The sequence below is a fragment of the Hyla sarda genome, chromosome 2, assembly GCF_029499605.1.
Source record: "Hyla sarda isolate aHylSar1 chromosome 2, aHylSar1.hap1, whole genome shotgun sequence".
Classification (NCBI taxonomy): Eukaryota; Metazoa; Chordata; class Amphibia; order Anura; family Hylidae; genus Hyla; species Hyla sarda.
This window is the reverse complement of record NC_079190.1, coordinates 244,390,978-244,463,066: the sequence shown is the minus strand read 5'-3', so window position 1 is coordinate 244,463,066 and position 72,089 is coordinate 244,390,978. Positions and strand designations below refer to the sequence as shown.

The following is a 72,089-nucleotide window of genomic DNA, read 5'->3' as shown; positions in this document are numbered from 1 at the left end:
AAAGAGCTCAACTACTATTGATACATGGCCTGGAAGGTATAGTGCAGGCATGATCGTAATTGTCGTCATACTCTCCATTCTCCTGTCTCTTTTGCTTGCATTCCTAATAGCTGCACTTGCCGTTGGAAGGTAATGACATCATTGTTATTATATAGAGTTTAGTATTAAAGGGGTTAGTATTAAAGGGGCTTACACATCTTAAAGGGGCTTACACATCCAAAGGATAGGGGATAAGATGCCTGATAGCGGGAGTCTCGCCGCTGGGGACCCCCGGGATCATGCACGCTGCACCCCATTTGTATTCAGTCCCCGGAGCGTGTTCGCTCACAGACTGATTACAGGCGACCACCGGGCCGGCGGCGTGTGACATCACGCCTCCGCCCCCGTGTGACGTCACGCTCCGCCCCTCAATGCAAGCCTACGGGAGGGGGCGTGACAGCTATCACACGCTGCGGGGACTGAATACAAACGGGGTGCTGCGTGCATGATCCTGGGGTTCCCCAGTGGCGGGACTCCTGCGATCAGTCATCTTATCCCCTATCCTTTGGATAGGGGAAAAGATGTGTAAGCACCGGAGAACCCCTTTAATGTCTCATGAAAGCAATCTCTGTCCACATGCCTATGGTATATGGGATATTTACCCTTCCGTTGTCCTGACACTGGTAAAAGTAAGGATGTCACAGCAACTTACCAGACTGATGCAAACTTGTGACATCACAACAACACACCTGCCAGAAACACAGTTGTGATGTTACAGAAGTTCACCTGACTAAAATCCACTTGTGATGTCACAGTAGCTCACCTGGCTAAAACAGTTGTGATTTCACAACATCTTTATTAACTGTAACTCACTTATGATGTCATAGTATCTTACCTGAAACAAATTGTGATGTCACAGCAGCTCATCTGACTGAAATCTACTTGTGATGTCACAGTAGCTTATCTGACTGTTACACTTTTGGGATATGGCAGTAGTTGACCCACAGACTGTCAGTTGTTGGATCCTTTTGTAAGAACTGTATATGACCTCCTTGATTTCCACAGCTAGTTTAACCTCTTAATTCTCTACACCGTACATTAAGCAGACTTAGGCAGGAACTCCACTGAGGTTTTTTTTTTTTTTGCCAAAACGCCATAAAAAATGCCAATTTTCCCGCACAGCGTTTTTTCAGTGAAAAAACGCCGCGTCCAGATGTTAGCTGCGAGTCAATAGTAAACCGCAAAATGCCAGATCCACTTGGAGTTTTTCAGTTTGACGTTTTTTTTAATCCTTTTGGCGTTTTTCAGCAATATCGGGCTCAGAGGCTGGATTTTCACATCTCCCGACAAAACCTAGTTTGGCGTTTTTTGCCCTGAGATCGTGGCGTTTTCCTCCCATAGAAGTCTATGGGAGAGCAAAAATGCCAAGAAAAACGCCATGTTGGTTTAAAATTTTGCGTTTTTGCAGGCGGTTTTTATTCTTTTTTGGACTTTAGCGATCCAAAAAAATTATGGAGATACCTTTTTTATTAAAATTTTGTGGGGTACCATAAAAAAAATTATAATAAAAAAGATACAGTAGTGATGGAAAAAAATTGTATCTAACGAAATTTATCTTTTTTATTATGAAATGTTTATGCATTTTTAAACAGGGATCAATTTATGTGGGCAGGTAAAGCACCAAAAATGTAGCCGACAATAATAAAAATGTATTGTGTGTATGTGTGTTTTTCACTTTTTTTTTTTTTAGGTAGTACTACTACTCCCAGCATGAAACACACTGTTCCATGATGGGAGTAGTAGTTACCTGTACTTATTGATAGATCGCCAGGGTTCCTTGCGATCACCCTGTATAATGTATAGATGCGGTGGCCGCTCTTCTATGGTCCCCTGCACTGATGTATATATACACATATTCATATTTCCCGCAGAGCTGTGATTGGCCAGATGGTTCCAGCCAATCACAGCTCTCTGTGAGAAATAGGAATATGTGTATATATACGTCAGTGCAGGAGACCAGAGAAGAGCAGCCGCTGCATCCATACATTATACAGGAGGATCACAGCGGGTGTCAGGAGTGATACCTGCAGTGATCTTTCCTTAACTACAAGTACTACTACTCCCAACATGGAGTACACTCTGCTCCATGCTGGGAGCTGTAGTACCTGCATTAATAGACAGATCGCAGCGGGTGTCAGAAGTTACACTCGCTGCGATCTGTCTATTAATGCAGGTACTAAAGCTCCCAGCATGGAGCAGAGTGTGCTCCATGTTGGGAGTAGGAGTACCTGCAGGTAAGGACACATCACAGCGGGTATCACTACTGACGCCCACTGTGACCGTCCTGTCTATAGCAGAGATGGAGCGACTGTATACATCGCTCACATCCCTGCTCTGCACTGTACTCCGGGCCGGCCACTCATTCATTCATCTTTTCCTCAGAGCTGTGATTGGCTGAAACCATCCGGCCAATCACAGCTCTGGGCAGAAAATATGAATGGCCAGTGATGTGAATAGAGCACAAATGTGAGCGCTGTATAGAGCCACATCGCTGCGATATTATGAACGATCACATCGGGTGTCAGACTGACACCCGGGGCGATATGTCTATAGTACAGGTACTACTACTCCCATCTTTGGAAAAAATTTGAAAAAAAAGGAGGAAAAAAAGTTAAAACACACACACTTTATTAAAAAAATTATTAAAATTTTATTATAAAAATTAAACATTTAGTTAAATACATTTTTACAACCCTACTGTATCCAAAGGTAAAAACAACAAAAAAAACGCCAAAACGCAGGGGAAAACTGTGGCAGTTTTTCTGCCGTTTTTATGACACAAAAATCGCAGGGCAAAAATCTCAGTGGAGTCCTAGCCTTAAGGGTGCACTAAGCTGTGTTCAGCAGCTGACAGCTGCAGTAAGTAACCAGCATTGGAGCTAGCTCTGATTCCAGTTTTTCGCTCAATGGGCACAATAGCATTCATGTGGTTAGACATTGTAAGTCAGTGGAAGTTTAGTCATTCCCTCCAGTAGTCAGAAAACCCCCTAATAGCCATTTGCCCTCAATAGGCAGCAATTTCCCCCACCTCACCCCCTGTAGGTAGTAGCCCCCCAGTAGGCAGTACATCCTCCCCCCCCCCCCAAGTGGCAAATATAATAAAAAACATATCTACTTACGGTACCTCCTCTTCAGTGCAGAGTAGCAGCAGCCGGACCACCTCCTTTCTCCTCCTCTCTAATGCAGGCTGCAATGATGTGTGATCCACTCCAGATGTAGGCCACGGCCTGAAACTGTCTTCAGGCTGTGGCTTACACTATAACCTGGAGATCGTTGACCTATGGATCAAGGACAAGTGTCTTGGTTTCCCTGGTTGGTGAGCGGATTATAATGTGGGCAGTTTGGATCAGGTGGCTTACAACTTGGCAACTCCCAGGTCAGTGGCACCCGGAGAAAATCGCAAGTTTTTGGCAATTCTCTGATTTTTTTTTTTTTTAAGATGTTCAATCGCACTATGGGTTTAATGCGGGCGAATAGGCTGTCAATTTCTCTTTCATAAAAGGAAAAAAACACTCAGCTCCATTATGTTTCTGCAGTGCTATTTAAACAATGCAACAATGTTTAGGTAGCAATTTCTGGGTAACCATAGTGAATTTTAAAACCATGTATAGATACACTGAGCACTCCTTAGATTACATCCAGCGCTATAGACTTCAATGTAAAAAAAATTATGAAAGTGTGCAATCTTTAAAAAACAGACAGGACAGTCACAAACTGACATCAACTGATACAAAAACTGAACCATTAAAGTCAATGGTATTAGTAAAGTTTGAGCTTTTCTGATGCCAAAATGATTAGACAAATTGAAAGCAACTGGAAAAGACAAATGTGAAACCAGTCTTAGGTTGACATCACCGCTCTGTCCCCTTCAGGGTCCGTTTAGCTCCAAACAAAAGAGCAGAACAGACTGTTTGCACAACATACAGCACTGGGTCCTGACTGATCTCATTGACTTGAATGGGGTCTGTTGAGTGTCAGCATTTTTTTCTCTGCTCAACTCCTGTGTTTTCGTGATAGAGCTGCCTTTAGCGGAGCTCAGCTATGATGGGAACAAGCCCTTAACCCCTTAAGGACGCAGGACGTAAATGTACGTCCTGGTGCGGTGGTACTTAATGCACCAGGACGTACATTTACGTCCTGTGCAATAACCGCGGGCATCAGAGCGATGCCCGTGTCATGCGCGGCTGATCCCGGATGCTGATCGCAGCCAGGGACCCGCCGGCAATGGCCGACGCCCGCGATCTCGCGGGCGTCCGCCATTAACCCCTCAGGTGCCGGGATCAATACAGATCCCGGCATCTAAGGCAGTGCGCGATTTGAATGAATCATCGGATCACCCGCAGCGCTGCTGCGGGGATCCGATCATTCAGAACGCCGCACGGATGTCCCCTCACCTTCCTCCTTCCAGCTCCCGGCGTCTCCTGCTCTGGTCTGAGATCGAGCAGACCAGAGCAGAAGATCACCGAAAACACTGATCTGTTCTATGTCCTATACATAGAACAGATCAGTATTAGCAATCATGGTATTGCTATGAATAGTCCCCTGTGGGGACTATTCAAGTGTAAAAAAAATGTAGAAAAATTTAAAAGTAAAAAAAAAGTGAAAAATCCCCTCCCCCAATAAAAAAGTAAAACGTCAGTTTTTTCCTATTTTACCCCCAAAAAGTGTAAAAAATAAATTTTATAGACATATTTGGCATCGCCGCGTGCGTAAATGTCCGAACTATTAAAATAAAATGTTAATGATCCCGTACAGTAAACGGCGTGAACGAAAAAAAAAAGTACAAAATTGCTACTTTTTTAATACATTTTATTTTAAAAAATTATAAAAAATTTATTAAAAGTTTTTTATATGCAAATGTGGTATCAAAAAAAAGTACAGATCATGGCGCAAAAAATGAGCCCCCATACCGCCACTTATACGGAAAAATAAAAAAGTTAGAGGTCATCAAAATAAAGGGATTATAAACGTACTAATTTGGTTAAAAAGGTTTAGATTTTTTTCAAGCGCAACAATAATAGAAAAGTATGTAATAATGGTTATCATTTTAATCGTATTGACCCTCAGAATAAAGAACACACATCATTTTTACCATAAATTGTACGGCGTGAAAACGAAACCTTCCAAAATTATCAAAATTGCGTTTTTCGTTTTAATTTCCCCACAAAAATAGTGTTTTTTGGTTGCGCCATACATTTTATGATATAATGAGTTATGTCATTACAAAGGACAACTGGTCACGCAAAAAACAAGCCCTCATACTAGTCTGTGGATGAAAATATAAAAGTTATGATTTTTAGAAGGCGAGGAGGAAAAAATGAAAACGTAAAAATGTAATTGTCTGAGTCCTTAAGGCCAAAATGGGCTGAGTCCTTAAGGGGTTTAAGGGGTACTCTGGTGAAAACCTTTTTTCTTTTAAATCAACTGGTGCCAGAAAGTTAAACAGATTTGTAAATTACTTCTATTAAAAAAGCTTAATCCTTCCTGTACTTATTAGCTGCTGAATACTACAGAGGAAATTCTCTTTTTGGAATTCTCTTTGATGACATCACGAGCACAGTGCTCTTTGCTGACGTCATTATAATAATAATATTTCTTTATTTATTGTTGTCCTTAGTGGGATTTGAACCCAAGGCCCCAGCACTGCAAGGCAGCAGTGCTAACTACTGAGCCACCATGCTACCCTTAGCATTCATCTGCTATGCACGGTTGCTAACATGGACAGAGATGTCAGCAGAGAGCACTGTGTTCGTGATGTCATCAGTGTTCCAAAAAGAATGGAATTTCCTCTGTAGCATTCAGCAGCTAATAAGTACTGGGAGGATTAAGATTTTTTAATAGAAGTAATTTACAAATATGTTTAACTTTCTGGCACCAGTTGATTTAAAAGAAAAAAGGTTTTCACCGGAATACCCCTTTAACCAAGTATTCTCTATGTTACCATTTCAACTGGTCAGATATTTAATGTCTAACATTTTATTTATCCATTCTCTGTTTACAGCAAAGATATTTGTTGGTGCCACACTATTGATAATGAAGGATTTCTGGCCAAAGAAGAATTTCATTTGGATGACTTTAATATACCTCCATACATCCCACATAGTACATATATAACTCATTTGAGAGGGACAAAGACTCAACAACACAAAAGCACCGTGTACACAGTGTATAAATAAATTAATGTATTAGTTATATTGAAATATTTTTAGCTATGCTTATATGTAAAATGTTAAGGCAGGAGGTAAGTCAAAGAGATAAAAAAAAAAAGAGAGATATACTAGCTTCCGCTTCCCAGTAGGGTTTAAAAGGGTACTCCGGCCCTAAGACATCTTATCCCCTCTGCAAAGGATAGGGGATAAGATGTCTGATTGCGGGGGTCCTGCCGCTACGGCACCCCGATATCTCGCAAGCAGCACCCGCCTCTGGGAGCTGCACGCAGACGGGGCCGGAGTATCGTGATGTCACATGGGGGCGGAGTCGTGACATCACAATACTCCAGCCCGGTAGTCGTGACCCGGCAGACTCCGAGGCTGTAGCACTGCGTGCAGCTCCCGGAAGTGCTGCATGTGATATAGCGGGGGTCCCCATCGGCGGACCCCTTTAAGAGGTATGTCAGCACTTAGTAATGTATTCCTTATTCACATATGATAATTTTCTGATGTCATTGTCAGCACTCAGGTATCTCCAGCTCTCCCATAGACAATGCATGGAGCATGTTCCGACCCCATAGCTCTGTGCATAGGGGAGAGCCAGGGCATGTTCTGAAAATCACGGGGGCAGGGGATGCTGGGACTGGTCAGACACTTATACGTTTCTAAGTGCTAGAGTACACCTTTGAGGTAGAAGTTTTTGTGAATACTGTATTGCTGTACTTTGAGAGTGATGATAGCATTGAATAATATTGTGTTGTGTGATTTGGCTTGTAAAACTAGACAAACACATGCTTACTATACTTGATTATCATGTTCTTTGTGTTCATTTTTTATGAATTTTTTGCTGTGTAGTCCATTTTCCATCCAGATAAATAGGTCTAAACAGATGTATAAAGTGAAGTGATAGTTAACGTATCTCAAATAAATAAGCATTTTTAAAGGAGTACTCCGGCGCTTAGACATTTTATCCCCTGTCCAAAGGATAGGGGATAAGATGCCTGATTGCGGGGGTCCTGCCGCTGGGGACCCCCGTGATATTGCATGCCGCACCCCGTTAAAATCAGTCCCCGGAGCGTGTTTGCTCCGGGTCTGATTACTGTCGATCACGGGGCCGGAGCATTGTGATGTCACGGCTCCGCCCCTTGTGACATCATGCTCCACCCTCTCAATGCAAGCCTATGTCACGCCCCCTCCCATAGACTTGCATTGAGGGGGCGGGGTGTGATGTCACACAGGGGGCGGAGTCGTAATGTCACGATCTTTCGCTCCCGTGGTTCGGGAGCCAGAACCTCCAGCGCTGCCGAAGGCAGATACAGGTGGGTGCTGCATGCTTTATTGCGGGGGTCCCCAGCGGCGAGACCCCCGCGATCAGACATCTTATCCCCTATCCAAAAGATGTCTAAGTGCCAGAGTACCCCTTTAAATTGTACTGTTTGAAATATATATGTATATATATATATATATATATATATATATATATATATATATCCACTAATTCTTCATGTGCCTGCTTTGTTTTGATAACCTGTTGCTCTTGGTTCATGACCAACTTATGAAAACCCCTAAGTTCGTCACACTAGTTTAATTTAGTCTGCGATTTTTTTTCTGTAGGGGGTTTGCTTTACTAATGTTCTGTATTTGCCAAAGTTTTGTGCAATATTAAAAAAAAATAATAAAAAAAAGGGATTTTCAGCAAATGTATATCAGTGACCAGCTTTACTATAAAGTGTTGGGAAACTGCACAGTATTTGTACTGATGCAGTTGTGGTATTATTAATAGTGTTGAGCGGCATAGGCCATATTCGAATTCGCGAATATTCGCGAATATATGGACGAATATTCGTCATATTCGCGAATATTCGCATATCCGTAATGTTCTCGTTTTATTTTCGCATATGCGAATATTCGCGTGTGCGAAAATTAATATATGCGGAAATTCGCATATACAAAAATTAACATAAGCTAAAATTCGCATATGCGCAAAATATCATATGCATATTTTTGCATATGCGAAAATACGCACACCAGTCTCACACAGTAGTATTAGAGCCTTCTTACACCACATAAGCTGGAAGCAGAAAGGGATGATCACTGTGATGTGTACTGTGAAAAAAAATAAATAAATAAAAAAAAAACGAATATTCGTAATTACGAATATATAGCGCTATATTCGCGAATATTCACGAATTCGCGAATATGCGATATTCGCGAATAAAATTCGAATTGCGAATATTCGCGAGCAACACTAATTATTAAACATTGATTTTTAATCTACATGTTATAAAAAGATGTAGCCCCTTTCTCTCCTGCTTTTCCTACAGTCTCCTCAGCTGATTACTGAGCTGGATCATTGAGTAGACATTACAAGTCAATTACTGATAAATTGTACTAATTTGGTGATTGAAAACATTGTATGTGCAGATAGACAGACAGACAGACAGATATAAATAGACAGCCTGACCACTTGATTGTGAGAATGTCTTTTATCTAAACTTAACTCAGCAGCTTTTACCACACACTGTATATAAAAAAACTATATCTAAACTACAGCAGAAAGATGAAACATAGATTTGGAATCAAGACCCCAATTTTCTAGAGACAGTCTAGATCCATCTAGTTGGTCCCTCAACTTACAATGGCCTCAACATACAATAGTTTCAACATACAATGGTCTTTTCTGGACCATTGTAACTTGAAACCTGACTCAACATACAATTCTACAGACAGTCCAGATCTGTGAGACATGTCACAACTGGAAGAACTGACCAATCAGAATGGGCATTTTTCTGGTAAATCACCTGTATTACTGAAGTGCATGCACTGACTGGTGTCTGGTAGCGCCCCCCACAGTACAGGGAAGAACTAAAATTTCTGTACTACTCCTTACGTGTGCCAGGGTTAGCTGCTCCTTGGACACCAAGTAAGGGTGGCTCCATTTGGGACACTGTGTGTACTGTATAGGACCCTGAAGAAGGTCCTGTCCTCTACATAAACCATTGTTTCCCAACAAGGGTGCCTCCAGCTGTTGCAAAACTACAACTCCCAGCATGCCCGGACAGCCGTTGGCTGTCCAGGCATGCTGGGAGTTGTAGTTTTGCAACAACTGGAGGCCCCCTGGTTGGGAAACACTGAAATAGACAGTGATTACAGCTTCCAGCAGATCTTTCTTACTTCTATATGTAAGGATTTGCTTTATCTGTATTAGTTATCTACTTATTTTTGTTTAATCCTCACTTGTTTCCTATTTTTGGATGACATTTTGTCTTTGTCTTCAGAACCAATTACCAGGTTTCCATAGAGTTATGGTCTCAACATACAATGGTTTCAACATACAATGGTCGTCCTGGAACCGATTAATATTGTAACTTGAGGGACCACTGTATACTGTGCAACTTAATATTGCCACAATGCGGTAGGTGCCAAAAGTTGTATTGGGGTCTAACCTTGACTATTACAAGACATTCTTTCTAGAGGCTATCCCAGTGTCATAATGCTGCCACTTGACAATGTATATAATAAAATTGTTAAATGTTTTTATGAATCTGTGTCTTTATTTTTTTAATTTTTTTTTTTTTTTTTGTTGGGGGGGGGGGGGGGGGGGGGGGGGGCTATCTTACCTACTCTGATTTAAGTGATAAGAAAAGTTGATCCAGCACTTGGGTCTAGTCAGAACATAGAGTACAGGTGGAATGGACATTGGGGAGAAAATGAAAGAAAGAAGAGCACTATGGAGGGCACTCTGAATAAGATGAATAAACCTAAACCAGGGATCGGCAATCCCTGGCACACGTGATGCCCTTGGCAGGGTGCTTTTGAATGGCACACGAGGGTCCCGGACGGAGAGGGGACCCTTCTGGCACAGGCACTCGCTCACTACTAGGGAATCCAAGGCACTTGTCCCTAATCCCCCGGTAAGCGAGCGCCACTATCATCTACATAACCACACAGGTATACAGTTGAAAACTTCCTCTCATTGTATGCCAGAGGACCTTCGGCTTCACTGAGAGAAGAACGGCAACCCCTGACCTCTGCACGCAGTGCACTGTAAAGGGAGATGAACGCGGCCAGCCTGAGGCCTGCCAAATTAGGTGAGTTTTTTTAGTTTTTTTTTTTAAATCAACCTGGCATCAGGGAGGTAAGAGAAGGGGGTAGGGGAAGGGAGAGAGGGGGGTAGGGGCGTTGTGGAGGAGCACAGGCTACCAACCTAATAGGTAAACTACCTAATTACCTGCCTAGCTACTTCCCCACCTGGTACCTACCCTGATAACCTGCCTGGCTACTTCCCCACCTGGTACCTACCCTGATAACCTGCCTGGCTACTTCCCCACCTGGTACCTACCCAAATTACCTGCCTGGCTACTTCCCCACCTGGTACCTATCAGAATTACCTGCCTGGCTACTTCCCCACCTGGTACCTACCCAAATTACCTGCCTGGCTACTTCCCCACCTGGTACCTATCAGAATTACCTGCCTGGCTACTTCCCCACCTGGTACCTATCATTATTTCCTGCCTGGCTAATTCCCAACCTGGTACCTACCCAAATTACCTGCCTGGCTACTTCCAGACCTGGCACCTACCCTAATTACCTGCCTAATAGAAGTGTGGATAAAATCCAATTTAAAAAGGACTTCCCAGGAAGAATGTGATAGCAGCAGCTCACCGTATGAAAGCTTCTCAGGCATAATAGTAACAGGGTTTCACACACAGTTTAAAAGGACCTGGGGAACAACTTCAACAGGGTCAAAGGTCATAATACATGAATAAAACTTTACATAAAATGAGACAATGTAAAACAAAAATTACCATTAAAACCTATAGGTTAATATGACAGGCATGTAAGGATCATATAAATATTAAAATGTAATATTAGGGAGCGCTGATGTCACATTTGCAGGGCCCACTGTCTGCAGCTGGATGTGAATGAACTTGAAAGCGAGGCTGTGTAGATAAACAGTAGTAGAAGTGCAATCTTGATTACAATTTGCGCTGTCAGAGACCCAGGAGCGGGACTGTATAGTCAGAAGTCTGATTAGCCTAGGAACTATGAGAAGATCACTGATATTTTAGTATAGCAGTGACGGTAAGTGCCTGGGCAGTGTGTCTATTTTGCAGTGATGTTACAAAGTAACTGTATGGGCACACAGTTATATGTGTTTATAAGCGGGACTAGCGCAATGTGTTTGTGAGCGGGATCGGAGGGACATGCATGAAGGAGACCAGGATGACATGCATGGAACCGCCATATATCTATAGACAGGACCAGAATAAAAGCGCAATGTATAATATGTATATATAAAAGCGGGACCAGAGCATAAAGGCACAATGACAAAGACCTGCATAAAAGCGCAACAAATTTATAATTATATATAATGGACCAGAATAAATGGATAAAATCGCAATGTATATACATATATATATATATATATATATATATATATATATGATAAAATCGCAATATATATATATATATATATATATATATATATACGGTGTGTATATATATATATATATACATATATATATATATATATATATATATATGTGTGTATATATATATATATATATATATATATATATATATATATATGGCAGAACCGGAGTCAATGCATGAAAGTGGGACCAGAATGAGCATTACCAAACACAATATATAAATGTATAAATATATAAAACCGGGACTAGAATAATATGCATAAAAGCCAACATTTGGTAAATTATGGCCAGAACAACATGGTTATTTGCTGATGCTATTTTAATATGCATTGCCAATTGAAAGATGATGTCATAATACTTGTGCATTGTTGTTAATATATATAAAGAAGGGAACAAACTCATATAATGGTCTCAACTATTTAGTTGAGTTCCCTCAGGGAGATGGTGGACAGTTTGTACATCCAAATGACTTCCTTCTTTTTTAATATTTCAAATTGGTTTGATAACTCGCTGGTTATATGATCATTTGGCATGACGGAAATTGGATTTTCCCCGCCTGGATGTGAGATAGCGCAGTGCCTGGATACGCTATGAAGCATAAAATGATTCCTGATATTTTGCCTGTGTTTGTTCAGGCAGTTCCGCAGTGGTTGGATAGTCCGTCCAACATATTGTTTTCCACAAACGCAATCTAACAGATAAATGGCAAAAGAAGATTGTCAAGGGAGTCTGTATTTTGCCTTATATTTCTCTCCGGAGTTGTTGGAGCAGAACTCGGTAATCTCATTCTTAATTTCTTTACAACACAGACATCTTTTATGATTACATTTAAATGATCCAGGTGGTAGTGTGGAATTAGTTGCAGAGATCTTATGCTGCTTAATAATGCTTGGGGTAAGGATATTTTTGAGCGTTGGTACTAAATGTAACCATGTTCAGTAACTTCCCATTAAGTAAATCATTGTTTTGTAGGATGTGCCAGTTGTTGCTCAGGATTTTCTTAATTTTTGAGGCAGAATTGCAGTATGTGGTGACAAAATGTAATTTTTGTCTCTCGTTTGCATCCGTGTTCACAATTTCTATCTTGTTGGACTTTACGCATTCTTTTTGACTTTTCTCTCTTACTTTATTATATGCAACTCTTTGCCTGTTGTTTGAACAAGCCTGTTGTTTGAACATGTCATCATTCATGCAATTCTTCTGCACCCTTTTATATTGTCCATAAGGCACATCTTAAGCCACTGTTTAGAGTGAGCACTATGGTAATCGAGATAACTATTCACATCCACCTGCTTAAAATGGGTGGATGTGATGAAATCCTCTTTGTTGTGGGAAATGTTTAGGTCAAGAAAGTTTACTTGTTGTTCACTCATTTCCAGAGTGAACTTGATACCACATTGATTTTTATTCCCATTTTCAAGGAATCCCTCAATAGTTTCCTTTGATCCTTTCCACAAGAAAAAGAGGTCTTCAATGTATTGACAAAAAAGTATGATGTGTGTTGAGAAATTGAGGTTACTAGTGATATGCTCTTTTTCAAAGGCCCCATAAAAAGGTTGGCATATGATGGGGCCACTTTGGACCCCATCCCAGTCCCTTTCCGCTGGTGATGGATCTCACCATTAAAAAGAAAATAATTATTTTTCAAAATAAACCTCAGTCCCCTGAGTAAAAATTCTTTGTTTAGCTGTGTAAGTTCTGGGTCAGCTTCCAGAAACTCCTTAACACATTTTATCCCAATATCATGACTAATGTTAGTGTACAAGGACGTTACCTCACATGTAATGAGAAATAGACCCGGCTCCCATTTAATGGTCAATAATTTTTCTATTAGTTGGGTAGGGTCACGTAGGTAACTGGGTAACTGAACAACATAATCCTGAAGAAACAAATCAATATAATGAGATAGGTAACTGGTAAGACAATTTGTGTGGGAGATGATAGGATGGCCGGATGAGTTATTGATTGACCTGTGTTTTTTTGGAAGGAAATAAAAATATGGTCTGTTAGTGTGTTGGTACTGTAAGTACTTCTGTTAATTTTTATCCAGAAAATCTTCTTGTACTCCACCATTTATGATGCTGTTGTATTTTCTCAGCATATTCTTAAAGGGGTCCTCACTCTTTCTCTCATAGAAGACCTCGTCAGACAAAATGTTCCTAGCTTCATGCTCACAATACTCATGGTCCATAATGACTACTCCCCCTCCTTTGTCGGCTGTCCTTAAGACAATATTTTTGTTCTTTTTCAAACTTTGAAGGGCAAGCTTTTGTTTGTGTGTAAGGTTACTTTTCCTTTTTTTATTCTTACATTTATTCAAAATCTTGAAGTCCTCATAGACCAAGTCTTGGAAAACTTGAATATGTGCACCCTGCGCATGCACCGGATAGAAGGTTGATGCTAGTTTCACCGGCTGGTGTCCAAGGATTCTGGGGGAGCAGAACAGGCCGAGGCCCCCCCCCCCCCCAAAAGCGATTTAAGTCCAGAAAAAGCTGGAAGTTGTCGCCCTCATTAAAGGTACAAAAAGAGAGACCCTTTTCCAGTAAGGATATTTCATAAGGATTTAGTTTGTACTTTGAAATATTAAATATTTGTATCCGTTCTTTACTCTTTATTCCTTTAGTGATGTGTCCATGATTCATTCCTGTTGTGTGCATAGTAGCCTTATCTTTTCTTTTCTTTCCTCCTCTTCTCCCTCTACCTCTGTGATTTTCCTTTTGGCTCTGTTTGAAAAAACATCTCCGGAATTTTGGCGGTTTTCTTGGGGAGAGCCCCTAAAAAAGTCCCAGTGGGGCTGGAGATGGCCATTATTGTTGCAGGCCTTTCTGGAGAAAATAGAAATAGATACAAAGACGGGCACCACCTGACACCATATAGGTATGAACTGGGTGCAAACAGTTGCTAAAACATAATACAAAAGAACTGAAGAAAAAAGCTAGCAACCAAAAAGTTGCACACCATGAGTAAAAATATGTGAATGTACAAATAACTTTATTAATGACACATATTGACGCTACCAAAAAAGGAGAGCATACAAACAATTAAAAACATTTAAAAAACATATCATGCTGGCGGAGGAATGTAATCCCTCTACGCCCCCCACACACAAAGGGAAGCAAATAACCCCTGACAACAAATGAAGGCAGTCCCAAACCACAATACACAAAATAGATAATAGGATTTGGAAATATGGGTCACTGTAGCTAATAAATAATAATGTAATTCAGACTTGAAAATATCCACAATAACAAAGAATAAATACTCCCTATAAATAATGCCAATTCTAGACCAATGGTAAATAAAGTACAAGGGTGTAAATAAATATAGATATAAATACTAAGTAATACTAGTCTGTGTCTGTAAAACAGTTACCGCTCAGGAACCCAAATATATAGCTGTGAATGTCAGGACTGCCTACATCCCTGTGTGGATACTTTCAAGTCTGAATTACATTATTATTTATTAGCTACAGTGACCAATATTTACAAATCCTATTATCTATTTTGTGTATTGTGGTTTGGGACTGCCTTCATTTGTTGTCAGGGGTTATTTGCTTCCCTTTGTGTGTGGGGGGCGTAGAGGGATTGATTACATTCCTCTGCCAGCATGATATGTTTTTTAAATGTTTTTAATTGTTTGTATGCTCTCCTTTTTTGGTAGCGTCAATATGTTTCATTAATAAAGTAATTTTTTACATTCACATATTTTTACTCATGGTGTGCAACTTTTTGGTTGCTAGCTTTTTTCTTCAGTTCTTTTGTTTCTGGAGAAAATGGCATAGCACTCACTGACGAAGAGATGTTCCCAGAGGGTCCCTCAAACGGGTCTTGTGGTGATTCCGCATTTGTAATGAACGAGTGGTATCGGAGGACTGAAAGCTTTTTAAATATGAGGCTAAACATCCCTCATTGTTGGTGTTATCCACAGTTAAAACCTCTGCTGTTACAGTGGATGCTAAATTTGTAATGTCTGGAGGTGTGATGGCCTCATAGATTGATAATTCAAAGTCAATCAGCTTGGTCAGGGTATTTATCACCTGTAGCTCGTCCTTATTCTGTGTTTGGAAGGGAGACATGGATGCACTTTTATTGAATCTCTCATTAAACTTTTTATATTTATGTGACAGGCTCTGACTGGCCTGTAGAACTTGGTGTATTGGTCCCTTTTGTTCCTGTGGGTGATCTTAAGGATTTGATTGGTGTTTCCAGTTTTGTTGGTAAATCCTTTTTGTTCTCCTTTACATTTGATCCATCCAATATATTTTTTTGGTGTACTTTTTCCTGTATTTTTTTCCAGATTTGTGTTTCTGGCTAACCATTGGTTTATACTTTGTGTTAATGTTTACCACTATTGTTACCATGGTAGTTGTTATTACTCCGGGTCTGATGCTGATCCTGATTGTCCTCATTCCCATTGGTTCTTATTTTCTGGTTGTTCCATGCCATGGGTTACCTGACAGGTAATCCAAACGGTCCCTAGTTAATTTAGATGCTTTCTTTTCAATAAGGTCTTTCTCAATTTTTCTCAGACGGTTATTGATATTATTATTAATTTTGTGATACTCTGAGTAGGATTTATATTTACTTAATTGTTCTAAAACATCACTGATCTTTTCATTTAAATTGTTACATGTTTTTCACATACAAACATTAAAATATTAAAAGTGCATGAGTCAATTAAATCATACCACCCTTTAGTGTTTGCACTGTCATTTTTAAAAGTGGACCCAAAGGATATCCTGAGATCTCTGGGTGTGATGTTCTCTTTCAGGTAGATATTCATGAACCTGATATCCACCTGATGTTGCAGTTCATCCCTTAGGTTATCCTCAAGTGTTTTAAACAAATCAGTCATAATTCTTAAATTGTCCTCACCAATAGCCAAATGATCATCACTGTTATTTGTAGTACCTTGTGACGTCAGAGGGGTATCGGCTGTGAGTTTGGTGATTAGTTTGTCCCACTGTGATAGACAGTTATAATAGTATTCCATACTTCCTCAAATCAGAACCCACATTCGATGCAGCAACCTTTTGAATCTGAGATCCCTCCGATACTGGTTGTACCGGAACAACTATATAAATAATGAAGAGAAAACAAAGGTGCGCTCCTAGTGCAGGTGGTTAAGATGGTGGTAAAGTGTACAATTGAGATTGGAGGCTTACCAGATGATGTTGTGCTCAGGGCACAACACCTCAGCAGGCATGTAGAATCGCTTTTGTGATGGGGGTCAGCAGCCACAGTGTCCTTTCCAGATGGCTCAAGGTCAGCTGGATAATGGCAAATAGACGTGTGGATAAAATCCAATGTAAAAAGTACTTCCCAAACGGCGCTTCTCCTCCCAGGAAGAATTTGATAGCAGCAGCTCACAGTATAAAAGCTGAGGATTTATTGATGCAACAAAAAGTCTGATTCTGGATTTTATCCACACGTCTATTTGCCATTATCCAGCTGACCTTGAGCTATCTGGAAAGGACACAGTGGCTGCGTAACCCCATCACAACAGCGATTCTACATGCCTGCTGAGGTGTTGCGCCCTGAGCAAAACTTCATCTGGTAAGCCTCCAATCTCAATTGTGCACTTTACCGCCATCTTAACCGCCTGCACTAGGAGCGCACCTTTTCTCTTCACTTATTTATCGAATTACCTGCCTGGCTATGTACCCACCTGGTACCAACCTAATTACCTGCCTGGCTACTTCCTTTCCTGGCTAACTACCCAATTACCTTCCTGGCTACTTCCCTTCCTGTCTACCTACCGTTATTACCTGATTGGCTACTTCCCTTCCTGGATAACCACCCAATTACCTGCCTGGCTACTTCCCTACCTGGTTACCTAACTTATTACCTACCTAGCTACCTACTCACCTACTTAGCTTTCTGCCTACCAACTTACCAACCTATATAGCTACCTACCTACTTAGCTGCCTACCTACGGAGCTACCTACCTACTTAGCTACCTACTTGGCTACCTATGTATCTGCATACCTAGCTACCTACCTACCTAGCTACTTGGCTACCTACCTAACTAGCTTCCTACTTTTCTGGATACCTACCTATTTGTCTACCTACCAACATACTTACCTAGCGGAGGAGGGGAGGGGATTGCTCTACCTATCTAAGGATGTATTTACCTATTGGGGGGGCTACCTACCTGAGGACATACCTGTGGTGGGACTACCTAATAAGGAACTAACTGCTGTGGGATATACCTACCTAACAGGGTAGAGGGGGGCACTGGAAAAATGCAAAGACTAAGATGTTTGTCCTGCAGATGCTGAAGTGATCGTGACTAGGGGATAGGCTATGTCGCTGTGACCCCATTGAACCCCTTCTCAAAAATACTCATACTCCAAGTTGGTAGAAAAAGACCACAGCAGCCCACTTTATTAAATAAAATTTTTTAACCATATAAATAACCGTAATAACATTTATAATAATTAGGTAAACATTACCCATAACTTAACAGTGCAAGAAAAACAGTGCAATGAAAACAATCCTAGAACCACTATCCCAGCGGGAGAGGGACTTGAAGGCAGACTAATCTTCAGTCTCCTACTTTACCCTTGGCCGTATCTCACCTGACCCCAGGGCACCTCTTTCGGAGACCATTTCCCTTGGGGACTGCCCCCGCAGGAATTTCCCAGCACCGGCTGGGTACCACCCCAGCTTCACCATCCGAATCTCTCCAACTCTTCTCCAGATGTCTCCTAATGCCTCCAAGTCCCCCTCCAGCCCCTGCCACAACGCGCGCGAGTGACACCTTACTCACGACCGGCCGTCCACAAGGCCACAGAACGCTCCACCGCCTCCCGGATAGACAAGGCCCACAGATCAGTCCCAACATCATCAGACGTCATAAAATCCCTCGACGGCACCTCCAGTTCCTTGTGGCGCACAACGAAGGCCCCATTCCGAGCAACGAAGTGTCCAACCTCCCGATTGACCTTGGCCCGGGCCCGATTAATCCTTCCGACGGACCTGGCATGACGCCAGTCCAGCCACGCCACTATGTCCGACCACGCCAACAAGATCCCCAGGTACAAGGACCACAAACGGAGCAGATCCAATTTAATGTCGCGCATGAGGGACCTAGACGCCCACACTCCCAGGTCATTACCCCCCGCGTGCAAGACTAATACATCAGGGGCCCTATCCACCCCCACATTAGGCTGCACAAAAGGCAGGTCCCCCGCCCACAACATCCCCCTTTACTCAACCACCAAACCAGAGCCAAACCCCGGGCCAACCCCAGCTGTCTCCCGGTAGGACGAACCTCAGCCCATGCAGCACCCCTCCTGAAGTATGAGTGCCCCACGATCCAGACCAGACACGGTTCGGGCCATGTAAAACACAAAACAATAGAAAATGAAACCCCACCCTATCAAGATCTACCCAGCATCAAACACTGCAAACCCTCAGAGTAGCTGAGGCCGTACATACAATCGAAAACGCTCCGACTCCCATCCGTTTAATCGCCTCCGGTTCTAGCCCCCAATGCACCGCCTCAGTAGCGGCCCCAATTCTAAACAAATGAGAACTAAAATCCCCCGGGGACCTACCCAACAACCCCAAACAGCGGCAAAAACCTGCGTAAACTGATACCTGGACAAAAAATCGCCATTCTCATGAATCAATAGGGACCCTCCCCCAAATGGGCGAAGCACCATGAAGTCCCTGAAACACCCCACCGGACACATCAAGGACCCACCCACGGCAGCCAAACGCACAACAAAACCCCTGCTTAATTGATCTGTCTTGGAACGCCTAATGCGGCACTCCAAGGCGGACCCCTCCAACCTCACATCAGACACCAATAAACCCCCCGCCACTTGTCTACTGGGAGCAACCAATTCTGAGACCCTAAAAGCCCCAAAAAATGCTAATGTAAAGGCCAATTTAAACAACGCCACCTCGAACACTGAAAAACACACCCGATCCAAAACCCCACCCAACACCAACAACAAGGAAAAAGACACAGGCCGCCTGGAGTCCCTAACCACTGCACCTCTCCGAAAACCCTTAGCAGCCTGCTGCACCAAAAAGGACTTGGTCGCATCCCCCAAACCTCGGACCTTGAACCAAAATGCAAGGGCCGCCAACCGGCGCCCCAGCCCGGAGGGAGACACCCCATCCCCAAACAACCTACCTACGTAGAATAAAACAAGCACCTCCCAGTCACCAGAGCCCCATTCCCCACCTACCTGCAACAGCAGGGTCTCTCATTCCCCCCAACAGCGACTATAGCCTGCCCACATGGAATCACTCACGGACCGCTGAACCAAGGCCAGCGCCGCCCTCAAACCACGCTCCACATCTGATCCGGGCAAGGGATGCCCCGATCCTCCGCCTCTCGGAATCGCTCCCACTGGAAACGAGAAAGAGAGTCAGCGATATTATTAAGAACCCCAGGCACATGCAACGCAACAAACTGTGCATTCAGCCTCAAACCCTGCAACACCAACTGTCGCAACAACCTCAGCACCGGCAGGGAATTCGCCGTCTGCGTGTTCACCGCCTGCACTACTCCCAGATTGTCGCACCGAAAACACACTTTCCGATTCCGCAGGCGGTCGCCCCAAATTTCGACCGCCACCAGAATGGGAAATAACTCCAGCAACGCCAAATTAAGCACCAAACCAGACCTAACCCAAGCCTCCGGCCACTCACCCACACATCACTGACCCTGGCAATAGGCCCCAAACCCATGACCACCCGACAATTTGATGTCCCAATTGGACACCTGCAGTTCCATAATCAACGACCTACCATTGTACATCCCCAAAAACTCCTGCCACATCCCCAAATCCGCACGCAGATCGTCCGTCAGGCGCACAAAGTGCCTCGGCTGACGCACCCCAGCCGTAGCCGCCGCCAGCCGAGGGCAGAAGACCTGCCCCATCGGCATAATCCGACAGGCAAAGTTAAGGCGGCCTAACAACGACTGCAGGTTGCGAAACTGTATCATGCGCACCCGACACGCCGCCCCGACCGCTAACCTCAATTCCCCCAGTTTTTGCTCCGCAAGCCGACATTCCATGGCAACCGTGTCAATGACGATACCAAGGAACTTCAGCTCAGTAGCGGGCCCCTCCTTTTCCCCAATAACGCTAGCTAGGATGGCGAAGGCCTGCAACCCATTCATTAAAGTACGAGGGATGAGGCGGTACCGCCACCTCTCCTCCTCCTCCTTCTTTGACTCGTCCGGCTTAACCCGGTCCAAGTTAAATTTTTCCAAAGGGAGCAGGGCGAAAATCTCCATGTATTCCCCTTCCAAATGCGCTCCCTGACCTCCTGTTTCAAATGAGCCCCCAGCGGGCCCTCGAAACACACATACATCTCACCCCTGGCGGCATCCGCCAGGCGCACCTCGTCCCCCCCTTTTGCCTGAGCCACCTACGCCACCACAATCGCAGGAGCGACTGCCTCAGACACCCCGCCCGTCCAACAACACCCTCACATCCCGCATTAAAGACTGCAAGCCCCCTGGCCCGCAGCCCCACCTCCCACGGCGACAGCAGGTGTCACCACCACACTGCGCACCGCAGGCCGGCGGCCGGGTGGACCAGGTCTCTCATCAGCAGCAGGATCCTCCACATCTGCCAAGGCACAGGAGGGGTGCCCCCCATCCTCGTCAGCTCCCGACAACTCAGAACCGGAGTCCATAGCAGCAGCAGCCACAGGGGCGGGGCCTCCTCCATGCCCCCCCCCCCCCGCAGATCAGGAACATCCTCACTGCCTGATCCAGAAGACGGCCGCCGTCCCATTCCATTCCCAGGGGACGCGGCGCAGGAAGCTGCAGCAGACTTCTTCCCAGACACCCCACCGGCCTGACCCCGCTCAGCCAGACAGGCCGCGGGTGACACGCTCCTCCTCCTCTGCGCCCGCCGAGCCCCGCCGGCACGCGCCATTACAGTTCTCCGTCTGCTCCGCCCACTGGTCCTCACAACCGCTGGTTCACCCGACGCCTCCGCCACCCGCTGCCGCCCAGGGAGATTCCTCCCAGCCCCTCCACCACTCGACTCCGCCACAGAGCGGGGGGAGGAAGCCCGAGGGTCCCTGTCGGGGCTCACATGGTGGGAGCGCGACCGCGGGATCACGTCGGGGCTCAGCCTCTCTGGCGCACGGGACCTGCGTGCGCTGGAGCATGCCAGACACGGCTCACCTGACGGCCCCGCGACTCCAGGGGGCCCCAGCAGATGTTCCTCCAGCCAGCTGGGTCCCCTGGCAAGCGCCACCTCCCAAACCCGACGCAGAAGATCTTCCAGGGAGCGACCCATGTTGGCAGCAGAAGCAGGTACGTGCAGCAACTTCCTAGCCCTGCTCTGCACTGACTAACTGCTTCCTGCCTACGTGACTTCCTTCCCCTAAGCCACCCCCCTTTAACCCCTAGCTAACCTTTCTTTGCTCTAACCTCCCCCTGTCATGGGCCCCTCCTCTCCCATGCTGTCCGATCCAGGGCTTCTGTTTTGGCTGGAAGAAATCCTCAAGGTTGTCTGAGCCAGAGTAGAAAAGGAAAGAAGATGGCGTTGAACAGAAAAGACATGAATTGGGAGTCACTTAATGTAACAATATGTATATTACTGTGCAAGACAACTGGGGTCCAATTCTGGGGTCTGTATTATGCTGGAGTCTGATTCTGGGGTCTACATTATGGTGGAGTCTGATTCTGGGGTCTGTATTATGATGGTGTCTGATTCTGGGGTCTGTATTATGGTGGGTGGTGATTCTGGGGTCTGTATTATGGTGGTGTCTGATTCTGGGGTCTGCATTATGGAGGAGTCAGATTTTAGGGTCTGCATTATGGAGGAGTCAGATTTTAGGGTCTGGACTATGGTGGAGTCACATTCTGGTGTCTGCATTATGGTGAGGTCTGATTCTGGGGTCCGTATTATGGTGGGGTCTGATTCTGGGGTAAGTATTTTGGTGGGGTCTGATTCTGGGGTCTGTATTGTGGAGGAATCTGAATCTGGGGTCTGTATTATTGTAGAGTCTGATTCTGGGGTCTGTATTATGGTGGGGTCTGATTCTGGTGTCTGTTTTATGGTGGGTGGTGATTCTGTGGTCTGTATCATGATGGGGTCTGATTCTGGGGTCTGTATTATGGTGGGGACTGATTCTGCAGCCTGTATTATTGTGGGGTCTGATTCTGGGATCTGTATTAAAATGATTATCCGAGCTGAACAAAAACTTTAATAACTGATGTGGGTGATCCCCTCCCTTTGTATTGTCCTTATTGTAAGGTCCTTACAGCAAGGACAATATATAGGGATAATTCTGAAAAATACCACTCTGTGACAAGCCACACCCCTACAAGCCCCACCCATAATAAACCACACCCACAATAAGTCACACACAAAAATGTTGGGCACAGTACTACCAAAAGGTTGCCTATGACCTAAACTGTATCGTTTTTTGTTTTTTTGCCGAGGCACATGCTCTCTATCACCCAAAGTGCAAACGTGTCACACTAAAAAAAAGTGCACAGAGGATGCGGTCTATCACAAAGCCCTTCTCCAACAGGAGAGAGGCCTCCAAACAAACCTACCCTTCACCTCCGGGCAAAAAGGCACCAACAAGGGTCCTGGTTCGATGTGCCTTTTCGCTGAAGCTAACAAAGGAACACAATTGCTCCTGGTGTCAACCTAGGCGTTAAAAGGGTACTCCGCTGAAAACATCTTATCACCTATCCAATGGATAGGGGCTAAGATGTTACATCGCGGGGTTCTTGCCACTGGGGACCCCAGTGATCTCCACTCCGGCACCCCTGTCATTCGGTGCACAGAGTAAACACCGCTCTGTGCCTGATGAATGGCGATGCCATCTGCCACGCCCCCTCCATTCATGACTATGGGAGGAGGCGTGATGGCTATGTCATAGACATGAATGGAGGGGGCATGGCGTGATGTCTCGAAAGCGGAAGCTGCAAGCTTCCATGTTCCAGATGCCACTGCTGCCGGCCTGGAGATCGCAGGGATCCCCAGCAGCAGGAACCCTGCAATCTAACATCTTATCCCCTATCCTTTAGATAGGAGATAAGATCTTTTCAGAGGAGTACCCCTTTAACCAAGGTGTTAGCCAAGGAGCCATATACTGATGGCATCTCAGCCGAAGCCAAGATGCCCAGGGGTTGCAGGGGGGTGAGGAACCTGATGGTCACACATACCTCCCCTAGACCACCAGGAGGGACACCCAGAAGGGCTCCCACACCCTGACAAATCCTATGAGCACACACAAACATGCATAGTGGCACAGTGACAAAAAAAAGTAAAATAAGTGAATGAGTGTAGTTATACTGCCTAGACATCCGGCCGGATCTAGAAAAATGTATCCGATCCAAGCCAGAAGGCCGGGAATCAAGAGTGCCAAAAGTGCAGAGGTGGGTGCCAGTGCGTCCATTCAGTGAGCCAAATCTCCCAGTGAGTTTAGGCACCTCAGGGTCACCACTCCCCGAGGCACAAAAAGTACCTTGGCTATACACCCCCCCCCCCTCCCCCGGCCCAAACTAGACCTGGAGAAAACAGATCACATCAGGGCAGCCGTTGAGCAGGTTATGTGGCTCCAGCCCCGGTAATGCCCCGGTACACCTGCTTCTCTATGCACCCATCCATCCTTACCAGTGGACTGCCTGATAAGAACAGATACTAGACTTGATCTCAGACAACAGGCTGAAAAGTAAAAGTAAATGCGCAACAAGTGGAGTGACACAGGGTTAAGACCTTTCAGTGGCTGGAACTAAAGATGAGCTGAAAAGCTGCATCCAAGATGGATTGAGGGGGGAAGAGTTTGCAGAAGGAAAGGATGATTAATAAGTTACATATAATATATGTTTTTTCAACCTTTACTTGGACAATATCAACATTGAACTAGAGTTGCCACCTTTCTTGCATAAATATACCGGCCATAATAATTTACAATATTACTTGTATATGCATGACATCACAGGAAATAATCTATATATATGAAACTCAATGTGTGTGTATGTATTTGTGTGTGCGTGTGTATGTTCCAGCATCACGTCCAAATGGCTAAAGATAATAACATGAAACTTGGCACACATGTTACTTATATGTCAGCAACAAACATAGGATAGGCCATTTAACCCTTACTCACCCCCATTTTCCAGGGTCGGGGTTTTTGTTTAAAGTCCCATACAAGTCTATGGGAAGTATATGTTACTGCATAACTTCCAAACGGCTGGAGATATTTCCATAATACTTGTTACTTATATGTCCACTTAAAATATAGGATACTTAATTTAACCATTAACATACCCCCATTTGTGAGGGTTAGGGTTTTTGTTTAAAGTACCATGCAAATCAATAGGAAATGTATGTTCCAAATAACTTCCGTACAGCTGGAGATATTTCAATACCTGGTACACATATTACGGGTCGGGATATGAAGATGGGATATGAGGTCGGGATAGGAGGATGGGATAGGAGATCAGGATAGGCGGTCGAGATAGGTGGTCAGGATAGGAGATCGGGATAGGAGGATGGGATAGGAGGTGGGGATAGGAGGTCTGGATAGGAGGTCAGGATAAGAGGTCGAGATAGGAGGACGGGATAGGAGGACGGGATAGGAGGACGGGATAGGAGGATGGGATAGGAGGACGGGATAGGAGGATGGGATAGGAGGTCGAGATAGGAGGATGGGATAGGAGGACGGGATAGGAGGACAGGATAGGAGGTCAGGATAGGAGGACGGGATAGGAGGTCGGGATAAGAGGACGAGATGTGGGGTTGGGATATGACAACAATATATGAGGACGAGATATGAAGTCATAAGCTTCCTCTGTTGATTTTCCTCCACAACAAGGATTAGGAAGGAAAAACCGGGCAACGCCGGGTACTCAGCTAGTATATATGTGTATATATATTTATTCAACGTGTGTGTGTATGTTCCAGCATCACTTCCAAACCACTAAAGATAATGGCCCACATTTATCATTGTCTTCAGACAGTTTTTTTGTGTCTAAAAAAGGGGCAAAAAAGGAGTAAGCAGGATTTTTTGCACCTTTTTTTGCCCCTTTTTGTTTACAAACTTCTGCTGATTTTGAGTTGCAATCCACTGATTTTGGCAATAGACATGATATGGAAGGGTTTCATCAACTGCGCCTTTTTGTGAAAAGGAGCAAAAAAGGCGCAAAGCCAGTGAAAAGTCTCTAAAACTACACCAGCCCAGACATGGTGTAGCTTTTTGGTGTATGTGAAGAGAGGAATTTCAGAAAATTTGACCTGCACAAAATTTATCAAATGCCCTTTGACCATTTAAAAAATTTGGTGCTCTAACACATTACCAGCACACACAAAAAAGGTGTAAAAAAAATGCTTCACTTACACTACAATGATAAATGTGGGCCATTGGGCCTAATTTACTAAGAAAGTTGGGTTTCTACTAGTGGGAAAAGTTGTTTCAGACTTGTAGGATTCCTCTCTATTTACTATTGGGAAAAGTCGGGAGCATTTTTCTAACCAGCTGTTTCTAGGTCGATATTTCCAGCCATTTACCCACAGGATTTTCTGTAAATTCAATAGTAAATCAGTCGGGTTGTGAAACCACGCCCCTTTTCGAACCGCCCACGCCCCTTTTCGAACCGCCCACGCCCCTTTTCGGCTTTCCACAGTGCAATGTCGGGTTTGTCGGATTTTCCAGGCCCACACTGGCGCAGACTGGCACAAACATGTCTCAGACACTCTGCGCCAAAATAACCAGACAAAAACTGGTTGGTTTCAGCTTAGTAAATGAGGCCCATTAACATGAAACTTGGCACACATGTTACTTATATGTCAACAAAAAACATAGGATAGGTAATTTAACCCTTATCCACCCCCATTTGTGAGAGTCAGGGTTTGTATTTAAAGTCCCATACAAGTCTATGGGAAATATATGTTACTGCATAACTTCCAAACGGCTGGAGATATTTTGATAATACTTGGTCACATGTTACTTACATGTCAAATAAAAATATATAATAGTTAAATTAACCCCTAACCTACCCCCATATGTGAAGGATGGGGTTTTTGTTTCAAGATCCATGCAAGTATATAGGACTTCGGGTGCCTTACTCCACAAGCTCCACTCTGCATCTCCTGGTGAATGCGTCAGTCACTCGCAAGCCACACCCTCCCTGCATGCCATGTCTCATCTCACAAAGACATGCCCACCTTTTAAGCCACACCCCTTTTATTTTCAGCTTACAATATCTTTACCACAATTCAGCCCTACCTGAGGATGGGATATGAGGATTAGGAATGAGGATTAGCTATAGGGATGGGATATGAACATGGGATATGAGGATTAGCTATGGGGACGGGATATGAGGATGGGATATGAGGACAGCATATGCGAAAATTCGTACACAAGTCTCACACAGTAGTCTTAGAGCCTTCTTTAGACCACACAAGCTGGAAGCAGAGAGGGATGATCACTGTGATGTGTACTGTGAAAAAACAAACAAACAAAAAAAACAGTATTCGTAATTACGAATATTTAGTGCTATATTCGCGAATATTCGCGCATTCACGAATATGCGATATTCGCGAATAAAATTTGCATTGTGAATATTCGCGAGCAACACTACTGATAACAAGTTCAAACAGGTGCCATTAATACAGGTAATGAGTGGAGGACAGAGGAGACTCTTAACCCCTTAAGTCCTGCGATATAACGCGGGGTCACACGGTGACCCCGCATCATATCGCGGCGGGCCCGGCGTCATAGTGAAATCGGGACCCGCCTCTTATAGCGCACGGCACTGATCGCGGTGCCGCGCGCTATTAACCCTTTAGCCACGCGCTCAAAGCTGAGCCGCACGGCTAAAAACGAAAGTGAAAGTTGACGGTTAGCTCAGGGAGCTGTTCGGGATCGCCACGGTATAATTGCGGCGTCCCAAACAGCTGTAGCACAGGAGGAAGGTCTCTTACCTTCCTTCCTGCACTCCGATCGTCGATTGAATGCTTCAAGCCTGAGATCCAGGCTTGAGCATTCAATCGCCGAAAACACTGATTGATCCATTCCTATGGAGATGGATCAATCAGTGTAAAAGATCAGTTAATGCAATGTTATAGCCCCCCCTATAGGAGCTATAATATTGCATAAGAAAAGTGTAAAAAATATCATTAACCCTTTCAATTATCCCTTCCCCTAATAAAAGTTTGAATCACCCGGCATTTCCAAGAATAAAAAAAACACAGTGTAAATAAAAATAAACATATGTGGTATCACTGCGTGCGGAAATGCCCGAGTTATAAAAATATACCTCTTTCTAAACCGAACGTGCAATGGCGTACGCGCCAAAAAATTCCAAAGTCCAAAATAGCGAATTTTTGATCACTTTTTATACCACAAAAAAGTGAATAAAAAGTGATCAAAAAGTCTGATCAGAACCAACAGTACCGCTAAAAACTTCAGATCACGGTGCAAAAAATGAGCCCTCATAGCGCCCTGAACACGGAAAAATAAAAAAGTTATAGGGGTCAGAATATGACCATTTTAAACGTATACATTTTCCTGCATGTATTCATGATTTTTTTCTGAAGTGATACAAAATCAAACCTATACAAGTAGGGTATCCTTTTAACCATATGGACCTACAGAATAAAGATAAGGTATCATTTTTGCCGAAAAATGTACTGCGTGAAAACAGAAGCCCCCAAAACTTACAAAATAGTGTTTTTTCATCAATTTTGTCGCACATTGATTTTTTTCCCGTTTCACCGTAGATTTTTGGGTAAAATGACTAATGTCATTACAAAGTAGAATTAGTGATGCAAAAAATAAGCCATTATATAGAATTTTAGGTGAAAATTTTAAAGAGTTATGATTTTTTTAAGTTAAGGAGGAAAAATTTAAAATGAAAAAAATGGAAAAAGCCTGGGTCCTTAAGGGGTTAAAGAGGAAGTTATATGGCCTGTGAGAGCCAGAAATCTTGCTTGTTTGTAGGTGACCAAATACTTATTTTTCACCATAATTTGGAAATAAATTCTTTAAAAAATCAGACAATGTGATTTGATGGATTTTTTTTCTCATTATGTCTCTGATAGTTGAGGTATACCTATGATGACAATTACAGGCCTCTCTCATCTTTTTAAGTGGGAGAACTTGCACAATTGGTGGCTGACTAAATACTTTTTTGCCCCACTGTACATGTTACTCTCCCAGCATTTTGAACTATACAGTAGTATAAGGTATGGTGCAACATGCTGGGAGTTGTAGTTTTGGGTCAGCTGCAGAGCCATAGGCTGTGTCAAGGAATGCTCCTTTCGTAACCCACTTTAGGCAGTGATAGTAACCCCCTTTTAAATAGCAATAGCAACCCCCTTTAGGTAGTAATAGCAGTGCACTTCAGTGACCCCCTTTAGGTAGTAATAGCAAACCCCTTTAGTGACCCCCTTCAGTAGTAACATCCGCCCCCTTTAGAGATACTCACATAAACAGGATACAAAGAATAAAAGACAGCCTTGGTCCTTGGTACATGTCATTACGTTGCACCAGGGGCGGACACAGACAGCAGAGGGCCCCTGTGCAAAGAATGTGCCTGGCCCCCCCCCCCCCCCCCCCCCAGCACTGTGCCCCCTCATGTACCTAGACCCCACCGGGGGGGCCTCCACTTACCCCGCGCATGTAGTGTCGCCACTTGCCTTGTCCACCACAGGTGGATGGAACGGCTCCTGAGGTGGGCTCCGGGTGGCCCCTGTCCCTCTCAGTGTGCGGCCCAGTGAGTACTCCCCCAGGTCAGCCTGACCCGTATCTAGCTGGGAGGCAGAGGGCAGTGCTCCCCTTTACATTCGCACCCCTGGACTTAGCATGACACCCCTTGGCACCCCCTGGTTCCTTGGCTTCTTATCCTTAGTGATAGAAGTGACTTACAGGCAGGGCCAGACTGGGACCAAAAATAGGCCCAGGCATTTTAAAATAAACAGCCCATTTTTATGGTGGGGGTCTGACTCATGGGACCCCCACCAATCACCTTGGTTCAAGTGGCTCCCGAGATGTTGGAAAGCTGCAACTCCCATCATGTCTGAAGTGACTACAGCTGATGGGACAGTCAGGAGACTACACAATGAGATCACTGACCTGAGTGACGTCTTCTCTGTTGTCTTTACTTTTCTTCTTCATCTGGTCCAGACACCAGGATTTCTTCCATCTTCTCTGCAGAGTCTGACACCTGGACATCATTGGTTCCTTAATTTGTCAGTAGATCCTCATCCTCTGTATGATGACAATAATCATTATAACCTTGCCAAATACTGTACCCCTGAATATAATACTGCCAACCACTGTACCCCTGAATATAATACTGCCAACCACTGTACCCCCTGAATACTGCCAACCACTGTACCCCTGAATATAATACTGCCAACCACTGTACCTCCGAATATAATACTGCCAACCACTGTACCCCTGAATATAATACTGCCAACCACTGTACTCCATGAATATAATACTGCCAACCACTGTACTCCTGAATATAATACTGCCAACCACTGTACTCCATGAATATAATACTGCCAACCACTGTACCCCCGAATATAATACTGCCAACCACTGTACCCCCTGAATACTGCCAACCACTGTACCCCCTGAATATAATACTGCCAACCACTGTACCCCCTGAATACTGCCAACCACTGTACCCCTGAATATAATACTGCCAACCACTGTACCTCCGAATATAATACTGCCAACCACTGTACCCCCTGAATACTGCCAACCACTGTACCCCTGAATATAATACTGCCAACCACTGTACTCCATGAATATAATACTGCCAACCACTGTACCCCTGAATATAATACTGCCAACCACTGTACCCCCGAATATAATACTGCCAACCACTGTACCCCCTGAATACTGCCAACCACTGTACCCCCTGAATATAATACTGCCAACCACTGTACCCCCTGAATACTGCCAACCACTGTACCCCCTGAATATAATACTGCCAACCACTGTACCCCCTGAATACTGCCAACCACTGTACCCCTGAATATAATACTGCCAACCACTGTACCCCCGAATATAATACTGCCAACCACTGTACCCCCTGAATATAATACTGCCAACCACTGTACTCCATGAATATAATACTGCCAACCACTGTACCCCCTGAATACTGCCAACCACTGTACCCCTGAATATAATACTGCCAACCACTGTACCTCCGAATATAATACTGCCAACCACTGTACCCCTGAATATAATACTGCCAACCACTGTACTCCATGAATATAATACTGCCAACCACTGTACCCCTGAATATAATACTGCCAACCACTGTACCCCCGAATATAATACTGCCAACCACTGTACCCCCTGAATATTGCCAACCACTGTACCCCCTGAATATAATACTGCCAACCACTGTACCCCCTGAATACTGCCAACCACTGTACCCCCTGAATATAATATTGCCAACCACTGTACCCCCTGAATACTGCCAACCACTGTACCCCTGAATATAATACTGCCAACCACTGTACCCCCGAATATAATACTGCCAACCACTGTACCCCCTGAATATAATACTGCCAACCACTGTACTCCATGAATATAATACTGCCAACCACTGTACCCCTGAATATAATACTGCCAACCACTGTACCCCCTGAATATAATACTGCCAACCACTGTACCCCTGAATATAATACTGCCAACCACTGTACCCCCTGAATACTGCCAACCACTGTATCCCTGAATATAATACTGCCAACCACTGTACTCCCTAAATACTGCCAACCACTGTACCCCTGAATATAATATTGCCAACCACTGTACCCCCTGAATACTGCCAACCACTGTACCCCTGAATATAATACTGCCAACCACTGTACCCCCTGAATACTGCCAACCACTGTATCCCTGAATATAATACTGCCAACCACTGTACTCCCTAAATACTGCCAACCACTGTACCCCTGAATATAATACTGCCAAATACTGTACCCCTGAATATAATACTGCCAACCACTGTACCCCTGAATATAATACTGCCAAATACTGTACCCCTGAATATAATACTGCCAACCACTGTACTCCCTAAATACTGCCAACCACTGTACCCCTGAATATAATACTGCCAAATACTGTACCCCTGAATATAATACTGCCAACCACTGTACCCCTGAATATAATACTGCCACACACTGTACCCCTGAATATAATACTGCCAACCACTGTACCCCCTGAATACTGCCAACCACTGTACCCCTGAATATAATACTGCCAAATACTGTACCCCTGAATATAATACTGCCACACACTGTACCCCTGAATATAATACTGCCACACACTGTACCCCTGAATATAATACTGCCACACTGTACCCCTGAATATAATACTGCCCACCACTGTATTCTATCAATATAATACTGCCAACCACGATACACCACTGAATCACCCCATACACTCCATCCTCAGTCTCCTCATCACCCTACGCACCCCATCCTCAGTCTCATCACCCCATACACCCCACGCACCCCATCCTCGGTCTCCTCATCACCCCATACACCCCACGCACCCCATCCTCAGTCTCCTCATCACCCCATGCACTCCATCCTCAGTCTCCTCATCACCCCATCCTCAGTCTCCTCATCACCCCATGCACCCCATCCTCAGTCTCCTCATCACTCCATCCTCAGTCTCCTCATCACCCCATCCTCAGTCTCCTCATCACCCCATGCACTCCATCCTCAGTCTCCTCATCACCCCATCCTCAGTCTCCTCATCACCCCATGCACTCCATCCTCAGTCTCCTCATCACCCCATCCTCAGTCTCCTCATCACCCCATGCACTCCATCCTCAGTCTCCTCATCACCCCATCCTCAGTCTCCTCATCACCCCATGCACCCCATCCTCAGTCTCCTCATCACTCCATCCTCAGTCTCCTCATCACCCCATCCTCAGTCTCCTCATCACCCCATGCACTCCATCCTCAGTCTCCTCATCACCCCATCCTCAGTCTCCTCATCACCCCATGCACTCCATCCTCAGTCTCCTCATCACCCCATCCTCAGTCTCCTCATCACCCCATCCTCAGTCTCCTCATCACCCCACGCACTCCATCCTAAGTCTCCACATCACTCCATCCTCAGTCTCCTCATCATCCCATATACCTTAAGCACCTCATCAGTATTACACAGCTGACACCCCCCACCCCAGTCCTTCTCATCAACATTAAACCCCCTAATCATTACACCCCTGACCCCCCCTCTGGTCCTCCTTATCAACACTACGCTCTCCCAGACCCCCAATCTTTCTAATCATTACACCACCAACCTCTTCAACACCCCTCCTGTCCTCTTCATCATCATTACAATCCCCTCCCCCCCCCCCCCCCCGCCCTGCACCCGACCGTCGCTCTCCTCACCTTATCTGCTCAGTGATGCGGCCGTGTGAGGCGGGAGGGTTTGCTGCTCCTGTCGCTTCTGCCGGGGTCAGAGGCCATGACACGTGACGTCAGGGGCTTGGAACAGACGTGCGTGCCTGCGCGGGGCACGTCTGTTCCCATCAGCCCCTGGCCTGTCCTCTCGCCCGGCCGAGGTAAATTACTGCTGTCAGCGGCCGGTCCGGGACCTGTTGCTGCAGCATTTAGTATGAAGTATTGGCAGGGGCCCTGCAGGGGCCCAGACTGTGAGGCCCAGGCTGTGACCTGGGCTACTAGGGGGCCCCCTAACACGCTGGGCCCCTGTGCAGCCGAACCGGCTGAACAAGTGATATGTCCGCCCCTGCGTTGCACACTAGTTATATAAAGGTTACGTCTAGTAACTATAGCAACACACAACATTTGAACAATAAAGTTGTAAACGCTAAAACATTATAAAAATGGTCTTAAATCATTTCAGTCTTTGAATCCTAGAGGCCCCAAAGCATTGGTCTTATGGATCCAACAAGCTTTTCTCTGCAGTAATATATTATTCCTATCACCTCCTGACTCTTTCCAGCCCTGCAAAACAGAACTCTTTCCCTGATGTGACTCCTTCACGTGTGCAATCATTCTCAACACTCCTTTACCAGTACATGTTGCGTTGAAATGTTCCTTTATTCTTATGAATAGTTGCTGGAATGTTTTACCTGTATAAAAGTTGCCACATGGGCAAAAGATCACATAGACAAAATAAGTCGTTTTGCAAGTGATCAATTAATTCACAGTATGTTGAACACCTCCCATATTAATTTGTCTGTATGCACATTAAATCTACAAAAATTACTCTTTTCCTTTAGATTATTTTTTAGTTTTTTAGATTTTAGAATTTTGTTTCTTTCGGTTTAATATGTGCTGGTAAAGGAGTGCCGAAAATGATTGCACATGTGAAATTAGCATTAGGAAAGGTCTGTTTTTTAGTGCTGGAAAGAGTAGGTGTTCCTAAGGCAGGAGGTGATAGGAATAATTTATTACTGCAGAGAGTAGCTCATTGGATCCTTTCCTTTGGGGCATCTAGCATCCAAAGACTGAAATGATTTAAAGGGGTACTCCGGCCCTAAGACATCTTATCCCCTATCCAAAGGATAGGGGATAAGATGTCTGACCGCGGGGGTCCTGCCGCTGGGAACCCCTGCTATCTTGCATGCAGTACCCACATCGGGGAGAAGCACGCAGCGCTGCAGCCTCGGAGTCTGCCGGGTCACGACTATGGGGCCGGAGTATCGTGACGTCATGCCCCGCCCCTACAATGCAAGTCTATGGGAGAGTCTATGATGGCCTTCACGCCCCTTCCCATAGACTTGCATTGCAGGGGCGCGGCGTGACATCACAGGGGGGTGGAGACGTGAGTAGGAGGTCTACAGAGGTTAAGCAGGAAGTCTACAGAGGTTAAGCAGTGCCTGACTATGGACTCTCTACTTGTATAGTATATTAGTGACCATTTTTAGCCCAAACTAGAAGTGGAACAGACACAGAGAAAAACAATAACCGAAAGCTTTGCACCTTTTTTTGGTGTTATGACTCCACTCCTGATTTTGGCTAAAAATAGCTAGAAATACTAAACAAATACTCACCAAAGTATTATGTGCATATCCAGGCAGACTAGATGGACCAAATGGTTTTTATCTGCTGACACATTCTGTGTTTCTAGTACTTTATGTCAGGATTCGGATGGGTATACAGTGGTGGATCCTCTGTGTCAGTGGGGTGATGACATGGGCCGTACCAGGGGAACAGAGTCTAAGGGGTTATTGGTTTTCACCAGAGCCCGCCGCAAAGCAGGATGGACTTGCAGCGGCAGGTAACACCCAGGTCGTTCCACCCGATAGTGACTCAACCCCAGCTGACGGCTGAGACAGGCGCGGTACAAGGGATTAGGCAAGAGCAAGGTCGGACGTAGCAGAAGGTCAGGGCAGGCAGCAAGGATCGTAGTCAGGGGCAACGGCAGAGGGTCTGGAACACTGGCTTGGAACATACACAAGAAACGCTTTCACTGGCACTGAGGCAACGAGATCCGGCGATACTAGGAAGGGAAAGTGGGTTTTTATAGAGAGGACACAGGTGAAAGTGCTGATTGGGCCAGGCGCCAATCAGTGGCGCGCTGGCCCTTTAAATCGCAGAGAGCCGGCGCACGCGCACCCTAGGGAGTGGGGCCGCGCGCGCCGGGACTGAGCCGACGGAGGACAGGACAGGTGAGGGGATTGGGATGCGAGCCGTGAGCGGGCGCGTCCCGCTACTCGGGTCGCATCCCCGCCGGTAACACTGATACAGCGCTCCCGGTCAGCGGGTCTGACCGGGGCGCTGCATGGAGGTGAACGCCGCGAGCGCTCCGGGGAGGAGCAGGGACCCGGAGCGCTCGGCGTAACACTTTAGAGTTAGTAACCATTAAATTACTGTGAGTTAAGTAGCTTCGGTAAGATCTGTAAATGGATCCCAGAAGAGGGAACAGGCAAAAATATAAATACTTTCATTTTGGTTTGTATTTGTTTGTTCCCTCCTCTGGGGGACTTAGGATTCAATTTCTCCGTAGCTGCCCTGTTTGAGCATTGGATATGTGAGGCTATAAAACCTCTGGTACACAGATTTTGTTTCTCACTATTGTGCTGTTCATACTGTATCTAGCTGTACTTCCCAAGACTGCAACCACAGAAGGAATCCAAAGCTGCTTGTAATATGACGTTATCTACTAATTTATGACTATCAGCACCAAATAATATTTCATAAAAGTAGAACTTAAACTCTAGTAACATTTGTATGCAAACAGGTCTAACACGTTTGTCACTTCGGTGATAAGCAGCGCATTACAACATCTAAAGAATGTTATTTCATAAATCAGTGTTATTTGCCTTAGGGGAGAACCGGGGATGTTGGGAAATGTCATAGGTCTTTGTGTACTTGCTGTATTTCTCACAAGAACGAATGTTACCAAGTGAACACATTCATAGAAAATTTACATTAACATCAGAGCCTCAGATGAAGACTTGAAGAAGTGAAGCAATGGATTTATATATTAAACTGGGTCTGCTTCTGGTTATGTCAATTGCTGTAGATGCATCAGGTAAGATGGACTTTTGGGAACTCCATTAATGTAGTAGCACATGCACAGTAACCTTGCGTAATGTCACAATTTTTCCAATTGCTTATGCAGAGAATTCACACTCCTTGAATGTTCCCTGTGTGTCTGTTTTCATATGTTGCTTTACAATAGCCTGTCTGCTCTTCTAAAGGCAAAAGTTAGGAATTAAAATTCCCAACAACCTTAAGGGTGGGGTCACACAATGCATTGTGTTGCATATTATCTGCAGCTGATTTTGCTAGCCATTGACTTCAATGGGTAGGCAAATACACCTACCCTTAAAAATAATTATTGAAATGCTTCTGTTAGTAATTCCCTCGTGCATCACAGATTTTACAATTTTTACATTTATCATACTGCTTAAACACCATTGAAAAGATACAGAAAATATATAGTATTACAAAATAATGTATATAGAACAACAAGTGCTGCAATGCCTTCTAAGATTTAGTGAGGGCAGTGGCACCTCTACTGATCAGACATTGATGCATATCTAGTTCTCTGTCTATAAATCTTGTAACTAAATCAGTAATTGTTTTTTTACCATTTTTTTTTTTCATCAACTGTTATCAGCAGCTCTTTCCAGAACACCAAAAACCAACAAATAAAGATATAATACATAATTAATTTTTTTTCTAATTTCTCACCAAAAAATTTACTTTACATAATATGTATTCCCAAACTAACACCATTGTAAAAACAAGCTCTCATATGGCTACATCAAAAGGAAAATAAAATGTTATGGCTCTTGAAATTAAGCATTCAAAAAAAAAAATAAAAAAAAAAGGTTCTGAATATCTACAGATGAACAGGTAAAATTTGCATGTAACTGTAGGGTAGGTCTCCAGAGTCAATTATACTGGCAGGCACTAGGCACCCCCGTCTACCATTGCACAGAAGATAAAGAAACTAAACATCTGTCACTGAAACTTTTGGACTAGATGGGGTTGGTCTTCCCAGTCATGTGATCATTCTACTCTATATTAATATAATTTTTTTTTTCAGAATGTATTTTGAAACACTAAAGTAAATGACAAGACAAACCAAAATAATATTTTCTGTAAACATGAAAATGTAGCTGCGCAAACAACTTTACAATATTTTGCCGAATGCTCAATTGTCAAGAGATCCAATAGAAAAGGTCACTTATTTGACAGAACTTTTTCCTGCAGTTTGTTGAGCTGACATTGTCACTGCCAACTTTTCCAACAATAGCCTATTTGCCTCACTTTGCTGTTGATGCATGGCCTAGGTTTCTTGCTGCTGCAGCCAATTTTCCCCATTTGTTTGCTGCTACTTTAGTGGGGCCTGGGTAAATGCTCGCTGCTGTTTCTAAGCCTTGACCATCATGTGTTCTATAAATCCCTTCATGATGCTTAAGTAGCTGGCTTAATCCAGGACATAAACGAGTAACTCTTGTACAAAGTACTTTTGATATACTTTGATATATTGATAAATATGTCTGTAAGGATAGGTTCACACGTAACGGATCCACAGCGTATTTTACGCTGCGGATCCACTGGTGACCCGACCCATAGTGTGCCTCCAGCTGTTGTCCTGCCCCACCCCCTGGCCTGCTCGGAGTTACAATCTGCCGCTCTGTGCAGCCACACAGGGGCCTGGGAGTCGCCGCGTACATGTGCAGCATACTCAGACATCGTGGCTGCTCCGCGATGTCTGAATACACTTCACATGCACGCACCGACTCACAGGCCCCTGTGTGGCTGCTCAGAATGGCGGATTGCCGCTGTGAGCAGGCCAGGGGGCGGAGCCGGCGGGAGGCTATGGCAACTGCTGAAGGCACACTATGGGTCAGGTGAGCGGCGGATCCTCAGCGTAATATACGCTGCGGAACTGTTACGTGTGACCCTACCCTAAAACTGCATTTTAGTTACCTGGATCCTAAGCACCATATGTGGGACATTAGCTCTGTAGAACCAGTCCAATAGTAGCAAAATAGCAGTCAGAGACAGGGACATGGAAGTAACGTTTAAACAGGGCTGCTCCTGTTTTTATTTTTCTGGAACAAAACAAACAGGGCCTTTAACTTTAGGTACAAACAAATGCAACATGAATCCAGCTTGTCCAGCTCTAACTACAAAATCTTCCCACTCTGTACAGGTGGCTTACTGGTAGTCTCCCAACAAAAGTCACCAAAAATGGGTTGATTACATAAGGCACAATGTTCCCTTTTTAGGCTGCCCACCTCAGGACTAAAACTTCTTCTTCATAGGTTCCATACAGCCTCACAGGGCAACTTAGTTAGACCTTTTGTAAGCCTAATATTAATTGGCCTCAGCACCTGTGCTGACTTAGGGCCTACCTGAAAATATGGCTTGGCCCAGGAAGTTGATGAAAGACAAACTTCTCCCTATTGCCTGTGACTGTGCATGTATGCCAAACAGCATGAGAGACTTTCTCTCCTATAAAAAAAAAAAAAAAAAAAACGCAAACCACTGGTTGTTCAGAAGGCACTGAATGTGTTCCAATCATTATTGCCAAATTCTGTATACCAGTCAATCGTATAATACAGATGATAGTAAATGATTGAAGACATTTTTTGTTTTTCAGATGTATCGGACTACATTCCACAGATTGCACAAAACATAACAACCAATATAACAGATAGAACATTTGTGCTGGTCCAACCAAACTGCATTTTTAATCAGTACACCACAACTAATGTGTGGGTGGTAATAGCACTGAATAAATGTAAGTACAATATTTTTTCTACAAGAATTTAAGTACTACTATACAGAACAAACAAAAAAGTAAATGGTCCAGGACACAGATGTCCTTAAAAGGGATTTTTCCTCTATTATAGTGTATAAAAAGGTAGCAACAACGTAGACAAGAATCTCATACAGATAAGGTTTGACGTGTTTCAACGCTGTATGAGATTCATGTGCAAGTTGTTGCTTCCTTTTTATATGCTCCAATAAAGGAAGATTCACTTTAAATAAACTCTTTAAATATGGTTCACAGTAACTCCTTCCCAGTCACAGGGAGGGCCAAAGTGACTTCCCTGTCAAGCTCACCACGCAAGCTTCTTCAATAATGAGTGATGGAGCAGAATGTTAGTGTAGCATGTGGTACAGTGTATAGCTTATTGAATGATTTGTAATGACGACTGAATGGTTGCCCAAGTTCTTTCAATAAACTTTCACCTACTCCTGCCCAGACCAGCTTGAAAGAGAATGTAGCAAGAATGACTGGATTGAAGTCCTTGTGTGTTTTGTTCAAAGTTCACACCTATTATTTTTTTTTATTTCCATAGTCCTTCCTAGTGCCAAAATATTAACCTTTTTGTTATTATGCAAATGAGGCTCAAAAGCCCAGGAGGTGTTCCTCAGCACATGTCCTCTTTATCTAATGGCTGTCAGTCAAATGAGGTAGACAGATGCATGCCGGCCAGTGGGAAGTGATAAAGAGGACATGAGTTGGACTAACTTGGGTGCTTGTTGTGCTGGGGAACACCCCCTAGGCTTTTGGCCTAATTTGCATAATAATAATAAAACAGCTTACATCGCGGTGTTGGAAAGGACTATGCATGTAGATAAAAAAAGGTATACCTGAAATCTTGATGACTATCCTAATCTAGAACAAAGTACTCAAGAAAACAAAAAATTGTTATGTGTAGGGAAAATGTCTAAATAAAACGTAACATTTAATAAATATCAAGATAAAATCCCCCAAAACTAGTGAATGTAGGTATAATTACCCATAACCTAAAAGTTGGTCTGTGTTCAAAGTTAGTTTTCAAAACAAGAGAAATGGTATACAGTTATAGCTATAGCAATAACCTTCTACTGTGTGTCAGAGCAAAGGATCCTAACCTCCTATTAATTAATAATCACAACAAGAAGGCAGGGTAATGATCGAACTTGATACACCACATGTACTGGACCAAAAGTTGATACCATTATAAAATTCATGTGTGGTGTAATATGATATACACAGATGGATATGCCCCATCAAATGTGTTGAAGACTGAACTGAACTGAAGGCTCAGCAATATACACCTGCAGTAAAAAAATTTGTTTTCCTGTGTACATGGTTCTGTTCTAATTTTCCAGAAAGATACCACTACATTTGCTGCAGGATTTATATGACTATTCCACTGCAATCTCTAGAGTCTCCCATCTGAATTGACTGCGGGTCAGCCATGCACATTGCTGCTCCATTCATTGTCTGTAGGAGTTGCAGGAGATAGCTGAGAACAGCACTCAGCTATTTCTCTTAGCACTCATAGACAATAAATGGAGCAGCAGTACAAATGCATCACTCTACTCAACTGTTTTGGCACCCTGTTCTTGAGATTACAAAAAATGGACCATCTGTGATTATACACAGCTTTCCTATGAGTGGTCAGACGACCTCTGTAAATTAATTCAGGACTATTTGAAGGACATGGTATTTTTTTAAACTGAAGCTCCAAATCTCCAAAACAGTATTATTATTATTTTCTAAGTAACAAGAAATTAGAATTGTCTTATTATTAGCGTTAAATTACGTATATGGCATGTGCTCTGTTTAACTACTTTTGTGTTTAGGATTTCTAGATTACCAAATTTAGGATTAAATGCTTTTTACTGTAATATGTTTATATATAAAAAGCTATTGTTCTGAGCTCGAATCTGATTGGTTGACCAATTCATCTGCTTTAACTGTGCAAAAGTTTGCATTGATTTTGATGAGTCTCCTAATTGTATGCACAGTTATCAGATATCTTACTAATCTCTCATTCTATGAATGTGTTGTTACAGCATTTTCTAACCTAAAAGATTCAGACTTTAGTACCCCTGTTCCATATTCTTCATTCAAAAATGGCCTTTATGATTACTACCATACCCTTCTTGTATCTGGTGGAAAATATCCATGTTCAACTGGTGATTCAGCCTCCAATAAAGTGATCCTCATTGGTTCTGAGACATGCAAAGACAATACGTTCTGCAATGGTGTATTAAGTAATAACCAAACCTACAGGTAGGAACAGTGTAAATCTGTTAAATACACTTATATTTACCTTACAAGTTGCATAAAGTTTGCTTTCTTTTTCAAGCTTTAGCATGCCCTATTTCTGATGTTGTGGGGTACTTATGTATCAGTAAGGCTTTGTTCTAACATCGTTTTTTGAGCCTCATTTTGAGATGTAAATGGCAAAAAAAAACTTCCGAGAGCAAAAAACAGCTGGAAAAGTTGCTTGTGAAGAGAAAACTGGTTGAAAATAATGCTCAAAAAATGGTGTGTTTACATAGCCTCATTCAAAATGTGTTATCCCATACTGGTTTAGAAAAAAAAATGCAACATATAAAAATGCAAATTTAGGCTATGTTCACACAATGTTTTTTCACACATATTACACATTTTTTGTAAAAATGCATCCACAAAATCATGGACAAATTGCGTCCATACACATTAAAGTAGTAGTCTACTGAAAAGAATCTTGTAGTCCATTGTGCCCGGGCTGAAAAAAAAAAAAAAAAACTTTAACTCACCTTCCTCTGTTCCCCCATAGCGCTGCTACAGCTGTTCTGTCCTCCAGTCCAGTCTTCTTCCTTCTTCCGTGTGCACGGATCGTCACACTGCACTCAGCCTATCACCGGCCTCAGAGATGTCCCGCCTCCGCCAGTGATAGGCTGAGCGCAGTGTGACACTCAGTGCACACAGAACAAGGAAGAAAACCAGAGCTAAGGACCAAACAGCTGTAGCGGTGCTACGGGGGAACAGAGGAAGGTGAGTTAAAGTCTGTTTTCTTTTCTTTCTTTCTTTTTTTTTTTGCAGCCTGGGCACAATGGACTGAAGATACTTTTAAGTAGACTACTCCTTTAATGTTAAAAATGCAAATGCACGTTCTCTGCAATTTTGTGGACGCATTTTTACAAATGAAAAATGGCTGAAAAAATACTGTGGATATAGTACCATGACTCCTGTTTTCTTTTTAAGACAGCTGCAGGATCTTTTCCTAGAAATGTCACTTTAAGCAAAATTCTAGTTGACTAAATTTTTATGCTTAACGCTTTGTGGGAATGTCCATATTTCCAGAGAAATGTAGTTCAACATTGAGTAAAGTGAATACTATCATCATCCTGATCTTTATACATCACGTTATTGTTTGCTTAAAAATGTACCAAAGTACTTTACAGTCCATATAATAACTGATATGTTTTCCTGCATTTCAGAGTGAAATTTATTCTGCTAAATAGCACTGGGATATTTGACAAAACACAATGGTCAAGTGAAATTATCCTACAAAAAGGTACAGGTATCATCATGGGTCAGAGGAAGGGGTATTTCATGGGCCGGGAAGGGGTTAAAAATCTTCTAATTTGCCGCCCCTGTGAAGGTGCCGCCTGGGTCCAATGGACCCAGTGGGACCCATTGTAGGATTGGCCCTGCATTGAATGAATATTAACCTAAATGGGTTGTCCACTTTGCCAGCCAAGTACGGAGATAACAGAGAGGGAACCTCTTACTGGGACTGACATCTATTAGACAGAGCAGAAAGCTGTTCCAAGGAGCATGGTAGTCGAAGGATAGAGCAAGATAAGCCAGGGGACAGGTATCTGGCAGTGGCTTATGCCGACTTCTCCCCTGAAATGGGACTGTGTATGTTTACTTTGTAGTCAGAAGAAATAACTGTTGACTAAAGGAATGTTTATCCTTTAGCTATGTAAACCCCTTCAGGCTTTGGGCAATTTTCCTTTTTGGCTTTTTGGTTTTTCCTCCTCACCTTTTAAGAGACATACCTCTGACATGTTATCTTGATTGTTTAGCTGGTTATGATTACAATGATACCCGATTTGTAAAGCTTCCGCCATGTTTTACCATGTTAGCAAAATGTCTAACTTTTTAGAAAAAAAATATATATTATTTAATTTGCTTTTTTTCTGACCCCTATAGCTATTTTTCCGTTAACAAAAGTGTATGAGTGCTAATTTTTTTTTTTTGCACTATATTCAGCAGTTTTTATTGGTACCAGGTTTGCATTTATCAGACTTTTTGACTACTTTGAATAAAATTTTTGATGGGCTTTGATGTGATCAAAAAAAGCAATTCTGATGTTTAATATTTATTCATTTACATAATTCCCCAAGCAGGATCAATTATATTGTAGTTTAATAGCCTGGACCATTCCACGTGCAGCAATACCAATTTTGTTTATTATTTTATTTTTTATATAGAAAATGGTAAAGGTAGTGATTTAAACTTTTAGTATGAAAGGGGTTAATTTATATTTATATAGCCGGACCACTGAAATAAGCTGAGGACTGCTGGGTATGGAGCAGGCTCCAGTCCTGTGTCTGGAAGGGGTTAAGGATGCATATACACCAAGAATAGAAGAGTATTGAAGATTTGGTATGTTTTAGAGTGCTTAGTTTTGCTGGCAGAAGAGTGCGCTCAGAGAAAAAGGTGCATGTATGCTTTCTGGATTACTGGCATTATTATTAAAGGGGTATTCCAGGAAAAAGCTTTCTTATATATATCAACTGGCTCCAGAAAGTTAAACAGATTTGTAAATTACTTCTATTAAAAAAAATCTTAATCCTTTCAGTACTTATGAGCTTCTGAAGTTAAGGTTGTTCTTTTCTGTCTAAGTGCTCTCTGATGACACCTGTCTCGGGAAACGCCCATTTTAGAAGAGGTTTGCTATGGGGATTTGTTTCTAAACTGGGCGTTTCCCGAGACAGGTGTCATCAGAGAGGACTTAGACAGAAAAGAACAACCTTAACTTCAGAAGCTCATAAGTACTGAAAGGATTAAGATTTTTTAATAGAAGTAATTTACAAATCTGTTTAACTTTCTCGAGCCAGTTGATATATATATATATATATATATATATATATATATATATATATATATATAAAAAGGTTTTCCAAGAATACCCCTGTAAGGTGCTTCCGGCTTGTGGCCCACACAAGCAGCCCAACCTTAGACAAGAAGGTGCCAAAGGTGTGGGTAGGTTTCAGCATAGGCCTTTTTCTCATCTGTGCCAGAGGATCTGTTTAGCGTCTTTGTCAGAGATTCAGTTTGGGGTCAGAAACCTGAGCCCGGCTGATTCCACAGACTTCAATGGGGTCAATCGGGTTTCTGACTATTGTCTGTTTATTTAGAAGGATTTAACCCAACAAAAAATTTGTGCTTGCCGTATTTATTTTTCTGGTCAGATCCTGAAAATGAATGGATTCTGAATGGAGCTCCAATGCTGTTATAACCTTAGCCATACTAAGCAATGTTATAGATTTTGCACTATTAGAGCCTGGGTAGAATAGGATGAATAGAGTAAGATTTGGTGCAGAATAAATTTATGTATCATCAGAACTTAATAAAGATTTTTCAAATCAAGAAAGGTACAACAAGGTACAATAAGAAAGTACAGTGAAGGTGTAGTCTTGGAGGACCAAGGAAAACTAGTACCCATAACAGAATCCATTATGATCAAAAAGAAGACCCCTAAATGGTCACCAAAAGGATGGGGAACAAAATGTTAGACAGCGGGGATCCGTAACCTGAAAGGGGTACTCTCCAAACGATAGGGGATAAGATGTTAGATTGCGGGGGTCCTGCCACTGGGGACCCCAGCGATCTCCGGGCCGGCAGCTGTGGCGTCCGGTACATGGAAGCTTGCAGCTTCCGCATTCGGGATGTCACGCCACACCCCCTCCATTCATGTCTATGGGAGGGGGCGTGACAACTAGTACATAACCGTCACACCTCTTCCCATAGACTCGAATGGAGGGGGCGGGGCGGCCTGCATCTCCAGTCATCAGGCACAGAGCGGAGTTCGCTCCATGACCCGAATGACAGGGGTGCCGGCCTGGAGATCGCGGGGGTCCCCAGTGGCAGGACCCCTGCAATCTAACATCTTATCCCTTATCGTTTGGAGATTACCCCTTTCAGGTTACAGAGGGACCTACGGGTATAGAACAATAGTTATATTACATATGGGTACAGAATTGTGGTGTCCCATTACAGCAGTTCCAGCTGCTACCCATTAGACTCCTCAGATGGCTGGGTTACTACAGGTTTGCTGAACATATGTTTTATGTACCTCATGTACTTGAGAACTTTCCAAAATGCATGTCTTTGCATTTACTTTATATTTATCTGCAGAAGTCATTTTCACATACAATATTTTAAAATACAAGAGGCACAGGAGGCAGTTAAAGCGCAACTGTCATGGAAATTATACCCCCCAGACTAATAACATGATAGTATAGATGATGATACGTGTAATGCAGCTGTACTTTTGGCTGCTGTTTATCACTCTTTATCAGCAGGAAAATAGTTTTATCGTGGGGTCAGCAACAGTCGGATAGGCGTGGCTGGGGATCAAAATGCCCCACCTCCCCCCTGTAAGTGAGCGCTGGGACCACTGTGTGATTGACACACAGGTCCCCACCACCCAATGTCCATGATGTGCGGGCTGGCGTGACTCCACTGAGGCTATACATATAATGTGCACCTTTATCTTATATGAAATACAATGCCCGTACTCCTTTCTTCTCATGGTGCCGGAGACGCGCTGCTTCTGCTTTCACTACAGGGAGAGAGCTCGCTCGCGTTGCCTGCCGCCAGCTCAGTGCGCCTGCGCAGTGCTAGAGGCAGGGAGCGAGCTCACTGTCTATAGTGAAAGCAGAAGCAGCGCGTCCCCGGCACCATGAGAAGAAAGAAGAGGAGTATGGTCACTGTATATCATATATCATAAAGGTGCACATTATGGGGGAGATTTATCAAAACCTGTCCAGAGGAAAAGTTGCCCAGTTGCCCATAGCAACCAATCAGATCACTTCTTTCATTATTAACAAGGCATCTGCAAAATGAAAGAAGCGATCTGATTGGTTGCTACGGGCAACTGGGCAACTTTTCCTTTGCACAGGTTTTAATAAAGCTCCCCCTATATGTATAGGCTCAGTGGAGGCCCGCATATCATGGACATCGGGGGTGGGGACCTGTGTGTCAATCACACAGTGGTCCAGCGCTCACTTACAGGGGATAGGCGTGGCGGAGGTGGGGCATTACGATCCCCAGCCACGCCTATCTGACAGTTGCTGACCCCACGATAAAACTATTTTCCTGCTGATAAAGAGTGATAAACAGCAGCCAAAAGAACAGCTGCATTACACGTATCATCATCTATACTATCATGTTATTAGTCTGGGGGGTATCATTTCCATGACAGTTGCGCTTTAACCTTTTCTAATATTACTTATATATATTGTATATTTGCCAAAACTTTGCTGCTCCTAACATAATCCATCTTTCCAACAGACAAGTCACTTCTAGGGCTCAATGTTCTGCCTTCAGGTAGAAGTGGGGGAATGATTGTCCTAACTTCCATTCTCAGCGTCTTACTGGCTATTTTGCTGGTTTCTGTCATTGCTGCACTAGCTTTGGGAAGGTAAGAGTTTTGAAAAAGTTTAAGTTCATGTTATTAAGCTTAAAGGGGTATTCCAGGCAAAACCTTTTCTTATATATATCAACTGGCTCCGAAAAGTTAAACAGATTTGTAAATTACTTCTATTAAAAAATCTTAATCCTTCCAATAGTTATTAGCTTCTGAAGTTTTCTGTCTAACTGCTCAATGATGATGTCACGTCCCGGGAGCTGTGCATGATGGGAGAATATCCCCATAGGAACTGCACAGCTCCCGGGACGTGAGTCATCAGAGAGCAGTTAGACAGAAAACAACAACTCAACTTATAACTATTGGAAGGATTAAGATTTTTTAATAGAAGTAATTTACAAATCTGTTTAACTTTCCGGAGCCAGTTGATATATAAAAAAAAGTTTTGGCCTCGAATACCCCTTTAAAGAAGTACTACAACATCATGTAAAAAAAATAAAATAAACATACTGCAAAAGCTTATAGCATTACCTTTCTTACTCAACTCTATTTGTGTTGTTGCTCTGTAAATTATCACTGTACTTCCTGGTTGAGCAGTTGCTCAGTACTGCAATTCCCAGAATGCATTGCCTTATCTCAGTTGTTCATCACAGCCCTCCACCCCCAATCAAGCCAACCACCTACTCCCTTACCACAGCACGTCAACCAGTTTCCCACCCAGTGGTGCTGCAGAACAGTCTGCAGTAGCTGCTCTATTAATTCTCTGTCTGCTACTCTGCTTGTGGCATTGTTCAGCACGAGGCAGCATGCTGTAAACAAACAACAGTCTCCCCTAAATGTCCCAATAAAGATATGTATATCTATCTATCTATATATATATATATATATATATATATATATATATGATGTAGGCGATAGGGGCTGGTCAAAGGTAGCAACATCACAAATGGGGCAGGGCTTTAACTCCAAGACAAGATCCTGCTACTCTTCCTGAGCTTGGCTCAATCATAGACACTAATAGAAAATGAGTGCCACCTAGGGTCTAAGCCAGGGGTCTCAAACTGGTGGCCCTGCAGATGTTGCAAAACTTCAACTCCGACAGCTGATAACTGCAGAAAATGGCTGTCTGTGCATGTCCATGCTGGGAGTTGAAGTTTTTCAACATCTGGAGGGCCACCAGTTTGAGACCCTGTTCTAAACTATAAAAGAAAACATATTATGGAAAGTCAATATATATTTGCACTCCTTAATCTTCTATTTCTGCTTCCCCAGGTATATGCACATTAGTAGGGGATTTTCTTGAATGTTCCTAATTTCTATAGAACTGCTTATGCGAAATATGAGCAGAAATGGCAATGGCAAAGTGGGTAAAAAAAAGGAAAAATAATACTGTCAGGATTCGGCAGGCTGGTGGTGGATCCTCTGTGTCAGTGAGGGATTGGCGTGGACCGTACCGGTGGACTGGTTCTAAGTTGCTACTGGTATTCACCAGAGCCCGCCGCAAAGCGGGATGGTCTTGCTGCGGCGGTAGCAACCAGGTCGTGTCCACCGGTAGCGGCTCAACCTCACTGACTGCTGAGACTGGCGCGGTACAGAAGGACAAGGCAAGAGCAAGGTCGGACGTAGCAGAAGGTCAAGGCAGGCAGCAAGGGTCGTAGTCAGGGGCAACAGCAGAAGGTCTGGAACACAGGCTTGGAACATACACAAAACGCTTTCACTGGCACAAGGCAACAAGATCCGGCGATGCTAGGAAGGGGAAGTGGGTTTTTTAAAATGAGGACACAGGTGTGAGCACAGATTGGGCCAGGCACCAATCAATGGCGCACTGGCCCTTTAAATCTCAGAGAGCCGGCACGCGCGCGCCCTAGGGAGCGGGGCCGCGCGCGCCGGGACTGAGCCGATGGAGGACGGGACAGGTGAGGGGATTGGGATGCGAGCCGCGGGTCGCATCCCCTCCGGTGACAGTAGTGCAGCGCTCCCGGTCAGCGGATCTGACCGGGGCGCTGCACGGAGGTGAACACCGCGAGTGCTCCGGGGAGGAGCAGGGACCCGGGTGCTCGCCGTAACAGTATCCCCCCTTAGGTCTCCCCCTCTTTTTATCTGCTTGTCCCTTCAAACAAGATGAGGCCAGTGGGAGCAACTCTTGAGTCTCCTTCCAGATAACGGAGAAGTCCTGGGTTACTTCATCTACGGCAGGAACTCCAGAAGAAGTGGGAATGGGGAGGGGGGGCAAAGGGTGAAGCTTGCCACGGGGCAAAGTGGTACCAGGAAGGAGGCTATGAGGAGGTAAGATCTCTGCTTGCTTTTTGCAGAAAAGATCAGAAAAGCCCTGGTAAGCCTTGGGAGGGCCCGGTAAAGGTGGAACCTCAGGGGTTAGACAAGTGGGAGCAGATGTGAGGCATCGTTTGTGACAAGAAGGACCGCAATTTTTTATCTCCCCGGTGGTCCAGTCGAGGGTGGGAGCATGACGTTGGAGCCACGGCAGGCCGAGAAGAACTTCAGAGGTGCAGTTAGGCAGAACGAAAAATTAAATTTTTTCATGGTGAAGTCCAATGCTCATGGGCAGGGGTTCAGTGCGGTAGCGCACAGTGCAGTCCAATTTTTCTCCGTTAACAGAAGAGATAGAGAGCGGTTTGACGAGACGGGTTACTGGGATGCTGAACCTATTAACAAAAGAGGCCAAAAATAAAATTTCCTGCAGAACCAGAGTCCAAGAAGGCCACAGCTGAGAAGGAGGAGTTGGCGGAAGGAGAAATCCGCACAGGCACAGTAAGATTTGGCAGCGGCACCTCAGCGGGATCCATGGCCGGATCTACTGTCAGGATTCGGCAGGCTGGTGGCGGATCCTCTGTGTCAGTGAGGGATTGGCGTGGACTGTACCGGTGGACCGGTTCTAAGTTGCTACTGGTATTCACCAGAGCCTGCCGCAAAGCGGGATGGTCTTGCTGCGGCGGTAGCAACCAGGTCGTGTCCACCTGTAGCGGCTCAACCTCACTGACTGCTGAGACTGGCGCGGTACAGAAGGACAAGGCAAGAGCAAGGTCGGACGTAGCAGAAGGTCAAGGCAGCAAGGGTCGTAGTCAGGGGCAACAGCAGAAGGTCTGGAACACAGGCTTGGAACATACACGAAACGCTTTCACTGGCACAAGGCAACAAGATCCGGCAATGCTAGGAAGGGGAAGTGGGTTTTTTAAAATGAGGACACAGGTATGAGTACTGATTGGGCCAGGCGCCAATCAATGGCGCACTGGCCCTTTAAATCTCAGAGAGCCGGCGCGCGCGCGCCGGGACTGAGCCGACGGCGGACGGGACAGGTGAGGGGATTGGGATGCGAGCCGGTGACAGTAGTGCAGCGCTCCCGGTCAGCGGATCTGACCGGGGCGCTGCACGGAGGTGAACGCCGCGAGCGCTCCGGGGAGGAGCAGGGACCCGGAGCGCTCGGCGTAACAAATACTAGAAGTAATCGACTTGCACAATGGTTAAAGTGTACCTGAAATTTGCAAAAACTTTCTATATAATGTACATAATAACATTATATGTATATTTGTCATATACATTGAACAAAATACCGGAAGTGTGGGCAGGGCTCTGTGCAGACACCTGGCTCCTGCTGTGTGAGGCGGGGTGTGTAACAGAGCCTCACTGCACAGAGCCCTGCTTGTCCTGAGTGCACAGAGCCCTGCTTTTCCTCAGTGCACGGAGCCCTGCTTGTCCTCAGTGCACAGAGCTCTGCTTGACCTCAGTGTACAGAGCCCTGCTTGTCCTCACTGAACATAGCCCTGCTTGTCCTCAGTGCATAGAGCCCTGTTTGTCCTCAGTGTACAGAGCCCTGCTTGTCCTAAGTGCACAAAGCCCTGCTTGTAATCAGTGCACAGAGCATTGCTTGTCCTCACTGCACAGAACCCTGCTTGTCCTCAGAGTACAGAGCCCTGCTTGTCCTCAGTGTACAGAGCCCTGCTTGTCCTCACTGCACAGAACCCTGCTTGTCCTCACAGAACCCTGCTTCTCTTCAGTGTACAGAGCCCTGCTTGTCTTCAGTGTACAGAGCCCTGCTTGTCCTCAGTGAACAGAGCCCTGCTTTTCCTCACTGCACAGAGCCCTGCTTGTCCACACATCAGAGAGCCCTGCCTGTCCTAATTGTACAGAGCCCTGCCTGCCCTCACTGCACAAAGCCCTGCTTGTCCTCAGTGTACAGAGCCCTGTTTGTCCTCACTGCACAGAGCCCTGCTTGTCCTCAGTGTACAGAGCCTTACTTGACCTCACTGCACAGAGCACTGCTTGTCCTCACTGCACAGAAGCCTGCTTGTCCTCAGTGTACAGAGCCCTGCTTGTCCTCACTGTACAGAGCCCTGCTTGTCCTCAGTGTACAGAGCCCTGCATGTCCTCACTGCACAAAGCCCTGCTTGTCCTCAGTGTACAGAGCCCTGCTTGTCCTCACTGCACAGAGCCCTGCTTGTCCTCAGTGTACAGAGCCCTGCTTGTCCTCAGTGTACAGAGCCCTGCTTGTCCTCACTACACAGAGCCCTGCTTGTCCTCAGTGCACAAAGCCCTGCTTGTCCTCACTGCACAGAACCCTGCTTGTCCTGCTTTTACAGAGCCCTGCTTGTCCTCACTGCACAAAGCCCTGCTTGTCATTAGTGTACAGAGCCCTGTTTGTCCTCACTGCACAGAGCCCTGCTTGTCCTCAGTGTACAGAGCCCTGCTTGTCCTCACTGCACAGAGCCCTGCTTGTCCTCAGTGTCGCTACGATCCCAGAGCGGAGTAGCCTAGGCCAGGGCCTTCCCAGACAAGTGACTGATCACAAAGGCCACCATAGCACGCTCCGTAGGAAAGTGATCCGCCATGAGCTCCAGGTGCAAGGAGCACTGCATCACAAAGCCTCTACATTGCTTAGAATCTCTGTCAAACTTCGTGGGAAGGGGAAGACGAAGCTTTGTAGTGGAAGGAACTGCAGGGCCCGGAGGAGACTGCTTCTGCATAGATAGAAGTAGCTGCGCCATGGTGGACAGTTGATTTAATTGCTGCGCCTGCTGGGCCAACTGCTGCGATTGACGGACCACTTCGGAGGAGAGATGCGAATCCTCAGACAGGGGTACCTCAGCGGGATCCATGGCCGGATCTTACTGTAAGACTCACCACAGACGGCAGGTACCCAGGGAGTAGTAGATCCGTAAAACCATGGTAATCTGGAACAGGAGATGTAGTAGATCCACTGGACCTGTGTGGGAGATGACGAGGGCCGTGCCATGGAGCGGAGTCTAAGGTGCCGCTGGCTTTCACCAGAGCCCGCCGCAAGGCGGGTTGGGCTTGCTGCGGTAGGCGACACCCAGGTTGCTACCCCTGGCACAACTCGACCACACAGGCATGGTACCAAAGGAACAGGCAGGACATAGTCAGGCAGACTAGAGGTCAGGGTAGGCAGCACAGGAGTGTAGTCAGAAGGGTAGCAGGAGGTCAAAAGGCTGGCGGCTAGAACACGGTCGGGTCACGGAATGCAAAAAGCCTGGTACACGCCAAGGAATAACGGGAAACTGCTTTCTCTAAGGCGCAAGGCAAACAAAGATCCGGCAGGAGTGCTAGGGAGGAGCGAAAACTTATAAAAAAGGTGCAAATACTAATTACAGGGGGCACTGGCCCTTTAAATTTCAAAGCTCCGGCGTGCGCGCACTAGAAGGCGGGGACACACGCGTCGGAGCAGAGGGACAGAGGCCGGGGATGGAGGTGAGTGACGGGCTGGGACTCGCATGCGGGCGCATCCCGCAATGCAAATCCCAGCCCTGCCGGGAGCTGAGACACGGGAGAAGAAGCGCTCACGGCCGGTATGTCCGGCCGGAGCCCCGCTTGTTACATATATATATATATATATATATATATATATATATAGTATATATATGGCATCTTCTCTTCTGGGAAGTGTAAACACAGTTTATTGGGTAATGGCTCAATACAACAACTATGCAACAGACAACTCTGGAACTCAGAAGACTATTCTTGGAGAGATAGTGTATCAGTTCTTCATCTCTCTAGGTGGTATTACACAAATGCAGGAAAATTGGAGGTGTCCGGCTTCACAGCAAAACTGTTAAAATTCAAGCTTTATTGAGGTCCATTAAAACATGGATGTGCAGGGTAAAAACAAGCGCGCCGAAGCGTTTCGGACCCAGGATGGGTCCTTATTCATGGCAGGTAACAAACAGAACTGTGCTGGTTTATATAGTGTACCTGAAGTGGTATAGTGTTTGGATCCTCCCATTCACACGGGCCGGCGTGTGACGGGCACATCCGGTGGATGTCAGGTGAGCGTAACGACAGAAAGAGCGAGCTACATGGAAAACCTGTATTGGATCAACACATGGGTAAGGAGATATTAACAAATATTGCAGTGTCAGTGCTGCACCAGGTGTGAACTTGTGTCTGTAATAGAAATGTGTTTTTATAAGTAAATAGACATAATGCATATTATGCATACTAAGATGCAATAAACGTGTGGTAGTAATGTGATCCCGAAGAGTATATGTTACTCAAAGGGCTACAAGAGTACTACATATCGAAGGAAAAATTATACAGAAGAATTATAAGAAAATATGTACAACAACATGTAAAGTTGTGGATGTACAAGTGACCACTGGGAATCGGCTATACATTAATATTAAAACCACGTGAAGTCAAAGAGACCAACTCAAATGAGCAAATGGTCACCGTAAATGCAAGAAAATTACCACGAGTAGTATACAATCACTATGGTGGTACTAAATATGGATAATACCTGTAGGAAAAATCATATTCGCATGAAGGGAATATCTATGATTAGCAAGGTGACCTATTTAACAACAAATGCTATAAATGTCAGAGAGCCTACAGTCCAAAATATTAGATGGGAGTCAGAGAGAGAAAAATAATAATAGATATTCCCTTCATGCGAATATGATTTTTCCTACAGGTATCATCCATATTTAGTACCACCATAGTGATTGTATACTACTCGTGGTAATTTTCTTGCATTTACGGTTTATGACCATTTGCTCATTTGAGTTGGTCTCTTTGACTTCACGTGGCTTTAATATTAATGTATAGCCAATTCCCAGTGGTCATTTGTACACTCACAACTTTACATGTTGTTGTACATATTTTCTTATAATTCTTCTGTATAATTTTTCCTTCGATATGTAGTACTCTTGTAGCCCTTTGAGTAACATATACTCTTCTGGATCACATTACTACCACACGTTTATTGCATCTTAGTACGCATAATATGCATTATGTCTATTTACTTATAAAAACACATTTCTATTACAGACACAAGTTCACACCTGGTGCAGCACTGACACTGCGATATTTGTTAATATCTCCTTACCCATGTGTTGATCCAATACAGGTTTTCCACATAGCTCACTCTTTCTGTAGTTACGCTCACCTGACATCCACTGGATCTGCCCGTCACACGCCGGCCCGTGTGGATGGGAGGATCCAAACACTATACCACTTCAGGTACACTATATAAGCCAGCACAGTTCTGTTTGTTACCTGCCATGAATAAGAACCCATCCTGGGTCCGAAATGCGTCGGCGCGCTTGTTTTTACCCTGCACATCCATGTTTTAATGGACCTCAATAAAGCTTGAATTTTAACAATTTTGCTGTGAAGCTGGATACCTCCAATTTTCCTGCATGATGTTCTACGGGCAGGCGGCCCGCTCCTCCGAACTCCAGCGCTCCTAATTACTTTGGCGTCTCCCGCACATGGACTCTATTGGGCTAGGTGGTGAGTGAGTTGAGGGGCTTTTTTCAATTTTCTTCATAATACAAAGCCCATGGTGTATTTAAATAGTGAATTATGTTTACCCCTAAATATACAAAATTACCATGTCACATGGCAGAATTTCCAAATAGAGAAATTGTTTCCAATGGGATTCTGTGCCCTACATCATTTCTAATTTCAGACCCCGACAAAAGAACGAACATGTTTGTACTTTCACCAGAATCTGCTGGATGGAGCATTTCCGAGCGGTCCTAGCAGGCTTCCAATTAATATTGGAAGCCTGCTGATGCTTATGGAATATCAGAGCGGATTTTCTGCAGTTGGAAATTCTGCCATGTGAATGGGCCCTGAGAGTTCAATTTCAATATACAGTTACTTCCTATTAATTATACCTTTTGACCATTTGTTCCTATGTTTCTTATGTTTGCAGCCGGGATATCTGCTGGAAACGGTCAGTGTACAATGAAAAGAGTGTATCCAGCAAAATGGATTTTATGACTCATTCCACATACAGATCACGATATGACCATATGTATTTAGTATCTTGAAAAGAAAAAGTAAAAAAACATGTATATACTTCTTTGACATCAAATACTTCCATCAATACTGTCCAGAAAATCTTGCACAGTTAAAAAAAAAAGGGGGTTCTGTTGTTTTCTGCTTTTTCTTCGTCATTTTCCCATTTTTGGGGTCAACTTCTCTGCTGCTTGATGAAAGATACATATTTAATTACTTTATTTTTATTTCTATAAATTGATATTACAAAATGGGTAAGCATGATATATTCAATTAACACTACTCCTATTTTAAAAAAAATTACGGTATGTTAAACTAAGTAATGTAATCAATATAAATTTCTTAGGAGGCCATGATTAGTGGGGTGGGCTGATTAGATTGAATCTGACATACATAGTGTTCTATATATCTCTGTTTGCTTAAGAACATTTCTCTGTAAAATCAAAAATATTAGTCCCTATAGATGTCATGTGCTGTAGTTAAAGTTCTGTTCATCTACCTGTAAATTATATCTGTTTTTGGAAAAGCTAGTTCACAATCAATAGGCCCCAAAGCCAGGGGTGTACATAGAGTACTTTGGTACCTTCAGTCTAGGGCAGTGATGGCGAACCTTTTTGAGCCCGAGTGCCCAAACCATAATGCATGCCAACTTTTTTTCCCTCAAAGTGCCAGCACAGCAATTAAATCAGAATACTGAGGTTTAAGTTTAGAAAAAACAACTTAGGTAGGCAGTATGTTCCCCCACATTAGGTTGCAGCTCCCCCACATAAGGTTGTAGTTCCCCCACATTAGGTAGGCAGTATGTTCCCCAACATTAGGTTGGCAGTATAGTTCCCCCACATTAGGTTGTAGTTCCCCCACATTAGGTAGGCAGTATATTCCCCCACATTAGGTAGGCAGTATATTCCCCCCACATTAGGTTGGCAGTATAGTTCTCCCACATTAGGTTGTAATTCCCCCACATTAGGTTGGCATTATGTTCCCCCACATTAGGTTGTAGTTCCCAGGGCCGGCCTTAGGCTTCTTTCACACTATGAAGTTTACCCGTTATTAAACGTCTGTTTTCTGTGTAAGAAACCCGGTGCGATCAATCCCTCAGCCCCTGTACTACAACCCCCATCATGGAACAGACTCTGTTCCATGATGGGGGTAGTAGTACAAACACTAATGTAGCCTCCCCAGCCACCAGCAGACTCCTGCAGCTAGGGAATTACTACTCCCATCATGGAAACATGTCTGTTCCATGATGGGAGTAGTAGTAGTCCCTCAGCACTGTAGGAGTCTGCTGAGGTCACCTCTTCTGAGCATACTCAGTAAAAATAACATCCGTTATAATAACGGGCATTAACGGGTGTATTTACTAACGTCCAATGGCCATAGACTTCAATGTTAAAAATAACGTCCGTTAACTTCCATTTGTCATGAGGTGCTATAACGGGTGATAATGGGTAAACGAAAAAACCCATTTACTTCAATGGGGTTGTTTAACGGGCGTTAATAATTATTTTTCAAACGTACATTTATTAACGGGTGAACTTCACAGTGTGAAAGCAGCCTTAGGGGTGTGCGAGCTGTGCGGCCGCACAGGGCGCCATAGCAACAGGGTCGCAGGGTGGCCGACACAGCTTGCAGTGTAACAGGCCGGCCGAAGATGGGGAGAAGCCATTGGCGTGCGCAAGGGGTGTGCCACGTGTGCCTGGGCACACCCTAATCAAGCCCGGAGGGGGGGGATCTGTGGCCGCCACTAAGCAGCCCGCAGGGGCCCTCGTCACATTCTGGACATCCCTGTGTCTCGAAAGATCTTTTCAGTACACAAGGATGTCTCGTTACCTCTCTGCGGCGGCCCCCACGTTAATTTTAAGAACGCAGGGGCCGCCGGGAGATAGGGCATGCAGGGACGTCATTGACGTCCCGTGCGTGTGCCCATAGCAACAGCAGAGCGAGGAAGAGGACGCGCGCGCGCGCATGTTAACTTACATGTATGTTGTACGTCATCTTCAGTGTTCCGACCACCACTCCTTCGGTCCCAGGGCCTACTGCTATGGTCTATAGGCCATAGCAGTAGATCGTGACCCCGGAGCGGTGGTCGGAACACTGAAGTGGGGCAGTACACAGACATACAGCCTCCAGCCATACACTGTATATAGGCTGGAGGCTGTATGTCTGTGGGGAAACATACTGCACCTAATGTTGGGGAACTATACTGCACCTAACGTGGGGGAACTTTACTGCACCTAATGTGGGGGAACTATACTGCACCTAATGTGGGGGAACTATAGTGCACCTAATGTGGGGAACTATATGGCACCTAATGTGGGGGAACTATACTGCACCTAATGTAGGGAACTATACTGCACCTAATGTGGGGGAACTATACTGCACCTAGTGTGAGGAACTATATAGCACCTAATGTGGGGGAACTATACTGCACCTAATGTGGAGAGCTATACTGCACCTAATGTGGGGGAACTATACTGTACCTAATGTGGGGGAACTATACTGCACCTAATGTGGGGAACTATATGGCACCTAATGTGGGGGAACTATATTGCACCTAATGTGGGGAACTATACTGCACCTAATGTAGGGGAACTATACTGCACCTAATGTGGGGGAACTATACTGCACCTAATGTGGGGAACTATATGGCACCTAATGTCGGGGAACTATACTGCACCTAATGTGGAGAGCTATACTGCACCTCATGTGGGGGAACAATACTGCATCTGATTAAGGGGGGCAGGGGACTGGTGAAGGGGGACATGGGACTGATTAAGGGGGCAGGGGACTGATTAAATATTTTAAAAAATATATTTGTTACAAAGATTTTTTTCCTCTTTGTGTATGTTTATGGGGTAATAAAGGGGGGCGCCACAAGGTTAGCTCGCACAGGGTGCCTGAACACCTAAGGCCGGCCCTGGTAGTTCCCCCACATTAGGTTGTAGTTCCCCACATTAGGCTGTAGTTCCCCCACATTAGGTAGGCAGTATAGTTCCCCCACATCAGGTTGCAGTCCCCTCACATTAGGTTGCAGTTCCCCCACATTAGGTTGGCAGTATGTTCCCCCACTTAGGTTGGCAGTATGTTCCCCCACATTAGGTTGTAGTTCCCCCACATTAGGTGCAGTATAGTTCCCCCACAGACATACAGCCTTCAGCCATATACAGTGTATTGCTGGAGGCTGTATGTCTGTGTACTGCCTCACAGTGCTCCGTCAACCTCTCCTCCGGTCAGGGGTCATGACCTACTGCTATGGCCTATAGGCTATAGCAGTAGGTCCCGGGACCGGAGGAGTGGTGGTCAGAGCATCGAAGCTGAAGTGTAGCTGGTAACTTACCATGCCGGCCAGCGCGCGTCCTCCTCCTCGATGCTTCGCTCCTCCATTCCTGTAGGCGCACGCAAAGGACGTCAGTGACGTCCCTGCGTGCGCTACCTCCCGGCGGCACCTGCCCCTTTCGGGACACAGGGATGTCCCGCATTGCCCCGCCTGGCGAAATATGGCCGCGTGCCCACAGAGGGGGCTCGGCGTGCCACCTGTGGTACGCGTGCCATAGGTTCGCCATCACTGGTCTAGGGCAAGGGGGTACTCAACTACTTTGAAAAAAGGTCTACTTACGTGGGTCTGTTGTCAGGTAAAGGTCTAAGCAGAACACCAGTAGTAAATATACAGTTCAGTTACACCCAGTGACTCACAGGTGATGTCTTCTCTATAAGTACACCACTGCCCAAAGTGGCTTGTCATCACCAATGTTAACTGTATTGTTGGCCATGTTGGCCATGTAGTCAACCAACTTTCCCAGAAATAGTTAAAGCTGATCACAATATTAGGTCATCTTACTTGACATTAACTAAAGGATTTATGGACATATCTCTTAACAGGTAAAGACACATGGAGAAGCCACAGTATTCAAATTGTTAGGCTGTGGTCTATTAATTCAGTCATTTATTTATTCATTCATGCATAGCCACATAATTTAGCAGATAAACAGCAGTTTTACTCACATGACCTGCAGCTATTAGTATTCATTCTGAAAACCACCCAGGCATGTACCTGTGCCACATGGCCTTACCATTGAAGGTGTTGATGATACCAGTATTTGTTAAAAAGAACAGACTGGCTTAAAGAATAAACAAAGAGTTACTTACTTACCCATTCCCCCTGCTGCCATTCCAACACTTACCAGGTCTGTGCTGATTTCCACCTCCTGTCTTGTCTCAAAAAAATAAAATGCCTGCTCAGCCAATTAGCCCCCTTTTAAAAAGCATTTGTAATGCCAGATAATTCCTTTAAAGGGAATGTGTCAACAGAAAATGGCCTACTGTTTAAATCAGGTTTTTATGTTAAACATATTTTTTTAGAATTTTTGGCAATATTTTTATAATTTTCCATTTTGCTATCTGTTTTATAATAATCCTGAAATCTTGAAATTTTCATTCTGGACACAAGGGCAAAAACTGAGCTGAGACTCCCGGTTCTGTACAGATCTATCCCAGTAATGCCTTTTTTTTTTTTTTTCAAAGAACAGAAACAAGCACAGTGAAAGGTGACCCCAGAAAGATAGATACATACAACAGCTATTTCTTAGAGAACAGTATCCCCCTCTCTGTAGAATGATCTTACAAAAGGTCACAATTCATCTGAATGAAACAGGTCCTGTCCATTGTTCTCTGTGTCGATGAGTCCTCCCATTAGGCATATCCCTAAATGCTGTTAAAAACTGCTAACCTCAGTTCAGACAAGATGACAGCCCCCATAAAAAGGCACAAAAATTTTATTTAAAAAAATTACAATCAGAAAATAGAAACAGGTATGAAAAAAGAACATGTTTCAGTATCTGTCCATAATCAGAAAAAAATATCTAGTGTCACATTCCCTTTAAGCGCTTCCTACTTCCAGTAGCTTTAATCAAGGCTGAATACATAATTTATTTTTTCATCTAAGTTAAAATTATTTTACTCTGTGTTAATTGTATCTATTTACAGTTATTGACATTTATGTACCTTATTTTATATGTTATACCAATCAAAATCAAATAAAATAGTTTTATACCAAAAAGCCTTTATTTAATTTCATTTTACATGCCTATTGGCATGGGTATTCGTAGGTCTGGGATGTAACACCTTAGTCATTTTCGATGTCTGTATGTGAATGACTTTTTGCTAATAGTGAATTTGGGAAGGCTGTCATTTAGAATGACAACTTCATACACCACATAAATTATCAACAATGTGCAAATCAATCTCTGCCTTGTCCTGTTACCTGGATGGAAGCAGTGAATGTTGATAAAGGTACGACAAGCCTGTGTGTATGTCATGAATGATTTCCAATTATGTCACTGACCATACTTGGCGATTGCACATTGCTTGGCACCTGCTGCAACTGTAAAGAGCGGAGCTCCTTCAGTACTGCAGTTAATGTGACCGCAGCACCGATTGGGATGACAGAGGGAGCTCCCTCTGTTCTCCATGAGGACTCTGCGATGCGATCGTGGGGTCCCAATGGTAGCCATGGCAACCAGAGACCTCTGAACAGCATCTGGATACCTGGCTACAGAATCCGATCAAGCTCTGTCCCAGTCAAAGACTGATCTGCTCTGTGCGTCAGTGTAACACTGACAGATGTCAGTGTAATACTTATAGGTGACAGTGTGACAGTGTAACACTGATAGATACAATGCATTGCAGTACAGATCTGTACTGCAATGTATTCTAAGTTCTAAGTGTCATGTCCCCTAGTGAGAAAGTAAAAAAAAAAAAAAAAAAATCTAAATAAAGTGAAAATACATAAATAAATGAATTCATATAAATAAAAAAATAAACACAATCCTCCTTTTCCCTAATATTAATTGGGTTTTTAGCCAGCCTCCCCAAAGTCTATACACATATTTGGTATTGCTACATCTGCTAAATCCTTAAAAATACTGACAGGCATCATACATTGCAGTACAGAACTAAGTTATCTATTCTAAGTTCTGTACTGCAAAGTTCTAAGTGTGCCCCCTAGTGGGACAGTTAAGAAAAAAGTCAAAATAAATAAATATACAAAAATAAAAAATAAACAGTCCCCTTTCTGCTAATATAAATTTTTATTAGCCCCCCCCCCCAAAAAAAATTTGGTATTGTCGCGTCCATATCTGTAAAATCCAAGAAATTACATTAATTAACCCATACGATGAATGCCGTAAAAAAAAATAATAAAAAACTTGCCAAATTTACTGCTTTATGTTAATGCCGCCTCTGTATAACTAAAATAAAAAGTGATTAAAATATTGCATGAACCCCCAAATGGTACCACTAAAAATGTCAACTCATCCCGAAAATAATGTGCCCTTGCACAACATTGTCGTTAAATAAAATAAACTGCGGCTCTCAGAAAAAGGCCACCGTACAAACATGATTTTTTAAATCAACAATATTTTTTATAGTGTAAGTATAATAAACCATAAAATAAAGTGCATAAATGAGGTATCGAAATAATCGTACCCACCTGTATAATGAAATTATCATGTCCTTTATACCGCATGCTGAACACCAAAAAAAGGACCAACTTTCCAAAATGACTGCTTTTTGTTAAACCTGATTCACTAAAAATTTTATAAAAAGTAATCAAAATATCAGATGTATTCCAAAATAGTACCATTGAAAACCGCAACTTATCCTGCAAAAAAACAAGGCCTTACACAGCTCCATTGGTGAAAAAATTAAAATGTCACAGATCTCAGAATATGGCGACACTCAAAGAAATTATTCACTTAAAAATATTTTTTGTGATGTAAATGTGATAAACCATACAAAATGTATATAAATTAGGTATCTTCATAATCGTACAAAACTGTAGAATAAAAACCTATTGGTTCAAAAAAGACCGCTCTAAAAAGGACCACTTGTAAAAACAATAATACTTTATTAATGAATAACATGGATACATATAGGAATATAAAAACAAAACAAATGGACACCGAAAAATAGTGGGGACCAGGGAAGGGGGGGGGGAGGTGGATAGTAAATAAATACAGGTCTAGTGCAAATTAAGCTATGAGATAATAACTGGAAGCACCAATATGATGGCAATAGCGACTAGTGTCACATAAAGTACATATGTGCATGAAAGTGCACAATAATGGGCTATACCAGGGTAAATATCTATGGCATATATGCTATTTGTATAAAGAGCATACAAGTGCACAGTAGCAAAGTATATACAGATAACCATCAATGGTATAGACAGCAAAACTGACAATGCACAGTGGCATAGAGAGGAGGCGCAAATGCACAAAAGACCAAAAGGGAAACACAGTGGTTTACAGAGTAAAGCCCCCCCCCCCCCGCCCCTTGTATAGTCCCCAGTCACCCACCACACCTCCGACGCGTTTTGCCCAAGCGGGGGTATTGTCCAGGAGGTGTGGTGGGTGACTGGGGACTATACAGGAGGGGGGGGGGGGGGGGTCTTTACTCTGTAAACCATTGTGTTTCCCTTATGGTCTTTTTGTGCATTGTGAGTTTTGCTGTCTATACCATTGATGGTTATCTGTATATACTTTGCTACTGTGCACTTGTATGCACTTTATACAAATAGCATATATGCCATTGATATTTACCCTGGTATAGCCCATTATTGTGCACTTTCATGCACATATGTACTTTATATGACACTAGTCGCTATTGCCATCATATTGGTGCTTCCAGTTACTATCTCATAGCTTACTTTGCACTAGACCTCTATTTAGTTACTATCCGTCCCCCCTCCCTTCCCTGGTCTATACTGTTTTTCTGTGTCCATATGTTTTGTTATTCATTAATAAAGTATTACTGTTTTTACAAGTGGTCCTCTTAAGAGTGGGTTTTTTCGAACTAATAGGTTATGTATTGTGCTTTTAGCACCACTGGACCAGGTTATTAGGTACAAATTATACATATCCCCTACCTGAAAGTCAGTGTTAAAACCGCAGAATAAGTAAACATGTCATGTATAGTGCAGAGAAAATGTCAGTAAAAAAAAAAAATTACAAACAATGGCAGAACTTTTTTTTATTCGTACCACCCTATAAAAAATGGAATAAAAAGCGATCAGTGTCACATGTACTCCAAAATGGTACCAATAATCCACATGGTGCTCCTTTATATCTGAGGCCTGTGAGTCATGGAGCACTCTAGGGACACATGTGGGATATTTCTAAATACAACAGAATTAGGGGAATAAATATTGAGTTGCATTTCTCTGTCATCACCCGCTGTGTTACAGAAAAAAATGTTGCAGAATGACATATCTGCTAGAAAAATAGAATTTTTGGAATTCCACTTCCACTTTGCTTTCATTTCCGTAAAACACCTAAAGGGTTAATAAACTTTCTCAAAATGTCATTTTAATTATGTTGGGGGGTGGTTTTTATAATGGGATGATTTATAGGGGTTCTTACATACAGGCCCCTCAAATCTACTTCAGATTTGAACTGGTCCCCAAAAAATATCTGATTTTGAAATTTTCTCTAAAATGCACCCAAACTTCTAAGCCCCAAAACGTTCTAAAAAACTAAAAGGACATAACAAATGACGCCAACATAAAGTAGACATATTGCAAATGTGAATTAATAACTAATTTTTGTGGCATAACTACTAGTAGAGAAGCTGGAATTCAGAAAAAATGTACTTTTCCATTTTTTCACAGAATGTATTGACCAAAATTTAACACTGGCATTAAGTACAATTTGTCACAGAAAATACATCTCAGAATCACTTTGATATGTTAAAGCAGGGGTCCTCAAACTTTTTAAACAGGGGGCCAGTTCACTGTCTATAGTTAAAAAAAATTCCTATGCACACTGCATATATCTTATTTTGAAGTGAAGAAACAAAACAGGAACAAATACAATATTTAAAATGAAGAACAAGTAAAGTTAAATCAACAAACTTACCATTATATTTCATACCCCCTCCCCCCTGTGCCATCATATTTCAGCCCCCTCCCCCTGTGCCATCATATTTCAGCCCCCCACCCCCTGTGCCATCATATTTCAGCCCCCTCCCTCCTGTGCCATTATATGTCAGTCCCCCTCCCCTGTGCCATTATATTTCAGCCCCTCCCTCCTGTGCCATTATATGTCAGCCCCCCTCCCCCTGTGCCATTATATTTTAGCCCCCCTCCCCCTGTGCCATTGTATTTCAGCCCCCCTTCCCTCTGTGCCATTTTATTTCAGCCTCCCTTCCCCCATGCCATTATATTTCCGCCCCCCTCCCCCCGTACCATTATATTTCAGCCCCCCTCCCCCCTGTTCCATTGTATTTCAGCCCCCCTCCCCCCTGTGCTATTATATTTCAGCCCCCATCCGCCCTGTGCCATTATATTTGAGCCCCCCTCCCCTCATGTGCCACATCATTTACTCATTTACCAAACCCCCCTCCCCCTCTGATCCCCTGCCATTACTTGTCCTCCGTCCCATGTGCGCTCCCACAGGTTAAGGGGCTAGGCGGTTGTTTATGTTGCTGGACCGCATCCTCGGTCCTGACGGAGGTGTGCGCGATGAGTGACGTCATTGCACACGCCTATGCCGGGACCCGACGTCCTGCGCAGCTCGCTATAGGCTGCAGCATACAGCTGCAATCTATAGGAGTTTATTGATGGGGCCCGTTATATGTGAATTCCTCAGGTATTTATCCCTGCTTGCCCAAAGCAGGGCTAAATGCCTGAAGAATTCCCCTGCCCCGCGCCCAGAACTGCATGTCCCGGGCGTCGGGGGATACAATTTCCCCATCCCTGATCAATGCGTAGCGGCCATGCGGGAGTAAGTAGTACCTCCCGGCGGGCTGGATAAATGTTCTCGGCAGGCCACCGCTCTACGGCGCATTGATTTTAACCCCTTACCAACATGCTGCCACATGCAGTATCCTGACCAGATACGAGCTATATAGTGACATTGCTACTCAGACTATTTGTAATCAACCATACAAGGCACGATCTCCGTGCATACATCTATAAGTGCTACAGACTATTTGCCACACTCTGATACCAGCACTTTTTTACCCTGTATATTATATGTCTATTTTATTTTATATCAGTGTATGAATATTTTATACATTCACTACCTTGCTTATCATGGCGAGTCCGATGTAAGGGCCCTACAAAGGACACCACAAGCACTATCATTGTAATAATAAATTGTTTTAAATTAATTCACTGGATCTACATAGTTTTTTACATATATTTTATATACACCTATTTATTGGTGACAATCAAGCCCAGGCTTGAGGAAAGTGTACCCCCACTTTATACATTGTTCACAGGTTGTATGGGATACACAACCTTTTTCACATAAGTACTCGTCTGGCAGTAACCCTATTGTCGGGTTGCAGCTACCTATACACATTTTAAACTAAGGGATGTTTACCGATAGGAATGTAGTCTATAGGAAGGTGTTTTGAGGAAATAGCAGAACGATAGAGATTAATGGTCCTATAGGCCTTACCAGCATCAAAAGAGGCTGAGAGGAACTTTAAGATATGAGATATAGGTGGTCGTAAGGGATCCAAATCCCGTTGATCGCACCAATGAAGCCAAAGTCCCCAAGCTAATCGGTAAGCTGACTTGGTACCCGGAGCCCAGGCATCTGAAAGGATGTCTTGAGTTGATTTAGAAAATTGATGTTCAGTTCTTGTTGACCTGAGATCAACCAAGTGACTAGATGTAGTTGGTTGGATAGAATTAAAGGATGATGATTCCTGTGAGGATCTATAAGGAGATTTGGAATAGCGGGAAGAAGGTGAGGTAGATCTATAAGGAGGTGTAAAATTTGGGGAAACCAAGGTTGAGTTGGCCATAGTAGGGTTATGAGAACCATAGTGGATTTCTGAATTGAAGTCTGAAAGAGAAGCCGTGGAATAAGATTGAAAGGTGGAAAGGCGTATAGAGTCTTCTGAGGTCAGAAATGAAGGAAGGCATCCACGCCTAAAGCTTCTGGATCTGGACGCCAGCTGAAAAAGAGAGGGAGTTGAGAGTTGAGATGAGAAGAAAAGAGGTCTAAGTGTAGAGGACCCCATAGTTGGTTGATTGATTGAAAGGTTGGAAGGTGAAGTTTCAAATCGCTGGAATCTGTTAGATAACGAGAGTACCAATCTGCTATAGAATTGGAAATTCCTGGAAGATATTCCGCTTTCAGGACAATATTCCTTTCTAGACAGAAATGCCAAAAATCTTTGACAAAGTCTTCAAGAAGTTTGGAATTCATACCTCCCAAATGATTCATGTATTGGACCGCGGAGATGGTGTCCAAGGAGGATACAAAAGTGGGAGGAATTTTTTGCAAAACTCTTTAAGGCAAAGAATCCTGCTAGTAATTCTAGACCACTTATGTGAAGATGATATTCTGATGGAGATAATTTCCCTATGGTGCAAAGGGAACCACAATGAGCGCCCCATCCTGAAAGGCTGGCATCTGATTCTATAACAATGTCTGGATTCGGGTGAAAAATTGCTTTCCCGTTCCAGGATTCTATGTGGTCGAGCCACAAAAAAAGTTGTTCTTTGGCTTTTGAAGAGAGGGGAATTTTGTCGGAATAACCGAGATCTTCCCTGAGATGGCAAATCTTCAAACGGAGGGTTCTGTAGTGCAGAGGAGCGGGAAAAATGGACTGAATAGAAGCTGAAAGAAGACCCACAACTCGAGCTATCGTCCGCAAGGATATTAGATCCTTGCAGAGAATTTGACAGATCTCTTTCCGAATGGTTTTTAATTTTCTGGGAAGTGGTCAATTGAGTATTAATCATGAAGCCCAGAAATTCTAGTTCTTGAGAAGGAATCAGAACGGATTTCTTGAAGTTGATGAGGAAACCCAAGTGTGTTAGGAGAGATAATGTCCAATTCATGTGGAGTAAAAGTAACTCTTTTGATTGGGCCATAAGAAGAATGTAGTTGAGGTAAATGATAAGTCGGACCCCGCGACTTCGGAGGGAGGCCACTACTGGTTTCAGTAGTTTTGTAAAGCACCAAGGGGCTGATGAGAGGCCAAATGGGATACATGTGAATTACCATTTTTGACCGTTACAAAGAAATTGCAGGAAGGTTTGAGATGAAGGGTGAATTGGGATAGTTAGAAATGCATATTTTAGGTCTATTTTTACTAGCCAGTCACGTTTTAAAAGAATGTCTCTCAATAGATGTATGCCCTCCATTTTGAAGTGTCAGTAAACCACAAGGTTGTTTAGGTTCCTCAAGTTGATTACCGGTCTGTGACCTCCATCCTTCTTTTTTACCAGGAAAAGGTTGCTTAAAAGTCCGGGAGAATGGATGGGAACAGGAATAATCGCCTGTTTTGAAATGAGTTCCTTGATTTCTTGATTTATCAGATTTCTGTCTATTAGGGGAAATTGTATCGGGTGAGGTAGATAGAGTTGGACAGTATTCTATCTTATAACCATTGACTGTATTTATAATCCATGAATCTGATGTGATCATGTTCCAATTTTGGGAAAAATGTAGGAGTCTGCCTCCTAATGGAATATGTGGGGAAGAAGACCAAGTTAGACTTACCTGTGGGAGGTCTGGAGCGGGGGTACCCTCTTTGTCCTTGTGTGCGCCACAGTCTGCCCCTGTATGGGAAAAAGGGAGGGGGTATGGAGTAGGGTCCTGCAAATTGTGTTTAAGGTTGGGGAAAGGAGCCTCTGAATTGATATCTGGGTTGTGAGGAGCAGCCGGAAAAGTGGCTCCGTCCTCTGCCGGCCTTCCCAAAAATTTTCTGTGAAAAGACTCTTTTCATAGAAACCTGAGCTTTGCTCAAGGATGAAAATCATCCAACACAGACTTTTATAAAGTCTTGCCCGAATAGCATTCCCTTAGTAGGGTTAGGGGGTTCAGCGGTGGCTAAATTAGTTAATTGAGGATCTATTTTCATCAGAATTTATCGTTTTCTTCCAGTAGAAAGAGAGGAGTTTGCGTTTCCAAAAAGGCAAATGGCTCACTGAGCCCAGCCTCTGAGAGTCGCTGTATCAATTGGGGTATAAGAATTAGTCACCTCTTATGCCAAGTCAAGGATTTTAGTGAGGGGTCCAAGGAGGTCCATGAGCCTGTCTTGGCAAGCCTTGAAGCTTCTATCGACCCCTTTCTTTGGGTTTTTACCCGTTTTAAACAGAAATTTGTTAAGGAGAGGGTCCAATTCTGGAGTGGCAGAGGCATTATATGGGAGAGTAGGGCGAAGGCCTTCTGCTTTCAATTTATTACGAGATGCCCGATCTAGGGGTTTATTAGCCCATGTAGATAAAAATTCAGCCACGTTGGCATTAAGTAGCCATTCCCCAGAACGTGGGTGACAAATTAGAGAGGGATCAAAAAAGGGTTCCTCAGCGTCATCCACAGTCATTTCCTCCTGAACATCAGGGTCATCGTGGCTGCTGCCACTTTCCTCCGAGGCATAAAGGTTTTCATCTACATCTCCAATATCAGAATCATTAGATTCCTCAGAAGAGGTATCTCGGAAGAAGTCGGGTTTAGCTCTGAAGGCAGATTTCTGAGCCCTAATGGGTTGAGCTTCCTCTTGGGCTGAGGGTAAAATGTGTGGTGTGTGTGAACCACTAACAATATTAGAATCCTAATAGAATATATAGCTCAGGGGCGGACACAGACAACAGAGGGCCCCTGTGCAAAGAATATGGCTGCCCCCCCCCCCCCACCCAGGTAATATGTTTGCTAGATAAGCAGGTAGTACGTTTGCAAGTAGTAAATTAGGTAAGTAGAACATTCTCTAAGTGGGTAGGCAAGTAGTAAGTTTGCAAGTTATTTAGGCAGGTAGTAAGTTCAGTTGGTAGGAAGGCAAGTAAAAGGTTTGCCGCTAGGTAGGTAGGTTACCGTATATACTCGAGTATAAGCCGACCCGAATATAAGCCGAGGCCCCTAATTTCACCCCAAAATCCCAGGAAAAGTTATTGACTCGAGTATAAGCCTAGGGTGGGAAATACATCATCCCCCCTGTCATCATCCAGGCCCCTGTCATTAACACCCTCATCATCATCACCCTGTCATCATCACCCTGTCATCATCCCCCCTTCATCATCCCCCCTTCATTATCACCGCCTGTCATCATCCCCCCTTCATCATCCCACACCCCCCCCTTCATCATCCCCTTGTCATCATCCCACACCCCCCTTCATCATCCCCTTGACATCATCCCCTTGTCATCATCCCACACCCCCCTTCATCATCCCCTTGTTATCATCCCCACCCCCCTTCACCATCCCCTTGTCATCATCCCACACCCCCCCTTCAACATCCCCTTGTCATCCTCCCCTTGTCATCATCCCCACCCCCCTTCATCATCCCCTTGTCATCATCCTCTTGTCATTATCCCACACATCCCCCCTTCATCATCCCCTTGTCATCATCACCACATGTCATCATCATCACCACTTGTCAATGTCTGATACAGTGGTCTTCAACCTGTGGACCTCCAGATGTTTCAAAACTAGCCATCGGCTGTCCGGGCTTGCTGGGAGTTGTAGTTTTGAAACCTCTGGAGGTTCGCAGGTTGAAGACCACTGCGGCCTTCGACATCATCCAGCCCCCTCTCACCCCCTTTAGTTCTGTACTCACCTCCGCTCGGCGCTGGTTCGGTGCTGCAGGACTGTCCGGTGGGTAGGTCGTCCGGTGGGATAGTAGTTCCGGGCTGCCATCTTCACCGGGGGGCCTCTTCTCCGCGCTTCGGGCCCGGAATAGAGGCGTTGCCTTGACGATGACGCAGAGGGACGTTGGTAATGAACGTACCTCTGCGTCGTCGTCAAGGCAACGTGACTATTCCGGGCCCAAAGCGCGGAGAAGAGGCGCCCCCAGTGAAGATAGCAACCCGGAACCATTATCCCACCGGACGACATCCCCACCGGACAGTCCTGCAGCACCGGACCAGCGCCGAGCGGAGATGAGTACAGAACTAAAGGGGGTGAGAGGGGCTGGATGATGTCGAAGGCCGCCGATGGCTGCCCGGGCTTGCTGGGAGTTGTAGTTTTGAAACCTCTGGAGGTCCGCAGGTTGAAGACCACTGAGGGCAGAGAGTTCACTCGAGTATAAGCCGAGGGGGGTGTTTTCAGCACAAAAAATCGTGCTGAAAAACTCGGCTTATACTCGAGTATATACGGTATACGTTTGTTAGGTAGGCAGAAAAAGCATTTGCTAGGTAGGTAATATATTTGGTTGGTAGGTGGGTGGCCACGTTACATTTGGTAGGTAGGCCCTTAGTGCAGTGTTTTCCAAACAGGCTTTGGCTGTTTGGGCATGCTGGGAGTTGTAGTTTTGCAACAGCTGGAGGCACTCAGGTTGGGAAACACTGGACTAAGGGCCCAACTACCCACCAAAATGCCACCTTCTGCTGCAAAACTCTAACTTCCAGCTTAAGACTGTCCGAGCATGCTGGGAGTTGTAGTTTTGCAACAGATGGAGAGACAATGTTTCGAAAACACTGCCGTAGTTAGTGTTTCCCAACCTGGGGGCCTCCAGCTGTTGCAAAACTACAACTCCCAGCATGCCCGGACAGTCTTAAGCTGGGAGTTAGAGTTTTTCAACAGCAGGAGGCACCCAGGTTGGAAAACAATGGACTAAGGACCTACCAAACCTGAGTGTCTCCAGCTGTTGCAGAACTATAACTCCCAGCATGTCTGGACAGCTAAAGACTGTCAGGGGAATGCTGGGAGTTGTAGTTTTTCAACAGCTGGAAGTCCCCAGGTTGGAAAATACTGACTAAGGCAGTGTTTTCAAAACAGTGTCTCTCCAGGTGGTCCAAAACTACAACTCCCAGCATTCCCGGACAGTCTCTAGCTGTCAAGGCATGCTGGAAGTTATAGTTTTGCAACAGCTGGAGGCACACTTATTTGTAAACACTGGTGTAACACTGGAGGCACACTGATTTGTAAAACTGGTGCTGAAACAATGATGACACTGAGCGCACCGTGATTTACTGACCTGCAGGAAAAGCAGAAGGCGGCGAACAGAGAACGGGACACCAATATTGGAGCAACGGGGGAGCATAGACAGTTGAGTTAGTTTCTTTTGGAATAATTTTCATCCCTGGCACAGTGGATAAAACTAAAATAAAATACTAAAAAAGCCAGCAAGTAGAAGTAAAACGTCCGTCTTTATTCAGGGTTCTTCCTTAAAAGCCTTCACGGTAGCAGACAAACCGTGAACATATCAAAAATATGAAATATTGCACAAACAGAGGCATGGCATGGCTGACGCGTTTCTGATCTATCGATCCTTACTCATAGCCTGTAGATCCTCAAATGAGGCACCCTTATATACTCCAGGGCATTTTTCCCATTCCCACAGGAAGGGGAGGGACAGGTCCGCATCACATGTGCACGTGATTAAAACAAAAACATGGGACCAAACACAGATAAATTATTCGGAGACATATCAGTAATGTAATATTAAATCTGTTTTGCTATTTAGACCATGGGGTTGAATGCAATTTAAAAGATAAATCCACATGATTTCCCTATTGTGGAGGGATCGAATATGGTCACCTCCCCTTTTATTTAGGGTCACCTTCTCAATGCCTGAGAACCTGAGGGAAGTGGTGTCTGAATTATGACATATTAGAAAATGTTTAGATATGTTAGAAATGTTCGAGCTTAAAGGGCCAGCAGCATGTCTAATGTGCTCTTGCATGCGTTTTTTAAGGGACCTTTTGGTGGAACCCACATATGTTAAGTGACATTGTGTGCACATGATTTTATATAAAACAAAAGTGCTATCACAGTTTATAAAGTTGTGAATGACATGGCATTTGCCATCCACCGTACCTTCTATTTTCTGGCATTTTTCGGCAAAGGGACATACCACACACCGCGATTTACCGCACTTGTGGAAGCCCTTGGTGCTAATCCACTGGGTGGTAACACTAGCCGTGTCCACCATACTGGGAACAAGGAGATTGGATAGAGTAGGTGCCCGCCTCGCTGCAAATCTCACACCTGACTTTATAATCTCCCCTACCGTGGGATCTGTTGATAGCAAAGGTAAGTGTTTAATTACAATGCGTTTCATGTCATTAAATTCTGGACTGTACGTGGTGACAAATGTAGGACAATCTTGTGATTCAGTTGGTTTCTTACTTGTAAAAAGGGATTTTCGATCCATAGGATCCACTCTCGACCGAGCTTTTTTCAAGAGCCATCCAGGGTAACCTCGAGCCGCCAGGCGTGTGCATGCTGCATCAGCTTCCCTGCGGTACACCTCGGCGGAAGAACTGTTCCGCTTAATTCGTATAAGTTCACCTACTGGTATGGCTCTTACTGTTTGGAATGGCATGAATTCGCCCTTCGGATGGTATTGCCTGATATATTTTTTCTGTAAGGATCAACCTCAAT

The 72,089-nt window shown here is 44.1% G+C and overlaps 2 protein-coding genes across 2 annotated transcripts in view; both read left to right on the top strand.

Annotated features, from left to right (window-relative positions):
• Positions 1-12,325, top strand: part of LOC130357429 (uroplakin-3b-like) — a 28,066-nt gene extending 15,741 nt beyond the window's left edge. The window contains exons 5-7 of the mRNA XM_056560122.1: positions 1-129; positions 6,041-6,205; positions 12,259-12,325. The exon at positions 1-129 is cut by the window's left edge and continues 1 nt beyond it. Of these exons, the coding sequence (XP_056416097.1) occupies positions 1-129; positions 6,041-6,205; positions 12,259-12,325 (361 nt within the window). The remainder of the gene's footprint in view (positions 130-6,040; positions 6,206-12,258) is intronic.
• A 23,722-nt stretch (positions 12,326-36,047) lies between these two features.
• On the top strand, positions 36,048-55,269 carry LOC130357428 (uroplakin-3b-like protein 1). The gene is made up of 6 exons (XM_056560121.1): positions 36,048-36,108; positions 38,698-38,838; positions 40,893-41,112; positions 42,309-42,385; positions 46,399-46,528; positions 54,663-55,269. Exons 1-6 carry the CDS (start codon positions 36,048-36,050, stop codon positions 54,778-54,780), a joined length of 747 nt encoding a protein of 248 aa, XP_056416096.1. The 3' UTR covers positions 54,781-55,269.
• Positions 55,270-72,089: the final 16,820 nt, after the last annotated feature.

Excerpts from the sequence above, each read along its gene's own strand:
- LOC130357428 (XM_056560121.1), top strand. The coding sequence starts at position 36,048 with ATGGATTTATATATTAAACTGGGTCTGCTTCTGGTTATGTCAATTGCT. Across the intron at positions 41,113-42,308 it reads AGTAATAACCAAACCTACAG|AGTGAAATTTATTCTGCTAA; the intron begins GTAGGAACAGTG and ends CCTGCATTTCAG. Across the intron at positions 46,529-54,662 it reads GCTGCACTAGCTTTGGGAAG|CCGGGATATCTGCTGGAAAC; the intron begins GTAAGAGTTTTG and ends TTATGTTTGCAG.